At 37.6% G+C, this 72,089-nt stretch overlaps 1 long non-coding RNA gene across 1 annotated transcript; it reads right to left on the bottom strand.

The window, feature by feature from the left end:
• Window positions 1-50,284: 50,284 nt before the first annotated feature.
• LOC121063494 lies at window positions 50,285-53,499 on the bottom strand. Its single transcript, XR_005816032.1, has 2 exons — window positions 52,577-53,499; window positions 50,285-50,563 (listed from the first exon to the last, which is right to left on the bottom strand). It is a non-coding gene; the product is annotated as an uncharacterized LOC121063494 (long non-coding RNA).
• Window positions 53,500-72,089: the final 18,590 nt, after the last annotated feature.

Here is a 72,089-nt window from a genome sequence, read left to right as displayed (position 1 = left end):
CATATCTTGAAAAGACTCTAATAAATTCTAATATTTTCCTAAGTGTGGAAATAATTAGTAGTTTATGATGTCACAGATTTGCAAACTTTTTTCATAGTTGTGGTTGCAAGACACACGTATTTCCTCTCTGTTCCCTGATGCTTAGCTGTATTTTACATTTCTTTCTGTGAGAATTATTATTATTATTAATAATTATTATTATTAAATGTTTAAGAGATGCAACATTTACTTCAAATGTTCTTGCAATTAAGAAGATAACTTGTATGAAAGAAGAATACTTCAATGAGATATCAGTAATAAGAGAAAGAAATATACCTTGATTTGAAGGACTGTTACATCATAATTTTAGGTGTTATTCTAAAGATGACTTTTCTAATTTATCTGACAAGGAATGCATTTGTTATGAGTTAGTAGTGCCAATTATAGATCAGAATGTTATAGTTTTACAGACTTAATGAATATATGATTTTATTTCCAACTAACTTAGACTATTATTGGAACAAGTTAAAAAAAATATAATTTCCAACAGTTAGAAAAATGGGGGAATTCTCTTGTACTGGGTCTAGGTGGGATGTTAACTTTCCCTGCAGCAGCCCATACAGTGTTGTGCTCTGCACTTGTAGCTAGAACAGTAGTGGTATCACACCAGCGTTGTGTCTGCTGCTGAGCAGTGCTGGCACAGCATCGGGACTCTCTCTAACCCTCTGAGGGGGTGGGCAAAAAAGTGAGAAAAGAACATCACCAGGACAGCTGATTTAAACCAACCAAAGGGATATTCCATACCATATGATGTCCCACTCAGCAATAAAAAGTGGAAAAAGGAAGAAAAGGGGAGGGGTGGGCTCTCGTTGCAAAAACGTCTGTCCTCCTGAACACTGGCTACATGCGTTGAGGCCCTGCTTCAAGGACGTGGTCAAGCATCGCTCATTTGTGGGAAGTAGAGTGTAATTTCTTTCCTCTACACTTCCACACAGCCTTTACTTGTTTTGTTTTGTTTTTTCCCTTTCCCCCTCCCTTTTGCCCTTTCCTTTTTTTTTTCCCTTTAGTTAAATTGTTTAATTAATAATAATCTTTCCTTAACAATTATTTTTCCCTTTAATTAAATAATCTTTTTCTCAACCCGTGAGTTGTTCTTTCCTTTACTTCTTCCCCTCCTCTTCTAAGGAGGGGGTGTGAGAGAGCGGTTGTGGTGCAGTTCAGCTGCCTAGCACAGTAAAACCACCACATCTCTCTGGAGTAAGGCTTGAATCCTAATTTAAAACTGATCAGAGCTGAACTTCACTTTTGAATGAATTTCAGTGGTAGAACATGGAATGAAGCAATTGTGGGTGCTCCTGGTTCAAGTGAGGGTTGGATCTGGATAGGTATGACTGTATGTTTAGTTGTCATTCAGGTGTGAATGAATGTGACTGCAAGTGGCGACTTACTAAGCAAGCCTAAGGCAGAGTGGGATAAGTTTAGAAAAAAAGTGTCATGGGAAAAAAGAATTCACCAAAAGAATAAAGACTGTATTTTGTATTGGTCTATATACATGGTGTTAACTGAAAAAAAAAAGAAAAAAAAAAAAAAAAAAAAAGGATGTATTCATATCCAAAGTCAGATTCTCATTTCCTTCATGTCTGGATCTCACTGAAAGACAGCTGCAGATGAGAGGATTTCACTGCACAGTGGGTCATCATTTTACATGCCAGAAAGGATTTATTTTAAAAAAGAACTCACTGGACACTTTGCACACTCCTTTTGCACACAAATTAGTCTCACAAAAGCTTAAATACTTACTGAAGTTTGAAAAGAATCAGTTTCAGGAAAGTTAGCAGAATCATATATACAGCTACATTTTTAATCTTCTGTATACTGATTTCCTTTGTGATACAGTCTTCTGTTCCACAGATTTGTAGATCTTTTTCCTTCCTCCCTCCCTCCCTTCCCTCCTTCCTTCCTTCCTTCCTTCCTTCCTTCCTTCCTTCCTTCCTTCCTTCCTTCCTTCCTTCCTTCCTTCCTTCCTTCCTTCCTTCCTTCCCTCTCTTCTTTTATCCTTTCTCTCTCTCCCCACTATTCTCACTCTCCCTGTCCCTCCTTCTCTTTTTTTTTTCCTCCCCCCCTTATTTCTTTCTCTCTTGCATTTCTTTCTCTCTTCTCTATCTAGTAGCTATTCTAAAAATGTCCACATGGCCCAATAATAGAATTGCACTGTATTAAAAATAAAAAAATTAAATAAGTAGGAACATTAGGGAAATGTGAATGGACACATGTAACATACAGGCTACAAAACAAAGGCCATCTTGTGTACAGTGTAAAGGAAACATAATGACTACAACCTGCCTTAGGGTTTGAAAACAATTTACTGAGAAGTCTTTTACAGTGGCCAGCTTTGCAACCATTTCTAATTAACTAGCAGGTAATTCAAAGTCTAAGTACATTCAATGAATTTCCATCAGAGTTTCTGTGTTATAAAGCTGTCATGATGATTTTTTGGGTCTTCAGGAATTAACAGATCCTAATCTCTGAACTAAAACTCAGTTATATTTCATGCTGGCATGTTTCAAAGAATAATATATTTCCATAAGAAAAGTAACATAAACTACACCTGAGAGATACACACATAGCAGCATATTTGGGAAGACATTCACTCCTTGCAATTAGAATATCTACTTTGTGTCTTGATAGCAAAATACAAAAATTACCAGAAAACTTTGATTTTAAACGTGTCTTTTGATTTTGCATAAGGAAAATGTGAATTTTCTCAAAGTATATAACACTTTCCCCCCTTTTCAGTTAGACACATTGGTCTGCTGCAATGGAAAATACCTACAAGATTATTTGGTCCACTTCCATCTCAATGCAAATTTAGTTGAACATATACCACATATATTATGCATACCTTCCTTTATAGTTAAGATATGGGTAGATATGGATAGAAGATCAAAACACCATGCTGTCATACTCATTATCCAGGGTACTGGGATGGGGGGATGAGAGACCTTGGATGATATATGTACTGCAGCGTGTGTTTGAGAGTGTGCTAATGACAAGCAAGAATGACTCTGTGGGTAGCCAGCTCAAGTCTGGCAGGACTTTTTAGCTCAGTGTCCAAAACCAGGCAAACATGTACTGAACTAACCTTGGAAGCAATGCATCCTTGTTCAGGTACTGTTCTGTGTGGAGCCAGCCTGGGAGACTGCCACCATAGCACGCTTTTTCTACAAAATGGATGCACTGCTCACAGGTAATAGATAGTTGACAGTACTTGGAGCTCTTTTGCTGCAAAAAACATTCATACACCTAATGTATGTATAATGGAGGTATTTGAATGTGGAATAGAAGCTGCTTGACATTTAAAAAGTGGAGAAACTTGTAAGTAGGGCAGGCAGACTGAAAGTAAGATTATGCAGAGATAATAGGAGAAAAAGGAAACAAAATAGCTAAGGAGTACTTATGACTCAGGAGAGAAGGGCAAGGTACAGCCAGGAATGTACAAAAATATAATTGAAATCAATATGTAAATAGAGTTATTCAGAGCTGTAAAAGATAAGGAATTTTAATGTAGTTCAGAATGGGGATGTAGAAGACAGCAAAACGTTGTTTGCTAAGTCATATAACACTGACTGGTAGGAAATGCTTGCACTTCTGATATTTTGTCTTTTAAAAACAGTGAAAAATGACATGTCACTGCTGTGACAAGGCTACCTTCCCTAAGAGCTGCTTCTGTCTGTAACTCACCAATCTTCCATTAAGTGGGATACAAACTACCAAGTGCCCCTAAGATTTACATTTCTTGTTCCACCCTACATTGATGAGTAATATTTGCTACTTACTCCCATTAGATTAGGAAGAAAATATAAATCTATAGTCATTATTCAAGAAAATAATCTTTTTTTTTTTTTTTTTTTTTAACAAAGGTGAAAATATGCACAAAGCGTTTAGTGGAAAGCAGAGTATCTAGAGAACTGTGCTTTGTGAAATGGCATGCATGCAATGACAGATACCAATGTGCTTTTCAGATGCTTTTTTTTTTTTTTTTTGTCTGTCATTCCAAGAGCTGCATATGTTCTGTGTTTCAGCTGCTGGTAAACTCTAAGTAAATTCTTCCCAAAGCTTCTTCTAGAGCCTCCAGCAACATTCCTCCTGTCTCTAGAAAAGGCAGAAGTGTCCATGAAGATAAAATGTCATACATCACAAGTTGGACACAAAATCATCCTGAGAATAAATACAGGTATTATGAGATTAAAAAGACAAGGAAAAAGAACAAGTGGCCAAACAGAAAGCAACTGTCTCATTGGTACTTTCTAGTGCAGTGTTATCAGATGCATGTGAGTGGGAGCAGCTGTGCTGCTGCTATCAACATCAGATCTGGTGCTGTCTGTCTTCACAAATTTACGTGGTGATTTTGGCCTCCTTGAAGAAAAAAAAAAAATCCTCTTTGTGTATGTTATTTTTCTGAACAAGCAAAGTCTGTTCCCTCTAATTCATTCCCAATTCCCTCTCTCTCTTTAAGGCCTCCAAGCCCACCAGATTATCTCAGTTCCCACTTCTTCAATCTCATTCTGTCCCCAGTCTCTTCGTCAGCTATTCCAGGGGATGAGATGGTGCACCTATCAGGATTCTTGTCTCATGACTGGGAGCAACAAACAAGGTTTTTCACCTGTCTGCCATTTTCTTAGACTGCATCATATTGAAGGCAAATAAATTTCTCAGAATTAAAGACCCAAGGGTTGGTTCAGTTGCCTTCATAGCATTTTTAATGCAGTTTGAAGAATCTAATCATATTCTGCTTGGCCTTCAGCTACTTGCCAGGAAGATCTGGGTCTTCCAGTGGTCCTGTACCTTGAGAATCAGCCCCATTTGGATGTCTAAGGTATGTGAGAATGATCTAAATGACACTAGAAACCTAAATGTGCCTAACTGAAGTATTTCCTCAGTGTAATATCTGATGCATGATTAAGACATATCTGTGCCATCCTGCTTCTAGTTTAATTTTTTTTTTCCTTTGATCTGGTGCCTAGTGGAGATTAGAAGAACCTTGTGATTAGTTCTCTCACCTCGTATAGGACAGACTAGTGCCTTCTTCATAACCTGTGTTATACATTTTCTATGAAGTAAAATTAAGTTTTAGGGGCAGGCACTGGAAACCTAGGCTTCCTGACATATTTCAGAGCTCTAGGTACTACATTACAACATCATAGTTATGTTTCTTCTTATCTAATCCTTTTTTTTGGCCTCATGAATACCACTGTCTTTTCTGTACATTGGCCAGCACCAGCAAGGTGGGTAAAAAGTGCTGCTCCCCACTTCAGAGACCCTCTTTTCCCCTTTCTTGTCTGTTGCATAAGCAGCTCTGGTGAGTTCTCTTGGTTTTGGGCAGTCACCTGGAGAGGAGGAACCAGGGACTGACTCTTCAACCACATAACCAACTAAAATAACGTAGATTGAGATTAGATATTAGGAAGACATTAATTATTTAGATGGTGGTGAGGCACTCTAACTGGTTGCTGAGGGAAGTTGTGGATGTCCCGTCCCTGGAGATGTTCAAGGTCAGGCTGGATGGGGCTTTTAGCAACCTGGTCTAGTGGAAGGTGTCCCTGCCCGTGCCAGGAGGGTAGGAGCTAAATGATCTTTAATGTCCCTTTCAACCCAAATCATTCTATGATAGTTCTATGATTATATGTAATTATTAAATTGCAAAAGTTGAAACATTTAATTGATGGCACCTGAGCCTGAAAGTAGTTCAATTAACTTTCACTACTGATTATATTATAAGGTTGAACCCATATCTCCCTATCACTGTCTGAATGAAAATAATTGTCGTTTGTTAAAGCATAGTTATAATAACATGGTGATGAATATCACCTCATGGAATATGGTCTCCTTATAAAATAAAGGTCTCTCACTGTCAAGTTTCCAGTTACAAACCTTTAGCTAGACCCTTCTAATGGAACTTTTTTTTTTTTTCCTGGACTTTCATTTATTTATTTATTTATTTTCAGCAAAGCTTTGGGGTCTATACATAGTGGAGTGACAGAGCTGTTCAATTAATTTAACCTGCTTCACAGAATTAGAAATAGCTAGACTGGATTTCTTAAATAAACTGCTGTATATTGTCAAGATTCCAGAGAAAACTCTATTTTTTTCTTAGAGAAAAGCCAAAAGTGGCCATTGATTGAAAGCTTTTTTTTCCAACACCTCATGGTTAAGACATTCCTTAGTGGTATGGAAGGTTCATATGTAAGTCCTTTCCTGGGTAAATTTACATTGAGTTTTTGAGCAAATGCTCCAGCATCTGTCTTTGTATATATAGGTAAAAATGTTGTGTTTAAATAATTATATAATGAGAAAAGAGCTAAAGAGAAGAAGGTATCAAGGAGGAAGGTGAGAGGTAAAGAAGAGGGATTCCAATCCTGCTTTTGGAAGTATTTACTTTATGATGAACGGTTACACTAGTTTGAAATAATGACAGGGTCATGATCTAAATGTCAGTGAAGGAGGAGTCAAGGGATGCCCCTTGTCAAGGTCTTTCACTGGATAATTAAGGGACTAGGTTCACGGACACTACACAACATTCTTGTGTCATGGTATAGATCTCTCCACTTGAGAATAAGTATATATTGAGATGATAGTGTAGTAGTCAAGACACTCATCAAAAATGTTAGAGAATGACAAAATAGCAGCTTGAATTAGCATTCCCACATTTCTAAGAGAATGCTGAGTTTTGCCTTAATGGATTTTCTAGTGAAGGCTTTCTCACTCTCCATTTGGAGCTGGGAAATCTGTCCCCAAGAAAATGAAGTAGAAATTTAAATGTTTCCATTGTCGTGAAGGAATGTTCTGGATCATAGAGGCTAATATCAATTAGATGGTTAGAGACGGTTTGAGACCTTCTAATTTCCAAAGTAATTTTATCTGTGATCATATTTACTTGCTCACTGTGCTAGAATTCTCTTTCATCTCTTCTTCATCTCTGTTTTACCTTTTACTTATATATGGAGGGTAATTTTACCCACGCTCAGCGTTTGTTTTGCTAGAATAAACAATCCTGCTCATTTTAGTCTCCTTCAATATGGTAAGACCTATATTCCCTGATCTTTCTTTTCCTGATCTGTCCTTCTCTCTTTCTGTTCTAGTTTAAATTCCTCTTTATGGTACACATTTTTTTCATAATTGTTTTTACTGGGTTCTCCAATAGAAGTCTCTCTATCTTATTATATGAAGTGAAAATACCTTCATGAAATCCTAAGAACACATTAGACATTTTTGCTGTTGTTTGGCCAAGTCAACATTTTCATTTGAAAATTGCCAACCAGCTCTAAATTCTAGGCCTTTCTGTATTTATTGAATGAGACCTTGAAGTAAACAAAAGCAAACTAATGAAACACAACCCACTGGCACTAACAAACACATATTTTCTATTATTATTCTTTAAGGACTGTAATTGTTGAGAAAACAAACATCTTTTTGTACTTGTGACATTGAAGAAAAACATTTTCCTTAAAACATTTTGAAAATCAAAATGGATAGGAGGAATGTGAGTGCTATGTTCCCATCAAAGCTGTGGCAAACCTGGAAGACACAAGGGGAAAATCGGTCTTAGTCATTCTTGTTTAGTTTGCAAATTATCTGTGGTGAGAATTACCTAATCTATGTCTGATGGTCTGTTTGTGCAATAGAGGAATTCAATCTTATGTTCTGCATTAGTATCTATCTAGGATCTAAGAACCAAGCAAAAAGATATAATTACAAAATGAACAATAATAATTAAGGGCTAAGGAATGACATATGATAGTAAAGCTTAACCTATGTGCTTTTGAAAAGGCTCTTTTTTTTTTTTTTTTTTTTTTTTTTAGAAAATGGATAGAAGCATCAATTTTAAATGCATTATTAATTTCTCTGTCATATTATTTTATTCATGATTTGTAATACACTGTTCCCTCATATTTAAATGTTGTTGGGTCCTCTCTTAAGCTTACTACATTCATATAAACAGCAGTTTATGGGCTGAAGATTTTAGAATTTCAAGATAAACACTTTTGCTCACTCATAAGTTGGAGACACCTTGCTAAATACAAGAGACCATATGATGCTGTTATCTTTGATACTGTGTCACGGAAGCGGATGAGCTGGGCTTTCCCTTTCAATTCCATGTTGAAGAGTAAGATGAAGTGCCGTCATAAGTGAACATCATTTTACTTGATTTTACTCTCTTATACTAGTTGTTAATTTTGCTCTGTGTGTTTATTGGCCAGCATGATTCTCTACCTCCCTTACAGCAAACTTTCATGTTGTCTCCTTGATCCTAACCACTTTTAAAGGCCAAAACCTTACAAATCCTTCATTCATAGGCCAGCAGGAGTCTTGATTTATGATAAAATAAATCAACGTACTCTCATGGGGAGGGTAGAAACATGATAAAATGATTCTTCCAGTCTTACTGAAGCAAAGCCAAGTACTGTATTTTTTTTTTTAATTTTTAAATTTCATGTGCTACTTGTTAAAATGGACCCTCTCACTTTTCAGATGTTACCTGTATTCTTCAGTTGTCTGTGGTAATAATCCACCAAATATGAATTTATTTGATAGATTTATAACAACAATAATAATAATTATTATTAGAAATTACTTATTGAAGGAAAAAAAAAGCAAACATATAAATTCTGTTTCCTTCCCAGTGAAAAAATGAAGCCCCTCTCCCCCGAAGAAGAAGAGAAAGAGAAAGGGAGATATTACAGATTAGCATCCAGTTAGATTAACACAGATGAATCAACATGAAGAAGCCAATGTAGACCTTCTACCTCCTCCAGAAAATAAATAGACTGTATTTACCCTTTGCTCCAAGTCCATGGAGGGTCAGAGTTTGTTCTGGTAAAAAGATCAGAGTCTATGTAAGACAACTGAATATGCAATTTACTACAGAGATTCTCAGTTTAGACTATCACAGCATATTACCAATGTCGCAGTCTCCCATTTTCTGGACACAGAGGGAGATGTGACTTTGTGTTTCTCTATCATTAGGTGCTGTCCATAGCCTATCGCTAAGTATATTACAGTGGCTCCATCAAACTTGTGTGCAGTAAGTGTGCAACACTAAAAGGTAGTTATCTCGTTACTGCTGAAAATGCGATGTTCGGGGGTTGGAATTTTAAATTCTTTTTCCAGCTTGTTTATGTGTGTGTCTGCTTGTGTGTATGAGTGGGGGAGGATGAGAATTGTTATTGGAATTCTAGATCATGTAGGCTTGAACTATAGAGCAACTGGTTGTAGGTGCTTCTGACAGACTGTAAAGTGTATTTGTCTGGGAAGATATGCCAAGGATGTCAAGCCAAATAGCCAGCATTGCAGTTTGTTCACAGGAAAAAAAATGGGGGTTAAAATGTCTTGGCTTGGGATGGAGGAACCCAAACACATTAGCTTGGTGAACGTACAGCTGCAGAAACTCTACCAGGACTATGAAGCAGAGGGCAAGCTAGAAGCAGACAAATTTACTGCTTTTATTTATTGATTTTATTCTTTTTCATTCTGGACTTTTTTTTTTTTTTTTTTTTTTTTTTTTTTTTTCCCATAAGTCACTGGTCATAACAGCAGCTTTTAAAAGATTTGTCTGGATAATACTTTAATTTAGTTTTTAAGTTATACTAAATTATCGAGGATTACATCTCCCTGAGTAGGTGTACCTACTTAAAGCCTCTTTGGTAAGATTCACATAAATTTAGGTGCCTGAAAATTAGATATCTTGCTCAAACCTAACTGCTTTTTATAGTTAACAAGGAGAGACAGGCCCCTTCAGACAGCTGTTTATCCTGAGCGTTATAGGTACCTGAGTGGTAAGAGCCTCACTCTTGACAGATTCATTTCTTGGCAGTACTTGTTTCTCTGCAGTGATCAGAGCCAAGACAATTACCATCAAACAGAACCCTAACTTCTCACAACCGAAGCTGGGGAGGTGGGTAATTTCCCTACCTATAGAAATCCATCCTTTCGCTGAAGCTTGTACTGATCATCATGGATTGATTGGTATTCATACTGCTGAAGAATAAATATAAATGATGGTTCCATTTGGAAAATCAAAGCCAATATGTAGTTTTAGTTAGAGATCATAGAATGCAATATAAGGAAAACTCAATTTTTAAACTCTTTTCCCTGGAGCATTAAGGATTGAATTTTATGATCCATATCCGAAGGACATGCTTGAGGCACAAGGTCAGAACTAATTTTACATGTGGTACACAGATTTGAAATGACTCTCCTGAATCATAGAATGAATGATGTATTCAGCTCTCCTCAGAAACAAGGTTCAATGAGTAGTAGCAGATTTCCCTGCTGTTTCAGGTGTAATTACAGAATCACACAGGTGGTATTGAGTCTTCCTCTAATTTAATAAAACAAAAATTATTCACATTGTTGCAAATTCAATATTTTCTTTCTTTATAAAACCTGATTGGAAAAATAAAATGAAAGCAAAAGCAAAACAAAAGATGTTTTTGGTTTATGGAGAAAGTATTACTTTTTATTTTTTGCTGTTTTTCCTAAGTTAAATATTTTATGCAGACAAAAAAAAATAGTTTAACACTTTACCAAGAGAGACTTGTTTTTGTGGCAGGCTATGAACATGTATATGAACTTGTGGTTCTTTCTCATGATTTGCCCACATACCACTTCAAAAGGGCTCTAAATTCTTACATTTTGTTTGTGATAAATTTCCAAAGTGCTTGTCCTTTGAAGCAACAGAGACACGCCAGGGATGTCAGATTTTTAGGAAAACTAAACTAAAATAAAAACATCACATTCTGTTTGTTATTTTCTTCTTGTAACTCAGAAATGGTCTTCTAAAGCTTAGTCCATCCTAATGTATTTGCAAATAGTAGACTTGGCCATAAAACAGTTTTCATCAACCATGAAAATTTTCTGCTTTCAAAATGTAGGGAAGAAGTATAAATACCAAAAATTTCAGAGCATTTAAGCTAGTTGGACAAAAACTGTGAATATTCTGGTTAGATTCAGGTAAGTTTAAGACGATTATCTTATTTTTCTAAATCAATCATTTGATGTGAAATAGAAAAATAGATAATTTTTCATTTGAAGTGGTAATATGTTTATATTTGTCTTTTTCCCTGAGGCAAAAATGCTTTTGTACAAACAATTTTTTTTCAATAAAAGCATTTTAGAAATTTATAAATTTTTTGCTAATTATATATTGTTCATTTCATTCTCATCAATTATGTAGTACAACTGCTGTATTGAAATCTCTACTTGTATGATCTGCTTATAAGCACATAAGTGTATTTTTAGTTTTGAATTTATTCTGTCCTCAATTTACAACATATGATCATCTTACAATAGAATGGCAGTACTGATAAGCAAATCACATTTTTAGTATTGACTAGCCCTAAGATTTTGGGCAAGTCACTTAACCTGCAGCCTGGAGTCTTGCAGTAAAAACCTGAACTAGCCATGGGATACTGAAGAACTTATTAAATAGACAAAGGAGGTTAATTTTAAAATTAACTACTCTCTTAAGCTACATTTTGTCAAGTCTCTCCAAGAAACAGCTGAAAAATAAAGCTAAAAAGAAATGAACAGCTGGAATAAAACCTGAACATATGTATATACATATTTAAGTGGTCTGAAGAGCAACGTAGGGAATTGTTGCAGAGCTGCAGCTAGTTAATCTTCTTAAAAAGTAGCTTTCTGATCTGACGACTCTTTGCAAATCACAACTGAGGAAAACAAACAAACAAATTAATTCCAAGTTTCTTTTTTGCTACCTCATTCACTGATATATTTAAGGATTCCTCTATAATTCAGTGAAGTTTGAAGGCTGTTCGAACTTGCATTGAATAATTAGGGTTCCCTGGAGGTTACTTTGCCTACTAATGACTTCCTGAGTAAGATATGTGGTGGTCACCTCTTTGATGCCTCCTGTGACCAGGGATGTATATAGTAATGCAATGTATCACAAAATATCTAGTAAATTCTTCATAAAGAAAGAAGAAACTATATGTAAAACAGTTTTAGGCCAACGTTTTAAAGTTAAGTTGGCCTATAAAGATCTTCCCCTTCAGAGGGAACACTTAGCTGCCTATTGAAGGCAATTTTGATGAATACTGTGTTGCTAGAGTAGTGCAAACAGGGTCTTAGCCTAGAATATATAAATGTAGTAACAACACATAACTGAAAAGATAGCTCTTCCTTCCTCTGTGTAATGAAAAGTTGAAGGTCTGCCAAAAAACATTGAAGTGTCAGAAATTCTGCCAATGTGAAGGCATCTTTCTGCCTGTAAATCAACTGCACATTTAAATTACTTCCTTTCATAATTTATTACAATCTTTATAGCACAGTTGTTCTCTGTGCAACATTTATTGCATAATTTCATTTCTGGTCAGCAGTTGTTATTTTAAAGTCTCAAATGCTGTTGATGAAGGGTATACATCTTTTTTCTGTGAATGACATAGGTGATCTAAAGTATATATTTTTAAGTTAAATTGGGATTAATTAATTTTAAGTTAAATTTAGATGAAACTAATTAGCCAGCCAAGAAAACACCAAACCATTTGCACAGTTTATTTTTCTGTATGTGTTAAAGGTCATTTTAAACACACTTTCTGCCACATCTTTACCATTAAATAAACTAAAGATTGCCTTTAGAATAAAAATGTTGTGATATATTTTCAATAATACTTACAATACACTACGCAGCATGATCCAGGAAAAATGGGTATTCTAAAAGTGGAAGGAACTGGTGGTTTCTGGGTGGTGTCTCAGACCCTGCCGGAACTTTTAGTCCAGCTGCGTTCAAACTTGAACAGACCAGGAAATGAAAAGTTCAAATTATCATTTGAAAAATACAGAAATTAACCTACTGGCTACCATTGCAATTAAACTTTTGCCCTGTCCTGCAGAGTTAACAATAGCCACAGTGCATGGTACAGGAAAGCACAGATTCACAAAATTATGGAATTGTTGAGGCTGGAAGAGACCACCAGATATCATCGAGCCCAGCACTTCTGTTAAACACAGGCTGCTCATGACTGTATTCAGTTGTGTGCTGAATATCTCCAAGGATGGTGGCAACCTGTGTCAGTATTCAACAACCCTCAGAGCAAAAATTTTCTTCTTATAATTAAACAGAATTTATTGTGTTTCATTATGTGCCTGCTGCCTCTTGTCAGCTCACTGGATATCACTGAGATGAGCATGACTGTCTTCTTTACTCCTCCCTGCCCGCCCTCCCCCTCCCCGCCCCCCCCCCCCCCCCCCCCCCCAGTGTTTACACCCATTGATGAGATTTCTGCCTGTTGTGGTTTAGCCCGGCTGGCAGCCAAACACCACACAGTCGTTCGCTCACCCTCCCCCCTCCCTCTCCGGGATGGGGGAGAGAAACGGGAAAGTGAAGCCTGTGAGTTGAGATAAAGACAGTTTATTAAGACAGGAAAAATAATAACAATAATAATAATAATAATAATAATAATAATAATAGTATTAATAGTAATGATGTGTACGAAATAAGTGATGCACAATGCAATTGCTCACCACCTGTTGACCGATGCCCAGCCTATCCCCGAGCAGCCGGCCCCCCCTCCACCCCGGCTAGCCTCCCCTATATATTGTTCAGCATGACGTCAGATGGTATGGAATACCCCTTTGGCCAGTTTGGGTCAGCTGTCCTGGGTCTGTCCCCTCCCAGCTCCTGCTGCATCCCTAGCCTGCTCGCTAGCAGGACAGAGAGAGGCTGAAAAGTCCTTGGCTTGGTGTAAGCACTGCTCTACAACAATTAAAACATCAGCATGTTATCAGCGCTCTTCTCATCCTAATCCAAAACATAGCACCCTACCAGCTACTAGGAGGAGAATTAACTCTGTCCTAACTGAAACCAGGACACTGTTCTCTGAGCCTTTGCTTCTGCAGGCTAAACAGTCCCAGCCTGTCATATGTGGGATGCTCCAGGCCCTTAATTGTCTTTGTGGCCCTTCATTAGACTCTCTCCAGCAGCTCCATGTCTTTTTTGAACTGTGGAGCCCACAGCTGGACACAATACTACAGGTGTGGCCTTATCAGTGCTATGGGGAAGGGTCACCTCCTCTGACCTACTGGAAACACTCCTAATGCAGCCCAAGAGGCTGTTGGCCTTCTTTGTTGTGAGGAGCAATGTTGACTTATGTTCACTTTGACGTCCAGCAGGACTCCCAGAACCTTTGCTACAAAGCTGTTTTCTAACTTGTTGATACCAAGCCTGTACTGTTGTATGGGTTTATTCCTACCCAGGTGCAGGGATTTGCACTTTGCTTTGTTGAAATGTGTTATAATTAACAGCTATGAAAAATGATGCATATACTCAATCTCCATTCACAGGTCTAATTACTGTTATATTGAATGTTGGTGGATGAATTGGAGTAATTTAACAGGTTGTTACTTTTATGGAATGTTCACAGCCCTTAACAGCAACCAAGCCTAGGGATTCACTATGCCTGGCTGCTAGAGCCTGCTTGAAGATCCAGGATCTCTGCCCAGGCTGAGGTATGCATCTCCCACTTTCCGCTTTGCAGGTTCAACCAATACCGAAACTGAGCATGTATCCCAGAGACACATAGACACACAGTCACACAGGACATTGCCAAGACTGCCACAGACCAGATGCTGTCTTCAACAACAGCATCTGCACCCAGCACTCACATAAAGCACAGGAACAGACTTCCCAGTCCCCTCCTCCCCTCGGGCTGGCATGGGCAGCAGCTCCCTGGTGCAGGCACGCACACACCCCTCCAGGCCCACTGCACACATACACTCATGGGTGCCCTGAGGTAGGGCCCCTCTGCCCACCCAGCACCCCTGTCCTCATACCAGCCCCTTTCACCTGCCCTATGTGTCCCCTTCCTGCCAGCTGCTCCAGGAGCACACATATACCCTGTGCACATCTGGTTTGGGGCAGAGAGAAACTGCCCCCAGCAGCCAGCACCGGGCACACAGGCTCTATGACCCATGCCCCCCACACACACCTCACTCACCTCAGTCCCCCCAGTAGCTGGTTTGGGAACACACATTGTTTCTGCACCAGTGGCTGGGAGTAGAAGACCCCACTCTCTCCAGTAAGCTGATGCTAGGATCCCACTCACTCCAGTAGCTGGCTCCACAGGCTGGGGGCACCTACAGCTTCAGTCTGACTCCAGAAACTGGCACCCAGATGCCTCATGCTGGTCCCCCAGGAGCTGGCAACAAGTCTTTTCAGCGCACACACACACACAGGCTGGTGAGTGGGATTATACTGAGAGATAATGTTAATAAAGACTTAATAAGAAGACAGAACAGACTGCAGTGATCAGATGCAGAGCTCAGTCAGACAAGCACACTGACCAAGCCCAGTTTTACATGTGACCAGACCCTTTTATACTTCTGTCTATTCCTTCTTTGTTTCTCCCTCCTCCCCCTTCCACTAAACATCCCTTCATAAACTTTACACAGTTCCACAGGCCCCTTTGAAATATCCTAAACCATTATGTTCCTCTTGTTTCCCCCTTCTTACCAGTTAAAAGGAACAGCCTGACCCTCTCCAAAGCCTGGAGTTTCTTAAGGACCTACCAGTATCTGGAGACTTTTGGTCTTGCCATTGTCTCCCTTACCAGTTGTTTTGTCTCATGTTTACCACTTACCTCTTTACTTGTTACTCTCTTTGCAACTGAAAAGATCCTTGATGACTAACTTTACTGAAGTATATACTCTCACCTTCCAAATACTGTTACAGTCACCATAATAGTAGAGATATGTAAATCCTTCAGAAGATCAAGTATGCCTTGCTTAACTCTGAAAACATTGGGCTGTATCAAAGGTGATACCTACCTGTCATCACATTACATCCCATTGCATGCTATCTGCTGATAATATAATAATCAAATGCAAAGACTTATAACTCATTACAGGTTTGGAGTAGTTTGCAGGGAACAAGCCAATGTTCAAGAGGAAGCTACATCTGGAAAATGGTGATGTTTTTTCTTAACAAAGAACAGATGATGAGCTTGATTCCATCCACTCTTGCGCCCTGTTCCCATAGAGGAGAATGCTAGTCCATGCTGGGTGACAAATACCTTAATTTTGTGTATTGTAGATGTGGTGGTTTTATCCAGCTGGGCAGCTGAACTCCACGACACCACTTTCTCAATTCCCATCCTCAAAGGGAAAGAAGGAGAAGATACTATAGAAAGGGCTCAAGGGGTTGAGATAAGGACAGGGAGCTCACTCAACAATTATAATCACAGGCAAAATAGACTTAGTATAGTGATATTAATATAATTAATTACCTGTTACTAACAAGCTAGAGCAGTGAGAAACTAAAAGCAAACTAAAAACACCCTCCTGCCATCTTTTGTGTCCTCCTCCTGAGCAGCACAGGGGAACAGGGAATGAGGACTGTGGTCAGTCCCTAACACTCGGTCTCCACTGCTCCTTCACAGTCACTCTCTGCCCCTGCTCCATATGGGGTCCCTCCCACGGGATGCCGTCCTTCTCGAACTGATCTTGAGGGGGCTGCCCACAGGCAGCAGCTCTTCAGGAACAGCTCCCATATGGGTCTGTACCACAGGGTCCATCTGTCAGGAGCAAACTGCTCCAGCACGGGACCCCAATGGGCGGCAGCTCCCCCCAGACCCCCTGCTCCTGCGTGGGCTCCTCTCCATGGGCTACAGCTCTGGCCCGGGGCCTGCTCCTGCGGGGGCTCTCCATGGGCCACAGCTTGGGGATTTGCTCCGCAGTGGGACCCATGGGCTTCAGGGTGACAGCCTGCTCCATCACGGGCCTGGACCACTGCTGAGTTGTTTCTCATGCCTCACTCTCCCGGCTGCTGTGGCCCAGCAGTTCTATTTATTTACATGCAAACACACCCTTTCTTAAATAGGCACAAACAACATTGATTTTTGCCTCTGCTCTGACCAGCGGTGGGTCCCTTTGGAGCTGCCTGAAACTGTCTCTTACATAACATGGGGCAACTTCTGGACTCTGCTCACAGAGGACACCTCTGCAGCCCTCAGCTACCAAAACCTTGACACGTAAACCCAATACAATAGTTACAGAGATTTTGTTTGTGTTACTGCATAAGCAAGATTTTTGGCTTTTAAGTTTCTCAGATTTGTATCCTGACTTAACAAAGCTGTTTCCTGTTCCTTTATGCCTTGTTCTGTAGTTACTATTATCTCAACTATACCAAATGGACAACATTTTTGCCACTGTTCCTGTACTATCTCTCTGTGTGTTTTCTGCATGTCATGGTAATTTATTGCCTGGGACGTGTGCAAGTTCTATTATGCTTCCTACTACATAGGTTTAGAAACATAGGAGATGGAGGAGGCCCAAGACTCTTCTAAACTTAATTTAGTCAGATCTGTGTATCATCTGCTCACCCTCATTGTTCATCTACACTGTTTCTAATCCAAGCTCCCACTATCACTCTATTGCTTCCATGCTTTCTAAACCAAACCACCTTTTTTGAATATATAAAGCCTTGAGCACCCATGTAAAACGAAGGCAGCAGTGGAACTAGGGATAGGAAAGTATGAAAGAAGACATGTTAATTCCCTCACATCCAAATGTGTACTTTTTAAAGTAAACATGTGTAGAGAGAGAGAAGTATATTGCTTTCTGAAGTGTAAGATGCTAGAAAGATAGGAAATAGTTCATTATCCCAGTCAGTATGCTCATAGCCACTAAAACATGGATATTCTTTTCTTGAGAGAATTACAGTTTGTTGAAATATTTCACAGAGAGAAATTAATTTTCTGAAGTTACAATGAACATTTATTATAAACATTTGAGGTTTAGTGTTCTTCAGAAAAATTCTCCATCATGACTATGGAGCATCATCATCATAGAAAGAAGAAAAGAAAAGAAAAGAAAAGAAAAGAAAAGAAAAGAAAAGAAAAGAAAAGAAAAGAAAAGAAAAGAAAAGAAAAGAAAAGAAAAGAGAAGAGAAAAGAAAAGAAAAGAAAAGAAAAGAAAAGAAAAGAAAAGAAAAGAAAAGAAAAGAAAAGAAAAGAAAAGAAAAGAAAAGAAAAGAAAAGAAAAGAAAAGGAAAAGAAAAGGAGAAAAAAGAGGAGAGAAGAGGGGAGGGGGGGAGGGGAGGGGAGGGGAGGGCAGGGCAGGGCAGGGCAGGGCAGGGCAGGGCAGGGCAGGGAAGGGAAGGGAAGGGAAGGGAAGGGAAGGGAAGGGAAGGGAAGGGAAGGGAAGGGAAGGGAAGGGGGGGGAGGGGGGGAGGGGGGGAGGTGAGGGGGAGGTGAGGGGGGAGGAGGGGAGGGGGGAGGGGGAGGGGGAGGGGGAGGGGAGGGGGTGGGGGGGAGGTGAGGGGGAGGTGAGGGGGGAGGAGGGGAGGGGAGCAGGGGGAGGGGGGAGGGGGGGAGGGGAAGGGGAAGGGGGGGAGGGGGAGGGGAAGGGGGAGTGGGGGGGAGGGGGAGGGGGACGGGAGGGGACGGGAGGGAAGGCAAGGCAAGGCAAGGCAAGGCAAGGCAAGGCAAGGCAAGGCAAGGCAAGGCAAGGCAAGGAAAGGAAAGGAAAGGAAAGGAAAGGAAAGGAAAGGAAAGGAAAGGAAAGGAAAGGAAAGGAAAGATTTTGCCCTGTGAAAATGATTTAATATTTGGAAAACGAAATAATGCTAAATTAGATTTAAAATAAAGTGATTAAAAAAAATCCTGTGAGAAGAAAAGGGACAAATCCTTCTGGAGAACAGAAACTGTTTTTTTTTTTTTTTTCTTTCTTTCTTTTGTATGCCAAGGGGATAACCAAAGAGCTTGTAAACCTTGTATTCAGGAAGAAAAATTAAGTGTCACTCACAATTGGATTGAAATTTTCAGCAAAGCTTGCAGTTTCCTCCAGGAAAAAAATATGCTACCCATTGGGATAATTTCATTCCAGTGTAAGCGGAGATCTGGGCATTATTTACATCACGATAGGATTCTAAATCACATCTATTGTTAAGGGATTACACTGTACCCTCCTTATTACAACCATGTAGAACAGATCTTTAATTTGAGGTGGTTAAATAACAAATAATAGTTAATATTATATAAAAAAATACAGGTCTTTTCACTAGTTATTTTACCAAAGCATCATTAGTAGTTATAATTATTCATCTAAAAATTGATTTTGTAAGTAATTATAAAATCATTGAAGCATATAGGTGGAACACTGGCTCTAGCACTCAAGCTGTGCTAGTATCTCATAGTATATATGAGATGGCTTTCATTTACAAAAGACCAAGGCCTGATTTCCTTTGTATGTATATGAATAGGAGGAAAGAAAATAAATCATGATTTGCAAGAGCACACAGCAGTAGACAGGTAGAAAATCTTTACAGGGTCTCCATGACACAAGACACAAGAATCATAATGGGGCATGACCAAGAGGTCAAGGGGCAGAGTATGCCTATTTATACAGGTATACCCATCTGGCTGCCTTGACCAAGTCCATGGCAATGGCTTTTGCATGTATCCCTCTGTTCAACTTAAAGAGAAAGAGCTGAGCAGGGAACAGGTGGTCAACACAGCTTTAGCAAAACAGGTATCCACTGACGAGAAAAAGACAAGAACAAACAAACATTTTTGATATAGGAAAGAAAACTCATTTCTTTCAAGATAAATATTTTCTGTTTCAGGACAGCACTGTACAATTTTGTATAAGGTCATTATTGTTCTTCATTTGATTAAAGTACATTTAAATCATTCTTAAGAGCATAAAATCCTCAGTGGCAACAGAACCTGCCTTTTTATTTTTATTCATTTTTAAATATTTTTATTAAAAAATTATATATATATATATAATATTTATTTATTTATTTATTTATATTTTATTTTAGAGCAAATTCTGACCCACCAGTAGGCACAGAGTTTGCAAGCTCTGATATTGGGAAACAAAAATTACTTTTGCCAAAAAAAAAAAAATCTGTAATGGAAAAAAAAAATAAATGTTAATATATTTAGAGTCAAACACCAAGTATATTTAGGGCTTATTGTTTTTCAGATATGCACTTTCCCTTGGCAGCATGTTCAGCTTGTGCCAGCTATGAGTTACTTTAAAAGCAAAAAACTGTGCCTGTGGCTGAATATGCAATCCAGTTGCTGCTTTTGACTCACACAAGGATGTTCAGGATCCTTGTAGCCTCATTCTAAATTAACTAACATTAATAAAGGAATAAAAACATATTATTAGGGCAAATGTTAATGACTGTTTCCTTTTGTAACTGTGGCTAGATTTCTCTCTGGAGTATGATTCGACCAACACATGCTAATGGAAAATGGGTCTGAGCTTCAATGGCTTTAGAAATGAGTTTTTGACTTCAACCTGCTGATTTCAGAAGTGAGCTAATCCAAAGATTTGGTTTAGCCCACTAGAGATATACAAGTACCATAATTCCTTCTAACAGAAATGGTTTCCAAGCAGTTGCTTTGTTTGTTCTGGCATGTGGAACCATACGTCATATCATATCATTGCACTGTGGGTGCAATCAAAAATTGGATGCTGAAAATTAGTAGAAGTGAAATTTTCCATACAGACATCGGAATCTACTGAGAAGTATGGTATGTGGATGAACATGTATTTACTTATAGATGGGTAAATAGTTTATATTAGAAATCTTACTGCAAGAATTAGATTTATGCACCCACATAACAGAATCAAGTAATGTAACATGAATGTCTAATGCAAACCAGTCATTGCAGTTCAAAGTTTGAATGTCCATTAGGAAATGCTCTCATAATTTATGCACCCTAAATTTGTTTCAAAAAAATATCTGCTGAATTATTTCAAACAAAAAATTTATTCAAGAAAATTATAATTGAATGGATCAAATTCAGAAAGCTCAGGTTACAGTTTCTTTAATGTTTTAAGTAATGCAAAGTGATGTTTTAAAACTAATTTGCTTGGAATCATACACAATACATCAATCTATTGTAATACTTATTAGTTCAGAAATTGAATTAGTATTAGAAAACTAATCTACCACTCTGAAGCTTTCAGAAGTATTTGCTTTTAAGGATATTTGATGCATTAACATTTTAGAAAAAATGCAACATCTCTCCCACAGATTCTCACTAAGTGAAACCTCAAACTTTCAGAGCATTCAGCATGACATCAGTAATTTATGTAATGATTTAACACACTTGCATCCTACCTGGAGACAATTATAGTAGAAAAAGCTTCCCTGCTAAAATTAACAGATGTTACTGTAGATAGTTTTCTTGAGGCAGACAAAAAACAATAAGCAAGCAGTAAAGATTCTTCTGCCTCAGGCAAAGATTTACTCTGCCAATCAAAGACAGAAAAAGGACATTGCTATAAACAACAAATTTCATTTAAAGGTCTCCATTATTCTCAGTTTGCTGATATTTTCATTTATTTTGTGCATCCTATGTCTTCTACTAAAAAAAAAAAAGTTTATATTTTTCCTGGAGAACATTGGTCTCCCACATTTCTCTGTGGAGAATGTTAAAATTTGAATGTGTGCCATAATTTTCAGCCTCAATTGCCTCTAATGAAATAAATCAGATTTTTGTAAGCACTTGAAAAGTGTTGGTTAAGAGATCTGAAATCTGAATCCATTTATACTATGCATGTTTATTTACCTCTAATGTTGTTTTCAGGAACAATAAAATAAAACAAACTGTCAGTCTATTAAACAGTAGCAGTAGGGATGGACTGTACACAAAACTGCACCCAAAGGAAAAGAAGAAATGGGGCTACAATAACACATTTTATAGATTATTTGACCAAGGTGTGGAACTAATGGTTCCAGTGTTGGAATTACTTAATATTGGTTCCCTACTATAAAGTTTCAAGGTATAGCAAAAGATCATTGATGTTGCCTTGAAATTAACTGTAAACATCTGAGTAGAAATGTGCAAACAAATATATCTTTTACCCAGAGAGCTGGAAGAACGCTGGTGTGAGGTCTGAAGACTTTGCAAGAAGCATTCTTGCATACTGCAAAGAAGGTCTACAAAATTACTTTTGATTATGTAAATTACTTTTGATTTTATATGTGAATGAGGTACTTTTTGAAAGAGTCAAGCTGAAATTCTTGGTTTACTATTCACAACAAGGTGATTTAGAGTTGTAAAAGAACATACTTTCTTCATCCTTATGTCTAACAGAGGCTGTCTATACACTGGCAAAACTAGATGTCTGGGAAAATGTTTTCTGTAAAAGTTTAAACTGAGATGGCATTCAGACAGACAATGTGACTCAAACATGTCTGTCTTGTAACAACTATAATAAAAAAGAAAAAAAAGGTTTTGATATTTTTAACAAATTCATTTTCTTAGGGGTAGGAAAAGTTTTTAGAGAATGAGGTCTGAATTCTTTCTTCGTGGGATACTCGACAAGGAGTGAATTTATATGAGCAACTGACAAGGCGAAGGACTTTATGAGCCATAGATGTAGGGCACTGAGAAAAACTTACTAGAGATTTTATTAGAGATTTTTTTTTTTTTGAGAGAGAGAGATTGGTTTTGATTATTTATTTATTTTTTTTCTTTCTGATCTTCAGCGTGCCAAATGAACATTTCTTTCTGCTTACTCTTGACCACCTCTTAAAGACTCTTCTCTTCCTAGAAGCTTGATTAACGTGGAAGGCAGTAGTAGTTTTTTTAATGACTAGCAAGCTCAGGAGAGATTCATCAAACCAAATGTAACCATCTATATTAGATCTGTGGAAAGATGTAGAAAGCCTTCCATCAATGGAGGAATATATTTTAGGAAACATTTGATCTCATTCTGTTTTTCTCCAATGCTGTGAATACAACACAGAATAAGGAGCTCAGATCTACATTTTCAGAGTGAAGAGATCTAGCTAGGTAAGAGGATTTCTAACCTTCATATCCCATACCTTAGTCTATAAGCTTTAAAAGCTATAGGATAGATTCTAATACAATTAAAGCGCATTGTTTTCTACTACTGATATTTTTATATAAGCTATAATTATTTAAAATATTAAAAATCAAAAAACAAAGAATCAAAACAAATCTAAATTAACTCAGGACAGGATCCAGTTGCCTAAACGTAAGTGTCCAGTGCCATTTAAGATGTCTTGGGATAAAAAATAGCAATATTTATATTTTTTTATATTTCCTGAATATAAAAGTCTGGATTCAGGTAAATCAATTTCTATCTTGATGCTCATGTTTAGACAACTGGATCCTGTGCTACAGATGGAATTCAGCTTGTGATTGAAAACATCTATAGTTCATTAAATCTAAGCTCTCTTTATAGTCAGTGGAGATCTAGTCAGCAGAGTCATAAATGAAACACCAGTGAAGTCTAAGAAAACAATGCATCTTCATAAAATGGAAACTTAAATTCAGCAAGCTGAATAGCTCTCTAGAATTTCTTGAATATAGTCACTAGATCTACTGGATATTATTATTCTGATTGAAAAGTTTGACATTTCCTCTGTCATACTCTATGCCAAGACGTCTTGGATGATATGGATCATCTCAACTGGCATTAAACACCTGTATCAGTACATCTGAATCAATCCTAAACTTAGATTTCTTAGTCTGTGAGCTGCATCCTACCTTAAGGAGTCATTGATACTCAGGTGATAAAAGATACACAATTTTTCATTCCATCTGTATAAAATATAAATAAATAAATAAATAACTTTTAAATCTATTTAAAATTTAAATCTATTTAAATATATTCTATCTGGAATTACTGAATCAATATGCTATACAAGATTATATTTTATGCTTTGTCCATTAGGGAGTTATCCATGAATTTATATACAATATAAATAAATATAAATATGCATATACACATATACATATATTATGTATGTATTTATTTATTTAAATGAGTTGGAGTGGGAAGTTCTTCTTTATATGTCATTAAGGTCTCATCCTGACTCTATTTTATTAACCAGTAGACAAATTCTTAATGAACCCAATTAGAAAGACATTTTAAAAAGAGTTTTTTGTACTTTTTTTCCCTGTATTATTTCATATGTTTCTAGTTAGTATTGAAAAGAAATCCTGAATACTTATAGCTATGTTTTCATGTTCTCTTTAAATCCACCAAGAGAAAAAATTATTGTTGTTATCAGTGGTAGTTTGACTTTGTACCTGAATGTTAAGGGAAGATCATATCTGCTTACAGAAGAATATTAATAACAGGGAAAAAAAAAAAAAAAAAAAAAGGAATAGGAATCAGCAGCTACAGTATCACTATCTAATATGTTATATTGTTGTAAAAGAATACATTAATCAGACTTAAATATACAAATTAAGAACAACTTGATTTTTGAAGTGAAAATAATGCCCATTTTCATATGACTTAGTTTCTCACAATGTAAAGCATTTTCTACTGTACAGATATTGCATGTGCAAAAGAGGAAGATACAACATAGTAATAATAAAGCTATTCTGTTTGAAGGAAAATGTCTGTGTCCAGGATATTACTCAGTCTGAAGAAAATACTCATGTCTGTCTAAAATAATGACAATTAAAAATGATCGAGTCTTTTATTCAAGATACTAATGCGTTTTTTTTTTTTTCTAAAACATTTGTCTTCCTCTCAAGAGTCACACAAATTGTCTTAATGATAAAGCCTAGCTCCAAAAGTATTGATCTGTCATTTAGATTATGATTTTGAATTGCTGAAGACAAAAAAGATGCTGCATACATGAGGACATTTTTTTATTTTCTTGAGCTTGACTGCTTACCATTGATTATGAACATCTTGATTTCAATGTAAGGCATGGAAAAAGTGTACAGTATTGGCAAGAAGAGTCCACATTTTTAAGAATGCAAAAGCTCAGAATGGAAATGTAGAATTTGAAGCCTTATTGATAGATGTTTTCAAATGTCTTTGAAAGAACAGGGTTTCTGCACTGATGGAAAAGCAGACAACAATCTTTAGTAATTTTGTATGTGGCTTGTTCAAATTAGTAAAACACAATCCCTAGTGTTAGCACAATAATTTATAAACCACTTATGACACAGGAAGTTACACTCTAAATCTTAAGGAACTTGAATCTGAAGGTTGCTCTTTACTGATTTTGTATCATTGTAATTTTGCTGTCTCCATGGAATTAATCTTAACATACACTGATGTAATAGAAGAATCAGGCCAAATAATTTTGATTGTAGCTTATTGTTCTATATTTTTCAGTGAATTTGAACATCAGCTGTTGTTACATAAAGCTTCTAAAGCATATAACCAGATCACTATAATCATTTAATTAATTAGATATCTAAAAAGACATCTATGAAAGTAATTTTCTTTGCTAAGGGAGGCATAATGACAGTTTTAATCATTGGTGACTGTCTACAAGGACAGAAGCACTAGCAAGACCTTTTTTTTTTTTTTTTTTTTTTTTTTTTTTTTTTTTTTTTTTTTTTCCCTTAGCACTTGCTACTTAGCTTTTCCAGTGTAGCATACTACATTGGAATTTCTCGAAGTCCTGTTTTTCATTCAGCTTAAATTAGAAAAACAACAACAACAACAACAACAACAACCACCACAATGATATTGGTTGGGGAGGGTATAGAATGAGGAGAGGTGAAATATAAGAAAAAGAAACATTTCCAAAAACACCAGAAAGTTGCTAACAAGCAAAATATAAAATATGGATTAAATTAACCAGCTTCCTTGTTCTCTAATGATCCGTGAAAGAAATGAATGTATAACAAAGTTAAGAATTATAAAGATCTTTCCCCTTGTCTGCTGTTTCAAAGGGACATCCATATTGATTCTGCTTAGATCTTTTTGTTTAAAGTTTCATTTATTTCTCCTTGCAGTTGTGTAGGGAGACATAAGCTCTTTCTATATTGCTAAATGTAGCTAGGATCCCCAGCTCCAAACTGCTACAAACTGTTTATACCCATTCTGTTTAAGGGTAGATTGCTACAGAGCAGATACACCACAGCCACATGGCATAACAGCTATTAGCCCCTTTGGGCCGCCACAGTGCAATATCCCAACTGTCCTTTTTTTTTTTCCCTTTTTAGTGTTGAGTTGAGTTTAAATTGATACTGTGGGAGAGCTTTCATGGAGCTCTTGAAAGAGGTATTTTATAGGATGAAAGGATTTGCATGCTCAGACATTTAATCTGAATATCTGGAGGAGTCTGAGTGAAATATATCAAGGAGAGACTTTCAGGACAGAGCAATAGGAATAACCCAGCCTCATTCGGTCTTGTCTATATTGTCTAACCTCCTAAAGTGAACTATTCTGAGATGTACATCCGGGTTTGGTTTCCAACAAATTATGTGATGTACCTCAAACAATATCCTAGGAATGACTTAGATGTAGATTTTATACACGAAATCAGATCAGGGAGCAACCTGCAAAGCTAAGAGAGGTGTACACAGAGACACTATAACAGAATACGGAAAGAACTTTACCTTTGCAGTGACACATCTGGAGGTTAATAGACATAGAAATCAATCAATTAATTAATTATTGTCATTTATGATTTCAGATGGCCCAGACCTGTGTTGGGACAAGGAGGAAGGGGCTAGATGATTGCTCGATGTCATTTCCATTACTGTTTTCTCTGAAGATTTTGATTTCTGAAGATTTTTAATTTTGATTTCTGTGTGTTCGAGGTTAATAAACTGTCTTTAACTGCTTCTTCTATTGGTTCACGGAATCACAGAATGGCCAAGGTTGGAAGGGACCTCTGAAGATTATCTAGTCCAACCCCCCCTGCCAAGCACATTGCACAGGATGGCATCCAGGCGGGTTTTGAATATCTCCAGAGAAGGAGACTCGCCAACCTGTGCACCCAGTTCCAGTGCTCTGTCACAGTAAAGTGCCCCCTCATATTCAGCTGGAACCTCCTGTGCTTCAGTTTGTGCTTGTTGCCTCTCATCCTGTTGCTGGACACAACTGAAAAGAGACTGGCTCCACCCTCTTGACACCCTCCCCTCAGATATTTACATACATTAATGAGGTCTCCCCTCTGTCTTCTCTTTTTCCAGGCTAAACAGGCCCAGTTCTCTCATCCTGTCCTTGTAAGACAGGTGCTTCGGTCCTCTAATCATCTTCGTAGCCCTCCTCTGAACTCACTCCAGTAGCTCTAAGCCCCTCTTTTACTGGGGAGCCAAGAACTGGACACAGTACTCCAGGTGTGGCCTCACCAGGGCTGAGTAGAGGGGGAGGATCACCTTCCTTGACCTGCTGGCAACACTCTTCTGAATGCAGCCCAGAATACCATTGGCCTTCTTGGCCACAAGGGCACATTGCTGACTCATGTCAGCCTGCATTCTGTTAGCACATTTAGGATTTCACACACACACACAAAAAAATAAAAAATAAAAAATCCTCTAATTCAGTGACTTATTTTATTCAGATGAATTTAATCTAATCTGATTTTAGACCACTAAAAGTTTGGTACATAAATCTTAGCAAGGTAGACTACGTTCACATTATAGAGAGAAATGGATGTGTTCAAAGGGCAGATCATCTGACCTAGTTAGATAGTTGCATGAAGAATTTTGTCTAGAAGTGCATTTTTACTTACCTTGATTGTAAAAAATGTTTTGTTTGGGATTAGACATTTTGGATCCCTAAAGTTGGCACTGCAGGACACATATATATGTATTTGTTGCTCTGTGTTCTGTCCTAAAAACAAGTTGCAACTATGTTGCAGAACAGATATAACAGAAATAGCATAACAGTTTAAAAGAAAACATAGAAACTTTTTATTTGTATAAGGATTACATTATGTTTCTCTTTTACTTTTTCCTTTTTTGGATGGTTTCTGTGGCCTTCTGGTCCTTAGAGACATTCCTTTTTCCTCTCCTTTGATGCTTGAACTATTTTATATAGGTTCAGATACAATCAAGTTGGCTTTCTCCACCTTAATGCTTTGGAATTAATTTCCTCTTCATTTAAAATTTGTCTCTAGAGAAAAACTTTTCTTCCTCTCAGCCAGACAGATGGTTTTTATTTTTTTTCTTTATTTTTTTTTCCCACAGCATTTCCACTAAAGAAGTCAAGATCGTCTTTAGTAAAGCGAAATATGATATTTACTCCTATCATCATCATAAAAAAAAAAAAAATCATGTAAGTTTTAAAGGGAATTAAAGTCCTACATGTTGTTTAAGTTGTTTCTTTTTCTTCTGAAGCATAGGTAAACATACATGACTTTGGCCCTTGTCACTTTAGGACCAGAAATTCTTCATCACAAATGAGATTGTCCTCTGAACTGTCATGTGAATGTTTTTGGGTAGCCTTGGAAGGAAAGAGTGAATTCAGGGCTGGTTAAACCTCATCTTGCAGTTCTGGAAAGAAAGCACATGGTAGATTAAATGACTTTTCCCAAATTTAACTGAAATTTTAGTCATATGAGCCAATAATCTAAAAATTTTTAGCTGTACGTAGAAATATATATGTGTATGGTTGTTCCACTTGAATTGCAATGCAACTTAATTTACTCCTAAATTTAAATACTTGCTGTTTATACAAAATTGCATTTCAAATGGACTAGAAATACGCACATGTGCTGATAGTTACAACATCTCTACAGATGTTTTGTAATTACTATAGTTCAACATTGTATTCTTAGTATAATCATCTATCTTCACTACCAATAAGCAAGTAACATTGTCATTAGAAAATTGCTATTAATCCACTTGATCTCTGCTGACCCATCACTACTCAGCAGGCTTATCACATTGCGTTTACAACAAAGATGTGTTTTATCTTCACATGTAATCTGGTGGTTGTTACAAGCATAATTAGAGCTTCACAGGAATAACAGCTTTTTGTTAGGAACATCAGGCTTGTGACAACCAGAGATTCATAGGTCCTCCAGACTGTTTTGTTTTCTTTGTATTATATGTTCCACCAAATTATCATAGAATGGCTTGGGTTGGAAGCGACCTTAAACATCATCCAGCTCCAACCCCCTGCCCACTAGATCAGGTTGTCCAGGGCCTCATCCAACCTGGTCTTGAACGCCTCCAGGCATGGGACATCCACAACTTCTCTGGGCAACATGTTGCAGTGCACCACTACCTTTACAGTGAATAATTTCTTCCTAATATCTAATCCACCAAAACTTCAGCCCTGGATATGGGGAAAGCAGACTTCAGGCTGCTCAGGGAACTAGTCAGCAAGGTCCCCTGGGAAACTGCTTTTGAAGGCATTGGTGGCTTCCATCAGTGCTGGTCAGTCTTTAGGCACTGCCTCCTAAAAGCACAGGATCAGGCAATTCCAAAATATCGGAAGTCAGGCAAGTGGGGCAGAAGGCCGGCCTGGCTGACCAGGGATCTTCTTCTGGAGCTTAGGTGAACAAAGATATACGGCTGCTGGAAGGAGGGTCAGGTGACGTGGAAGGAATACAGGGACACTGTTCGCATTTGTAGGGAGAAAGTTCATGTGACCAAAGCCCAACTAGAGTTGAAGCTGGCCAAATCTGTGGGAGACAATAAAAAGGGTGTTTTTTAGATAAGTGAGCAGGAAAAAGAGGACCAAAGAAAACGTAGGTCCGCTACCTGATGGGGAAGGTCACCTCACAGACAAGGACATAGTCAAAACAGAGACATTAAATGCCTTCTTTGCCTTCGTCTTCAACACTGATGATGGGCTTCGGGACCCAGGGTGCCCTGAGCTGGAGGACCATGACAGTGGGAATAATAAACTCTCAACCGACCCTGAACGTGTGCAGGATTTGCTGCTCCACCTGGATCCATACAAGTCCATGGGTCCAGATGGGATTCATCCCAGGGTGCTCAGAGAGCTGGCTGACGTCATCACGGGACCTCTCTCAATTATTTTTCAATGGTCTTGGGAATCTGGAGAGGTCCCAGTAGACTGGAAGCTGGCAAATGTTGTGCCAATTTTCAAGAAGGGTAAGAAAGAAGACCCTAGCAATTACAGGCCTGTCAGTCTCACGTCAGTGCCTGGTAAAATTATGGAGAGGATGATCCTTGAAGTTATTGAAGCGCACCTGGGAGACAATGCAGTCATTGGTCCCAGCCAACATGGGTTCATGAGGGGTAGGTCCTGCCTAACAAATTTGATTTCCTTTTACGATAAGATCACCCATCTAGTCGATCAAGGGAAACCAGCTGATGTGATCTTTCTGGACTTCAGCATAGCTTTTGACACGGTTTCCCATAGGATCCTATTGGACAAAATGTCCAGCATACAACTAAACAGAAACATCTTACAATGGGTGAGCAATTGGATGACAGGCAGGGCTCAAAGGGTTGTGGTAAATGGGGCCACATCAGGCTGGCGGATGGTCACTAGAGGGGTCCCTCAAGGCTCCATTTTAGCGCCAGTCCTCTTCAATGCTTTTATAAATGATTTGGATGTAGGACTAGAAGGTGTTTTGAGCAAATTTGCCAACGACACCAAACTTGGAGTAGTTGTAGACTCGGCTGAGTGTGGAAAGGCCTTCCAGAGAGATCTGGACAGATTGGAGAGCTGGGCGATCACCAACCTCATGAAGTTTAACAAGAGCAAGTGCTGGGTCCTGCACCTGGGAAGGGACAACTCTGGCTATATGTACAGACTGGGCAACGAGACGCTGGAGAGCAGCCCAGCAGAGAGGGATCTGGGGGTTGTGGTTGACAGCAAGTTGAATATGAGCCAGCAGTGTGCTCTGGCAGCCAGGAGGGCCAGCCGTATCCTGGGATGCATCAAGCACGGCATTGCTAGTCGGTCGAGGGAAGTGATTGTCCTGCTCTACTCTGTGCTGATGTGGCCTCACCTCAAGTACTGTGTGCAGTTCTGGGCAACACAATACAAGAAGGACGCAAAACTGTTGGAGAGTGTCCAGAGGAGGGCGACGAAGATGGTGAAGGGCCTAGAGGGGAAGACGTATCAGGAGCGGCTGAGGTCGCTTGGCCTGTTCAGCCTGGAAAAGAGGAGGCTGAGGGGAGACCTCATCACAGCCTACAGCTTCCCCACGAGGGAGAGTGGAGGGGAAGGCACCAATCTATTCTCCTTAGTCACCAGTGATAGGACCCATGGGAATGGTGTTAAGCCGAAGCAGGGGAGGTTTAGGCTAGGCATCTGAAAGAGGTTCTTCACCGAGAGGGTGGTTGCACACTGGAACAGGCTCCCCAGGGAAGTAGTCACTGCACCAAGCCTGTCTGAATTTAAGAAGCGTTTGGACTGCGCACTTAGTCACATGGTCTGAATTTTGGTTAGACCTGTATGGTGCCAGGAGTTGGACTTGATGATACTTATGGGTCCCTTCCAACTCAGGATATTCTATGATTCTATGATTCTAAATCTATCCTCTTTTAGTTTAAAACCATTCCCCCGGTCTTGTCATTGTCTGACTGAGCTCAATTGCTCTCCATCTTTTTTACAAGTTCCCTTTAAGTATTAAAAAGCTGCAATAAGGTTACCCTGAAGCCTTCTCTTCTCCAGGATGAACATCCCTGGCTCTCTCAGTCTTTCTTCATAGGAGAGGTACTCCAGCCCTCAGATCATCACTGTGGCCCTCCTCTGGACTTGCTCTAACAGGTCCACATCTTTCTAGTGCTGAGGAACCCAGACCTGGATGCAGCGCTCCAAGTGGGACCTCACAAGGACAGAGAAGAGGGGGACAATCACCTCTATCGACCTCCTGGGCTGCCTCTGTTGATGCAGCCCAGGATGCAGTTGGCCTTCTGGGCTGCAAGTATCCACTGCTGGCTCCTGTTGAGCTTTTCATCCATCAGAACCCCCAAGTCCTTCTCTGCAGGGCTGCTCTCAATGAGTTCTCCCAGTCTGTACTCCTGTCCAGGGTTGCTCCAACCCAGGTGCAGTACCTTGCGCTTGGACTTGTTGAACCTCATTAGTTTCACATGGGCCCACAAGGTTGTCCAGGTTCCTTTGGACAGCATCCCTTCATTCAGTTGTATCGACTGCACCACTCAGCTTATTGTCATCTGCAAACTTGCTGAGGGTGCGCTTTATCCAGCTGCCTACGTCATTGATAAAGACATTAAACAGTACCAGTCCAAAACCAGACCCCTGAGGGACACCACTTGTCATTGGCCTCCACCTGGACATAGAGACATTGACCACCACTCTCTGGGTGTCGCCTTCAAGCCAACTCCTTATCCTCTGAATGGTCCATCCTTCAAATCCATATGTCTCCAACTTGGAGACCAGGATGTCATGAGGGAATGTGTCAAAGACATTGCAGAAATACAGGTAGAAGACATCGGTTGGTCTTCCCTTGTCAACTGATGCAGTCGCTCCATCATAGAAGTCCACCAGATTGGTCAGGCACAATTTGTCCGTGGTGACGCCATGCTGGCTGGAAATGCCTTGTCCTTCATGTGCCTTGACATTACTTCAAGGAGGTTCTGTTCCATGATCTTTCCGGGCAGAGAGGTGAGGTTCAGCTGTCTGTAGTTCCCCAGGGTTCCCTGGGTCCTCAGGTCTTCTGCCTGAAAGTTCCTGTATGAGTAGAGTTTGCTTGTTTTGTTAGTTTTTCATTTTGTTTGTTTGTTTGTTTGTTTGTTTGTTTGTTGGATAGTTTTTGTTAGTATTTGTGGTCCACCTTTCTTTGCAGTCCTTCAGGTAAGATGATGTATTCTTTCTGTTTTCCACTGGCTTCCATTTCTCAGTATATTGTGCTGAATATTTTTCAGTTCCTGAAGTTCTCAAGCTCATATCTTTACACTTCAGGTACCAAAATGCCTACTTCCTGAAAATCTGCTAATGGTACTTTTTTGTTTGTTTGTTTGTTTGTTTTAAATATATAACCATACCACAGTAAATGCATAAATGAGCTTTGCTACTAGATTTGTAATTACATGAACCAGAACTTGGTGTTGATTATTTGCTCCCTACCTTCACTGCATTAAATTATTTCAGTGTTGTTTCATTCTCATTTATAGTGATTTCCATTTTCATACCCCTTCTTTTCATTAGCCTCTTTGACCTCGCATCTATGTTATTGAAAAATTTGTCAAAGGCTTTTATTTTATTATTTTTTTTTTTTTTTGGCTGTATCTAAACTACCTGTAATCTTTGCACTTACACTTAGTGAATTACCACTTACTTAGTTAATTACCACATCACATCACTTCCTTACTTCCTTCACTTCTTTTTTTTTTTTTTTTTGGGGGGGGGGGGCGGGGGGGAGGTACAAATTACCATTTGTTTTAATTTCCTTTGCAAGGTCCAGCTCAGTTTGAGAGTTGGCAAGTCTCACTTTTTACCTACATCTCCTACACCTTGAAGACATAACTATCTGTTCAGTCAGTCTGTTCATGCTAGTCCTTATACACTCCCAGCTTACCTCTGCAAAATCCTTTTTTTTTGCACTGATGTGATCAAGGTCAGAAATGGGTAAATGGATTTATAATATGGGCAATATAGCATTTACCCACATCTCAACAGCTGCAGTGAAATGCAGAGGAGTTTATTTACTTAATTGAGTACTACAAGATTCCCAGCATGAGGTGATTAGATATTTATTTAGGTCTTGGGTCTTTTCGTCTTCATCATTTTCTTTTACTTGTAGTAGATTTTTCATCCGTGGTTTAAAGTGCTTCCAATCTTCTTCAGACAAGCACTTAAACTTTCTAAATCCATTGAAATTTCACTGATTTCTTTTATTGCTTAAGTTATTAAAATAAATATCCTTAATAATAGACTTGCTTTTATTTCCTTTTGCAACCTAAATTTAACATGGTCTACTCATCATCAATTAATTCAGGAGAATTTTTCTTTATCCAGTTATGTTCTCACCACGTCTGGGCATACATTCTAAGATATCATTGTTTTTCATGTTTTGTTGTGTAAAACATTTTGGTTTGCATTATACCTTTATTTTATTTTATTTTATTTTTGGAATAGAGTGTATATATGAGATGCATCACATGAGATGCATCAGCATGACTTTTATCCTCTCTATCTTTAGAAAGATAGAGTCCCAAGTCACAGAAAACCATTATCTATGCAGAAAATGTACTGCTCTTGAAGATCTTGTTGTCCTTCCATTCTTGAGATGAGGAAACTCTTGGAACTCCTGTTCTTCCCATTACCCACGTGTAGTTGTTTCTTCTGTGATATGTATACAATTCAAAAACAATTGAAATAAAATCCAGATCATAATCAATATGTGATCTCACATTTTAAAGGCTGTTAAACCTCAGCTTTCATGCATTCTGGCTATGTAAGAATTTGAATATTTACTTCCTTATCCCCCCAAAAGGGAAAAAAAAAAAAAAAAAGTTCATATTATTATTATTTGTGCAGAAAAGTAGTTATTGAGGTCTAATGCACGAAAATACAATAAATCATTGTAAAACCAAAACAACAGTATTTTCTATTCCTGCCTCCTTCCTTGAAATTTTAAATCATCTTCTATTCCAATTATGAACTGTACTGCTGATGCTAAAAGTAGTATTAATTTAAGCTCTGAAGCAGAAGATAACCTTGCAGAAGCCTCTCCATGTCCTCTTCAAATTCAGAGGGTTTATACTGTTACGAAATAGTGAAAAAGAAGGGGAGATAAAACCTGAGATACATAGTTTAACAAGTTACATATTAGTCTTCACTCAGTAGAACTCTTGTGAGGCAGACATCACTTGGTGTTCTATCTAATGGATTGAAAATCCCACTGAAATAGAGTTCATATCAAAGGTGCTGAAAGAAAATATTCAAAAAGACTCCTGGCTTTTTTGTCTTTCCTAGTCAGGGGACTAGAGACGTAAGTTGGGATGTTGCAAATGGATAAAATCTTTCAGTGAATAAACTGGCTGCATATTCATTCATGGAATCCTTTGGCAAATTCCAAAGTTTTTTTTTTTTTTTTTTTTTTTTTTTTGTGTGTGTGTGTGTGTGTGTGTGTTTGGCTCTGCAAATGACACCTGAGCTGGATTTGTATGAAGTGGAAATATATCACAGAATCACAGAATCACAGAATTGAAGGGGTTGGAAGGGACCTCGAAAGATCATCGGGTCCAACCCCCCGCCAAAGCAGGTTCCTTAGAGCAGGCTGCCCAGGTAGGCGTCCAGACAGGCCTTGAATATCTCCAGAGAAGGAGACTCCACAACCTCCTTGGGCAGCCTGTTCCAGTGCTCCGTCACCCTCACTGTGAAGAAGTTCTTTTGCATGTTGGGGCAGAACTTCCTGTGCTCTATCTTGTGGCCATTGCCCCTTGTCCTGTCCCCACAAACCACTGAAAAGAGGTTGGACAAATCCCTCTGTCTCCCACACCTCAGGTATTTATACACATTGATGAGATCCCCTCTCAGTCTTCTTTTCTCCAGGCTGAACAGACCCAGGTCTCTCAGCCTTTCCTCATAGGGAAGATGCTCCAGGCCCTGTATCATCTTTGCGGCCCTCCTCTGGACTCTTTCCAGGAGTTCCCTGTCTTTTTTGTACTGGGGAGCCCAGAACTGGACACAGTACTCCAGGTGAGGCCTGACCAGGGCGGAGTAGAGGGGGAGGATCACCTCCCTTGACCTGCTGGCCACGCTCCTTTTAATGCACGCCAGGATCCCATTGGCCCTCTTGGCCACGAGGGCACACTGCTGGCTCATGGTCGACCTGTTGTCCACCAGGACCCCCAGGTCCTTCTCCTCAGAGCTCCTCTCCAGCAGGTCGTCCCCCAGCCTGTACTGATACATGCGGTTGTTCCTTCCCAGGTGCAGGACTCTACACTTGGTCTTATTAAACCTCATTTGGTTTCTTCCTGCCCACCTCTCCAGCTGGTCCAGGTCTCCCTGAATGGCAGCACAGCTTTCTGGCGTGTCAGCCACTCCTCCCAGCTTTGTGTCATCAGCTTACTTGCTGAGGGCAGACACTATTCCCTCAGCAAGGTCGTCGATGAAAATGTTGAACAAGACTGGACCCAGCACTGACCCCTGGGGAACACCGCTAGTCACAAGTCTCCAGCCAGACTCTGCGCCGCCGATCACCACCCTCTGAGCTCGGCCAGTCAGCCAGTTCTCAACCCACCTTACTGTCCACTCCTCTATCCCACACTTTCTCAGCTTTGCTATCAGGATGTCTCATGGGAGACAATATCAAAAGCCTTGCCAAAGTCAGGGTAGATGACATCCACTGCTCTCTCCCCATCTACCCAGCTGGTGATGACATCATAGAAGGCAACGAGGTTGGTCGAGCACAACTTCCCCTTGGTGAATCCATGCTGACTACTCCTCATAACGTTCTTCACTTCCAATTGCTTGGAGATGGCATCCAGAACAAGCTGTTTCAACACCTTTCCAGGGACAGAGGTGAGACTGACTGGCATGTAGTTTCCCGGATCCTCCTTCTTGCCCTTCTTGAAGACCGGAGTGACATTGGCTATCCTCCAGTCTTCAGGCACCTCTCCTGTTCTCCAGGACCTTTCAAAGATGATAGAGAGCGGTTCGGCGATCACCTCTGCCAACTCCCTTAGCACACGTGGATGCATCCCATCAGGACCCATGGATTTGTGTGCGTTGAGCCCACTCAGATGCTCCCGAACCACTCTCTCATCAACCAGGGGGGAGCCCTCCATTTCCCAAACCCTTTGTCCTCCCACCAGGGTCGAGGAGTCCCAGGGGGGAATCCTTGAAGCAAAGACTGCAGCAAAGAAAGCATTCAGTATCTCCACCTTCTCGGCGTCTCCCGTTACCAGGACACCCCCCTCATTCAGCAAGGGACCCACATTATCCCTAGTCTTCCTTTTACTGTTTACATACTTAAAAAAAACATCCCTTCTTATTATCTTTTATCTCTTTTGCAAGCCTCATCTCTAGGTGGGCTTTAGCCTTCCTCGTTGCATCCCTGCAGGCCCTGACAACACTCCTGTACTCCTCCCAAGAGGACAGGCCCTTTTTCCACATTTCATAGACCTTCCTCTTCCTTTTGATCTTATCGATGAGCTCCTTGCTCATCCACACAGGTTTCCTGCCCCCCTTCCCCGATTTCCTACTCTTAGGGATGCACCGATCCTGAGCTTCGAAGAAGTGCTGTTTAAATGTAGCCCAGCTATGAACATTTAAAAGCTGATAGTCTTTGAATATTTAGCAGCACTTCATATTTGCACTATTTTTATTATTATTATTTTTTTTTTCCCCTGTGGAATTAAGTAAATTCCATGTCTTCTTGTGGATACAGAACATGAATTGACTGTCACTGCTCAACCCTTCTGTAAATAGGTAGCTTGTCATTAAGGACGTGTAGGCCAGCATAATTTAAGTACACTAGTAGCCTTTCTGTTGTCTAGTGTAACTGTGTACAGAAACTGATACAGAAAATTGCTTCCCTGATGTACTCTCAGAGCTCCGGAAAAGCTGGTGCTTTTAGTTTGTGCTTCTTCCTACCAGTAGTATCACTGGACTACTTTACTGTGTCACATATGAACATAACAGTCTGGCCTTAAATGGGTCCTGGATTTATGCCTAAAAAGTCATGCTCATATGTATCTGCATGTCTCACATGTGCACATATGAAGCATTAAGGAGAAATTATGACCACGATTAAACTAATAATAATAAAAAAAATATTTCTATTCTAAGAACTCTTTTTTAATGTTTCATATTTATGTTCATGGGATGTCAACATAGAAATTAATGAAAGAGAAAGCCTTAAAGACTGGTAGACCACAGCGATATAATACATGCAGAAGCTTCTGGAGAAGCCTGAAATCAGACATCAGAAATTATTTGGAAATGTCTACAGTTTAAATTGATGATATCTCCCTATCTTAGCAGTGTAATGTGAATGGGATATCTATAAGAGCAGTATAACATTACAAAGCAAGCAAACAACAGCAACACAAATTAAATGCATTAACCGTATTTTTGCAAACAATAAATATTTGTAAAATATTTGAAGAGAAATTTGCATCTGTCCACAAAGATTAAAGTAAAAACACTTTATTAATGTATGGTTATGTTATTCAGAAGTTTAAAAATACTCTTCACATGAGATCTGTTCAATGAACTTTTATGTTCATATTGCCAAGAAACACTCAAAATGGTCCTTTTGCAAATAACTTACAGTTAACCACATCAGATTCAGCAGGATTAAGCTAAATCTTCTTTTGATGTCTAATGTGTTATACTTCCAAAGCAATTCAGTGGCAGAGACAAGTAGTTAAAGTGCAGGAAATTTACATGCATCCCCAGTGTCAACAGATCTTCAGGGCAGTGAGCATGGGAAATAAAGAATTCTTATTTGTGCTTCTTCCAATTTCTTGCCATGTTTCCTCATCCCAACCAGAACTGCATTGCTAAAGATTCCACAGTGGCCGGTGAAAGGATGAATGGAATTTAGTTCTCTTTTGTGAGCTGTGTGAGGAAAGAGAAAGGACACAGTTAAGCTTTTATTGACCCAACTTCAAATCCAGTGTGTCTAACTAGGAAATTGTTCATTCAGATGGAAGCCAAAAAAGCGTCTATGCCTCAATGTCGCTGAGACAGCAAAATCAATTCAGAAGACAAGAGTTCTGTTTAGTAAGTATTCAAAGGAAGAAAATGTACCTACATCAATAAATAATATACAGAATAGGGCACTTATACTGCATAATATATTATCAAAGATTCAAGAAATACAAAATTCATCAGCCTCTCCAAATGTTGGTTTTTCATAGACCAGAAGGCCTAAGTGATTTTTAAAATACAAATAAAATTCTCTTAAGGAACAGAAAGATTCATGCATTTTTCACTGTCTTCCATATTGAAAAGATTTTGCCATTTTTTTTACCTTGTTTCCATTATAAAACTACTTATAAATTCAAAAAATCTAGAAATGCTAAGAACTTTCATATAATTTTTCCAATCATACCCCTGGGATTTTTGTTGTTTACAGATCTATAACTCAAAACCAAACTGCATCAATGGTAATGATCAGTTCTATAATATGTGGCTGTATAACTGGCCTTTTAAAGTGAAGGCTGAATATGAATAAGTTTCCAGTCCAAACTTTTCCCCATAAAAGATCAGTATTCTTAAGCATCGAGACTTATACTGGTCCATACATTGCTTATTTAATAACTAATGTGGGTGTTCACTAATGGCAATAATTTATGTTTATTGCTATCTGTACAGAAAGATGAAGTTGGAACCCATGTATTTAAATCCTTATATTTCTATTATTGTTTTTAGGAAGACTATGTTTTATTAATATTTGGAGGGCTGATATGTTCAATGCTACTTTCTTAAGCCTTCAGATGAGCTGAATACAGGGTACATAGTGACCTGCTTTCATTTGAGTTTGGCCCAACCACAAAGTGTCCATCTCTTTCCTTCAGTTACAAAGGAAACTTACAGTGAAGAGACACCTTTTTAAAGTATCTGAGTTAAGAGGATTGGTGTTAGAGAGGTGTAAACTGTCCCAATCTTCATGCCTGATTGTTGAGAATTGTCATGTAGATATTGTCACCTTTTTCAATCCTAATTTGTACAGAACATAAGTTAGTACAGTTAGCTTTTAATTTAGGATGTAATTGCAAAATACATGCAAAATCTACTTTTGCCTCTACCCTTACACAGATTACTGTGTGTAAGGCATAATGCATGTGTTTGGGGAGAAGCATGAAATAGCCCTCACAAAAGAGGGAAAGTGAAGAATGACGAACCTCTTCCCTGGTATAAGAAAGCCTCAGTTTTCTCCCCTACAGCAGGGTCAAAATCTATAACTCCTCACTTGTGGTCATATATATGCTCCTGCTCTATTCCACGTCTGTGGCAGAGGTAATCTTAGGGATTTTCTTATCTTCTCATGCACTTAATTATTCCCAGTGCTCCAGCTTATCATCCATCCTTTCTGTCCTATTTTGTAATCTTAAAAGATGTCCAACTTCACTGAGCTTGCCTCAAGAAGACTTTTTGAACAACATTAGACTGCACATTAAATTATATTGATGGTAAGAGTTAAGTGTAGGTTATGTCAAAACCAAACATAGATATCCACTGAGCAGACTGTTTGCTTTTGCATCTGACTCACTGAAAATATATTCAAGTGAAACGTTTGTAGAGTGTCTAACTCACATTAAGCTGTTGCAGAAAACATTCTGATTGCTTCAATTAATCATAAAAAAATCAAACAAACAAACAAAAAAAACCACCCTAATTCATTAATCCGTAAATTGTGGGCCACGTCAACTTCTTGATGGATATCGTGTGAGATGTATGCCCAAGCCTCCAGTTTTCTCTTAGTACCAAGAGTTTGCAAATGTCTTATGATCTGCATGGTAGGGGAAAGTCTGTCCCTCTTATGTCTCTTCTGTGATCATTGGTTGATGAGAGGCTCAACATGAGCTCACAATGTGTGCTTGCAGCCCAGAAAGCCAACTGTTTCCTGGGTTGCATCAAAACAAGGGTGACCAGCAGGTTGAGGGAGGTGATTCTCCCCTCTACTCTGCTCTCCTGAGACCCTACCTGGAGTACTCTGTTCAGCTCCAGGACCCCCAGCACAAGAAGGACATGAAAGTGTTAGAATGAGTCCAGAGGAGGGCGGCAAAGATAATCAGAGGGCTGGAGCACCTCTCCTACGAAGACAGACTGAGGGAGTTGGGGATGTTCAGCCTGGAGAAGGGAAGGCTCTGGGGAGACCTTATAGCAACTTTCCAATAACTAAAGGGGGCCTACAGGAAAGCTGGGGAAGGACTCTTTGTCAGGCAATGAGTGTAGTGATAGGAAAAGGAGTAATGGTTTTAAACTGAAAGAGGGTAGATTTAGATTAGATATTTGGAAGAAATTGTTTACTCTGAGTGTGGTGAGGCACTGGAACAGATTGCACAGAGAAATTGTGGATGCTTCATTCCTGGAAGTGTTCAAGGCCAGGTTGGATGGGGCTTTGAGCAACCTGGTCAAATGTGAGTTGCCCCTGCCCATGGCACGGGTTTGGAATTAGATGATCTTTAAGTTCCCTTCCAATCCAAACCATTCTATGCCAGTATGATTAATACTTTTTTTTTCTTTTTTTTTTTCTTGCCTGTGCTCTTTTACACCTCCAAATTTTGCCTATAATGACCTCACAGAGATGAAAGCTGACACTTCTTTAGCAGGAGAATACATCTCTGTCAAAAAACTGTTGAGTGTATTTGTAGTTGAATGTATTTTCTGATTTTTCTTGTCAACTCTTTGAAATTGGTTATCCAATGAGTTGCTTTATACTGCCTTTTCACTCAGCCTTCATTACTTTTTTCTCCTGAGCCACGCAACTGACTCTAGGTGTTTTGTGACTATGTGTACCAAACATGGATCATGAAACACAATCATTCTCTATTGTCAAAAAATGCCAAGATATAATCTGGTTATATAAAGCTGTTCAAGCACTATTTTTTTTCCCCCACTAATATCAATGCACTTCATCTTATGTAAGGAAGAACAATCCTTTTTTAATCAACTTCATAGAAATAAATCTTTAATGTGTACTAGCTGTACTAGATTATAATGTTATTCTCATGATATTAAATAAAGAACTAAGACTGTGGGACACTAACTTCCATTTTTTACTTTTGTGAAATATCAACAATTTCTTTCTCTCTCTCTCTCTCTTTCTTCTTTCTTTCTTTTTATTTTGGGAAGGGAAGTTTTTAAAATCTCTAGTAAGGGAAATAAACAAAATCATTGTCAATTCATAGCATAATAATACAAGCTTCGGCTTTACATAATGACTATTTTGGAATGCCTGAATTCAGTTGAATACTAACTTTACTCAGAGTTTGGTGTAATTATTTAATTAATGGAAATGAAGCATTGCAGCACTGAAGAGATTGAATAACTGTTGAAGGACACTGGATAAGACCCATGGCTTGACTGCAGCCCAGGGTAATTCACATATTCAAATAATGAAATAGTGAATTTTCATTGCTTGTCTCTCTGTTCCTTCTTTCAGCTTTGCATCATGATGGAACCAAAGAAATCTGTCTTCTGCCAGACAGCAAGAACCTACGTTGCCAGGGAAACAAGTTGACTGCAAAAAAACGTTAAAATAAAGGTGGCTCGTTTCCAAGTCACCATTTTTCAGGAGTTTTTTTTTTTTTTTTTAATTTTAATAAAAACACCCACACTGGCAAAAAAGCCCTGCGGGAAGTTTTATAATCAATAAACCTGTTATTTGTAGAGAGATTATGAATCAGAAATGAATGCTAAGCAGGTGACAAATACACACCAGTATTTCTCAATTTTAAAAATATGAAAACCCGTAGAGGAAGTACATAAAAGTTTTAGGAAAGTTTTAAAGAACCTATTGAGAAAGCATCTGCTTAACTAAGAATTGGTTGCTAGGATTTACAAAGATTGTCACAAAGTTGTTCCAAAATCTGCTTCACTGAAATGCTAACTGGGTGAAAAACATGTTCTTAATGTTAAAAGGGTTGCATGGGATTAAGCTGCATGCTTCCCATTAAATCAAAAGGAATCTGTATAGTTAAATTTAAGTTCAGTCCTTTGGAAACACTTATTTTGCATCATGAGTACAGAAATGTTTCAAGTGCAGAAGAGGAAAAAAAACCTGTTTTTCAGTTACAAATACGTGACTCAGTGAAAAGAGGAAAGGAAAGGAAAGGAAAGGAAAGGAAAGGAAAGGAAAGGAAAGGAAAGGAAAGGAAAGGAAAGGAAAGGAAAGGAGGGAAAAGGACAGGAAAGGAAAGGAAAGGAAGGGAAAGGAAAGGAAAGGAAAGGAAAGGAAAGGAAAGGAAAGGAAAGGAAAGGAAAGGAAAGGAAAGGAAAGGAAGGAAAGGAAGGAAAGGAAAGGAAGGAAGGAAAGGAAAGGAAAGGAAAGGAAAGGAAAGGAAAGGAAAGGAAAGGAAAGGAAAGGAAAGGAAAGGAAAGGAAAGGAAAGGAAAGGAAAGGAAAGGAAAGGAAAGGAAAGGAAAGGAAAGAAAAGGAGAGAACAGAAAAAGAAGAAAAGAGAAGAAAGAAGAGAAGAGAAGAGAAGAGAAGAGAAGAGAAGAGAAGAGAAGAGAAGAGAAGAGAAGAGAAGAGAAGAGAAGAGAAGATAGAAGAGAAGAGAAGAGAAGAGAAGAGAAGAGACGAAAGGAAGGAAAGGAAAGGAAAAGGAAAGGAAAGAAAGGAAGGAAAGGAAAGGAAAGGAAAAGAAGGAAAGGAAAGGAAAGGAAAAAAAAAAAAGGAAAGGAAAGGAAAGGAAAGGAAAGGAAAGGAAAGGAAAGAACGGAAATGAGAAAGGAAAGGAAAGGAAAGTGCAGGAAAGGAAAGGAAAGGAAAGGAAAGGAAAGGAAAGGAAAGGAAAGGAAAGGAAAGGAAAGGAAAGGAAAGGAAAGGAAAGGAGAACGGAAAAAGAAAAAAAGAGAAGAAAAGAAAAGAGAAGAGAAGAAAAGAGAAGAGAGGAAAAGAAAAGAGAGGAAAAGAAAAGAGAGGAAAAGAAAAGAGAAGAGAAGAGAAGAGAAGAGAAGAGAAGAGAAGAGAAGAGAAGAGAAGAGAAGAGAAGAGAAGAAAGAAAGAGAAGAAAGAAAAGAAAAGAAAAGAAAAGAAAAGAAAGAAAGAAAAGAAAAGAAAAGAAAATAAAAGAAAATAAAAGAAAATAAAAGAAAATAAAAGAAAATAAAAGAAAAGAAAAAATAAAAAAGAAAAGAAAAGAAAAAAGAAAAAAGAAAAGAAAAGAAAAGAAAAGAGAAGAGACGATAAGAGATGAGAAGAGAAGAGAAGAGAAGAAAAAAGAAAAGAAAAGAAAAGAAAAGAAAAGAAAAGAAAAGAAAAGAAAGAAAAAAAAAGAAAAGAAAAGAAAAGAAAAGAAAAAAAAAGAAAAGAAAAGAAAAGGAAATGAAAAAAGAAAAGAAAAGAAAAGAAAAGAAAAGAAAAGAAAAGAAAAGAAAAGAAAAGAAAAGAAAAGAAAAGAAAAGAAAAGAAAAGAAAAAAAGGATCCCCAGCTCAAAATGTATTTCCATTTTCTTGCATAAGAACAACAAATTCCACTAACAGCAACGATGTAATGGTAAAGGGCACTTGCAGAAAATAAAGCCCAATGTGTTGAGGTGTTAAACATTTTTATATTTTTTCCTAATAAAATGAATTAACAAAACACCGTGAAACTATCTGAGACAGAGATCTTTCTTGAATTACAACACAACACAATTTGACTGAATTTTCTGATTCTGATAATGACCCAAAAGCTGTATTGCAGGAGAATGTACCCCGTCTAATTCAGATGACTATTTGTTGTTTAGTACTGAAAAACAAAAGGAAATTTTAGCAGAATATATTCACTTAGGGGCAGTTCACTGAGTGTTCATCCAAGAGCCAGTGCTGCATGGAAAAGAGCACATGGTGATCTCAGTCTTCTTCCCTTTTGTATCATCTAACCTACATGCAGGAAAGGTCACATGCCTGCGTACCTGTAAAGTGGAACATCTGGGGCAAACTGAGGTGAGTGTTTGTATAATGGAGTGTCTGATTATGAAGTTCTATCAGGTTCTGTGATTCTTTCACTGACAGATCTCACAGGCTCCTGTTTTGTTAGGTTATATGCCCCAAAACATCAGCACAGTGGGTCCCCTAACTGACGCAACATGTGCAAGGGTTTAAGACTACAATGCTAGGTGCCAAGTAGTGGAAACAGCCAGACATGTAAACAAAGGAGTTCATCTGCAATGCATGTTGGACTCTTGCCTGTGTGTTACAGGGTCCCATCCACACCTTATGGAAAACTTTTTCTTATTTTACTAGACAAGTAGTCCATACTAATGCTAACATTTCTAGTCCCAACTTGAAGCGGAAGAGACTTATTCTTTACATGGCCTGGGGACTAAAGTCTGATTGTTTCTTGAGCAGTCTGCTCTCGTGGTTGTTGTATGGGACATGAAAGTACTCACCGATTCTTTTCGAAAATCAAGTAACTTACAGAAATATCTGTTTTGATAATCCTGCTGGGGCTTGTTTGTGAAAGTGATTCTGAGCAGTACAGCAGTTCAGGCTGGTATAGACTGGTATAGATCTGACAATCAGAAAAAAAAAAAAAAAGCAAATTTTGGTGCTCAGCGGTCTATCCAGGGATCTAATGAATACCAAGACAACTGAATGTTAAACTAAAACAAATGGAAAGGTCAAAGATCATATCTACCAGAGAATATAGCACAGTTTTAAGAACCCAAAATTAATGCAGACTCAGGCAGTTAACAGTGCACAAATGCAGCCATAATGCTTTCAATCCCAAATTGTCTCAAGCAGAGCCAGAAGAGTTGTCTCTGCAGTGTGCCTTTCCTTAATTTCAATTTTTTGCCTCTGTGGAGCCAGGGCTGGTATCTCTGCAGCAAGGGTATTGATACACTCTAAACCCATAGAACACGAAGAAATACTATGAATAATTTAGCATGTAAACTGGACTTCCCAGTTTATCTGCCTGTGCTTTAAATACAAACCCATTTTTCATGATAACAGGATTAAAACATTAAGCATGCTTTTCATGTCCTTTACATCTTTTCAATAAAAAATTACTTTAAAGCAGTACACAACAGATAAATTTTCTAACAGATAGACATCAATTTTAGTTTTATTTACTTGCATGACTATCTTTTCTTTTTTTTGGGGGGGGTGAAGACAAGAATAATTTTATCTAATCAGATATATAATTAATTTGCTGCTAATTGATTCACTAGAAACAGCAGTTAATATGAGGTGTGTAGGTAAAAGTTGTAGGACAGTATGTGAAAAACTATTGAGAACTATTGGGAGCATAATTTGTAAGATGCTTGGATCTTCGGGGATGTTATGAGTGCAGGCTGCTGTGTAGCTTTTTATAGGAATTTAGAAGACAGTAGAATGAAACTATTTGTAGACAAATGTTTCTCTGGTCCTGAAACAACTATTGTTTATTATAGTGTCTCCTTTATATGAGAAGAGACAAAAATTATCCAACTGGATTCTTAGTTGAGCTGCCATGAGATTGATGGATGAACTAAGTGGTGCTGGGTGTAGAGTTCTGTAGTGGAAGGGCTAGTGGTCCTTCAACACTTGTGTTTTATGAGTTAGCAACCATATGAAAAAAACTCTGATTGTCTTCTGAAAATACATCAAGCTATGGAAGAAACAGTTGATTCAGGAAAACTGAATAAACAGATAAATGTAATTGTGCAGGCAGAATGGACTTTCAAGTGAATACATTCTAAATAAAAAATAAAATAAAATGAAATAAAACAATAAAATAAAATAAAATAAAACAAAATAATAAAATAAAATAAAATAAAATAAAATAAAAACAATAAAATAAAATAAAACAAAACAAAATAAAATAAAATAAAAAATAAAAATTATCCAGATGAATCTTTTCTGGACAACAGTATGCAACAAAGCATGTAGGTAGAAGTTGTCTTTTTAGGCATTGTACTAAAATCATACCACTCAACATCTCATCAGCATTTATTTCTCAGCTGAAAACTCCTGGTTGAAACTGCTTCAGATTCAGAAAGCAATTACTAGCATTACAATCCTCTTAAGTAAGTTTAATTACCAGACCAGGTAGGAGTTCTGGCTTCACAGGACTGGGTGTGCACTCCAGCCAGGTCCCAACTTTATTTTGAGATGAAATTTGGGCATTGTTATCTCTCTGTGTCATGAAGAAGAATTACAAGAGGATATGACAGAAGTTGTGTCTTAGTGTGCCCTGCTAGTCCATGAAAAGAGAGCCAGACCCAGAAATGAAACAAAATAGATATAAGCACATTAAGTCTGAACACATTTAAGGAGAACAGCTTGTTAAAAGGTCTGAATCATTTGTATAATAGTTTAGGTACAAGCCCAAGCTCTGTGGTCATATAATCATCAAAATCTTAGTGGACAGTATGTGAGAGAAGGAGTTTCCCTTCCTGCAATAATTTCTTATTCAAGTACTGATCTAACTCCATGGCAGCTCTGTAGTCTGTGCTCTTCAAAGTACAAATGGTGTTTGCATTACCCCGTTCTGATTCTCTTTCAATATGAACTTCCTTAACTCAGCACAATCTCCACCCATACTTAATCACTCAGGAGAGGAAATTCTCACAGTCCTCAAGTGCACAGCAATTCTGCTACACTACTTTCTTATGAAGGAGCAGTGGCCAGAGATGGCAAAGAAGATTGTGGCCTGAAAACAGGAAGGTGGTATAATTAATATGTTTACCTTGGGCTGAGGAAGGGAGAAGAGAAGAGTGGTGAAGATGCTGCTAAATAACAGCAAGCTAGGTCTGATCCTCAAATTTGATACCTCGTGGTAGATAGACACCTTGGGATGCTTGGCCCTCAAGCACACACTGGATGTGTCTACGCTATGTTGCATCATGAATCAGAGAATCATAGAATGGCTTGGGTTGGAAGGGACCTCAAAAATCATTTAGTACCAACCCCCTGCCATAGGCAGGGATGCCATTAGGGTCCTCCGGGAACCTAAGCCCATCCTCTGGGCTTCTTGTTCACAGGACACACATCCCTTTAGTCTTGTTAATACTGCCTTTTGGAAGCATTCCTAGGAGTGAACAGGCCAAGGCAGAGATGGAGGAGAGAGCTGATCATTTGCCAGTGTGAATGGGCAGGCATCTTCTTCTCTGGTCTTCAGAATTTTAACACTGTTGACATTGCTTGCAGGGGCTGGAAGCACAGAAGAGGAAGTGTTTGGTCTGTGTACATTAATGCAGGATGAAAGGCAAGACTGGTACTGCGATGGCACTGTAGCACAAGTGTCTGTGTAGTATTGTCCAGTATAGTATAGGCCTAGTGGTACTGCTATGATACTGGCATATTACTTAGCTATGGTGCAGATACCATAAGAGTTGTGGAGCAACACGGGAAATTCAGATACAAGTCCTAGTGGGTTTAGTGTATTACCAAAATTAATGTTTCTGAATTAAGTGAAAAAGTGTCAACAGCCTCACAATTCTCTTCAGTTCTTTAGGATTTTTTTTTTTTTTTTTGAGCTTTATATGACTACTTCTCAATCTAAGGGTTTGAAATGAGACTCAGTTTAACTGCAGTATAGCTTTCTAACATTTCTTTTCAAAGAGATTTTTATTGTTCAATATGTTTTAGGAAGTGCTTTTTGAATAATTTCAAGATGTTTTTCCCTTTTAGAACCACAGGGAAAATTGCTAATTTAAAGCATTTGGCACACCTTATTATTCTCTTCTTTCAGCAGACCTGAATCTATCCTAAATAAACAAGGATGAAAGAGAAAGAAAATTACATTTATCACAGATAGAGATAAATATACTGAATGTGAGATAGTTCTTTAGCTTCCATAGTTATTCTAATAGCTGGTTGCACTATTTATGTAAAGAATTGTTTCTATATTGTATAGTGAGTCATATCTTCTAGATAAAATTCTCTGACTGTTGATATCAACATCACAAGAAGAGTGTTGATGTACAGTTTAGCTTTTCATCAGTGAAAAGGTGCTTATTTGTTTCTACCCTTTCTACCCTTTAGAACATGTTATCACAGTGCTATCTCAACGCAGGCACTGGATATAGGTAACAGTAGGATTTGGGAGCAATCAAAATTCCAAGTTATACTGTTACATAGTGAAAGAAACAAAACACAGTAACATAATGCACTCAGTGTGACATGGCACTGAAAACCAGAAAGCATCAAAATGTCTATTCCACTTGGTGTTCTAGGGTATAGTTCTTAACAACATTATCTGTGCTGTAGTATCACTCTGGCTGCTATACCGTGGAATAGTTTCCCTTGGGCTAGGCTAGAAAATATGCATATGAAGACATGGAAACTGCTAAGATGTCATGTTGGTTAACTATAAACTAAAAAGGAATTTTTTTGCCTTCCCCACAGAGTTTCATAGGAAGAAAGCCTGTAGAAGTGATGTAATACTGTGTGTGGGTAAAGCTGATAGGAGCATTCATGAACCATAGTACATCAGCATCAATGATGTTTAGTATGATCAGAGCAAAACAATATCAAGACTACGAAATTTTAAGATCTAGCTTGTAGATTTGATGAAAAATATATTTTTCTTTCATTGTTCTAGACTAATGGATACACAACAAATAAAAAAATCTTGTTCTTTCATATTTATTTGTTTAATCACACTTCTGTAACATCCTGTGAGCAATCTGCGGTACAAATTTTTTTCTATATACGTAATTCCAATAAAATCCCTTATGACCAGTACAAAAATAGGAAACACACAAATGAAAAAACTTATCTGTTGTATGTTGCTCTGATAAGCAATTCAGAAAGAGACTACTCTGTGTGGAAGGCAGATAAAAATAAATAAATTGGGTAAATTACACTTAGGAGTAGCATCTTTCTCCTTCATTTACTGTATACAAAGTTAACAGTAATCAGATTCTGGTAGACTTTATGTGATAAAATGTCTTAGCACCTCAGAGATTATTTCTTCTCATTCTAATACAGATATCTAAAATACATCAGTGTAATCATTCTCTAAAAGTGTTTATTTCTTCCACTGCCTTCCACTTTTCATAAAGAATGACTGACTCATGTGTAAGCATCTAAACTTTAATCGTCTAAAGTTAGGTGAGATGAATATATCTCCTTGCCTCCTCGGTTAGATGCTTTAATTGAACATTTAAAAATGGATGGGTCTAGAGCTCCATCCTAGATAATATATTTTTCATTTTTATAGTCATTTGGACAGGAATTCCCTTATATTTATTTCTGAGGAGAAACAGAACAGTTAGGTCTAACAGATAAATAACACAAGTAAAGAAAGAAATTCAAGATTTTATCAGGGGATGGACAAAGAAGGAGAAGAAGGAGGAGAAGAAGGAGGAGAAGAAGGAGGAGAAGAAGGAGGAGAAGAAGGAGGAGAAGAAGGAGGAGAAGAAGGAGGAGAAGAAGGAGGAGAAGAAGGAGGAGAAGAAGGAGGAGAAGAGAAAACAAAAATAATTTAGGAATAATTTCAGAGTAATAATATTTTAGAAATGATTTCCTATATTCTTTAGCAGTTGCGTCCTTAAATATGTCAATTCATATTTTATATTCTTTATTTGAACAAAATAATGTGTAGCGTATACAAAAGACAAATGTTTTTCTTGAATGTTGCTGTTTGCAGTTACATATTAATCTGATGTTTTGCTGCTTTCAGAAGAATGAAGACCAGAAAGTGAAAACATATCCACAAATATCAGTGTATTACAAAACTGACACACAGTCAGTCCTTTTATGGTCAAAAGTGTTATTCCGATATAAAAAATAAATAAATTAATTTTAGTTGCATGAACAAATGAACACCATGAAAAAAAACTATTCTTTTACAGTATACTGCTTTACTTGTTATCAGCATAGATTTCCACCTTTGGTTTTCTTTATCAAATGGGTGAACTTAATACATCTCAGCATAGGCATAACATGTACTGAAATAATATGTTTTATATTTTAGGGATTGGGCCAATACTCCCAATCACTACACAATGGAGGGATTATACATTAAAAAAAAAAAAAGACTGTATGCAATCAAGAAGAAATTTTAATTAATCATAAATAGAACTGCTTTAGTGGAAATAATTTGACCAGACATTTCAAGGTTTGATCAGCACATCACAGCAATTAAGAATACTTTTAACTTGAACAGACAGAGTCCCAGAGAGTCATTGCAGCCTGAAAAACTTTAGAAAAGCTAGTGTGTACAGATCACACAATGTCATTGTTTCTCTTAGTGCTTCCATTCCATTAAGAACCAATGCAGGACTCTTCTAACTTCCAAGAAACCTTCCAATATCATGCTGTCCTGGTCAACACAGAAGCAACAAAGATTACAAGAAATCAAACTACAACCTCTTATCCCATGTTCTGTGTATATAAAACAAGGAGTCAGCTTCCCTTTGAAGTACTGTTGTGGTTTAGCCCGGCTGGCACCTAAACACCACACAGCCATTCGCTCACCCTCCCCTCTCCCTCTCTGGGATGGGGGAGAGAAACGGGAAAGTGAAGCCTGTGAGTTGAGATAAAGACTGTTTATTAAGACAGAAATAATAATAATAATAATAATAATAGTATTATTAATAATAATGTGTACGAAATAAGTGATGCACAATGCAATTGCTCACCACCCGCTGACCGATGCCCAGCCTATCCCCGAGCAGCCGGCCCCCCCCCTCCACCCCGGCTAGCCTCCCCTATATATTGTTCAGCATGACGTCAGATGGTATGGAATACCCCTTTGGCCAGTTTGGGTCAGCTGTCCTGGGTCTGTCCCCTCCCAGCTCCTGCTGCATCCCTAGGCTGCTCGCTAGCAGGACAGAGCGAGAAGCTGAAAAGTCCTTGGCTTGGTGTAAGCACTGCTCTACAACAATTAAAACATCAGCATGTTATCAGCGCTCTTCTCATCCTAATCCAAAACATAGCACCCTACCAGCTACTAGGAGGAGAATTAACTCTGTCCTAACTGAAACCAGGACAAGTACTAATTGACTGTCTGTATCAATCAGCACCTAATCCCTTTCCTGCATGCATTTAGGTCTCCACAGTAACTGAGCTGTCTTTCTCTCAGGTCTAGGCTGTGAAGCACTTACAGTAAACATGTAGTATGAAAAGGCAGTAATTGATCTCAGTCTTAGAAAACCCACCTGAAAGCAACTAGACTTCCTAATTCATGCTTTAGTCTAACAGCAAAAAGATGAATATGAGTTAAGAGAAAAGAACTTTAGAAGAGAGTACATGAAATAATTATCAGTGAAAAGAAGAGTCATCTGATCTGATTTTATTTTATTTTTTTCCTCCCAACACAGATAATCCAGGAATGTGAGGGCATCAAAGATTTAGTGATTGTTCTGGGTCCTTACATTTAAGGTTGGAAATATAATCACAGATAATTTGCTTGATGTTGATAGGCTCAGCTCCAATCACTACCTTGTTCATTACAAGAATTGTTAGTAATAGACCTGAAAGACACATTTCACCTATTGCTGGGAGCATGCTACACACACAAGTGATCTTTCAGAGCTGATAGCTTTGTGGTCTAGTGACCAGGCAGATGAAGTGAGTTGCATATATTTGATTGCAATTTCTGCACCTCCCATAAAATAGTAATCAAGAAGGAGCCCACTTGGAATACCAGTTTGCAAAAGGATAGAAGGGAAATGAAAGGGACATAGTAAAGGGGATTTGAGGGACATTTTTCAGCAAGTACTGGCTTTGTGAGTTATGAGAGAAATAAAAAAGAAAAAAAAAAAGAAAAAGACATAGACCATAGTAAATGACCAAAAATGCAGATCTTCAGTTGCTTAGTAAAAACAACAAGGACAACAACAAAACAAAACAGCAAAACCACCATCAACTAAAAAGGTCTTGTAGGAAGCACTCTGAGTAGCAAAAGTTTAGTGGATTTAATGAACACTGACTATTCAGAAAATGTCTTTCTTTTCTTTGAGAAAGTTAAGAAAACATTTATATTTTAGGACTTTGATAGCTTTTCTATGATAAGAAGTTTTTTTTTTTTTTTTAAGTTTTAAAAGAATGAGCATTTTCTAAAAAGAAATAATAAACCGATAGCATGCAGCATCTATGCTCAGTACTTACTCCTAACATAAAATAAAAAGTATTTTGCATACTCATTTATCTTTTGTAATGTTAAATAATTAACCTTTCAGATTCAAAGATTAAAGATAGAGAGGTTTTATATTCATTCAGACATTTGCTTAAGAGGAGCTATGCCTACACTACTACCACTGGAGAGCTCATAGCATGGATCTAAAGGTAGAAAACTGTAAGTACTCAATAAAAACATCAGAATAATTCTTACCTTTTTAAGACTTCAACTTTATAGTTAAGTAGTTGACATGCTGGGTTGAAAAGATTTTCTCTCAAGTATAGGGCTCATTTATGTTGTTTGAATTAAAATAACCAGCAATTTTATGTGCCTCAATTTTCGGGTACCTGGCTTGTCATACCATGGGGTAAGGTTTAGTTATTAAGAAACATCGTTTTAAGGAAAGTTATTGTACTAGTCTGCTTGGAAAAATCTTTTCTAACTTTTGGTACGCAGTCACACACAGTTAGTTAAATTTTAACTGAAATATTAAATTAGCTTGTTATTAAGCCATTATTTTCAAGTGGCCCATCAGGGTTTCCGTAACCACTTCTTTTTTATCTTTTTATAAAGTCCAGCTCTTAGAAGTGAATTAGTTTTGCCCGTGTCTTGGGTGGTCACTTTAAATAGATTTCTGCATATGACCAGAATTGCAATAAAGACAGACCATGTAGCTGTGTAGCGAGAAGGTCAAGACAGAACTGACTGTAGAAAAACAAACAAATCAAACAAAGAAAACAAACCCACTTGTGCAACAGCTGCTTACACCTTAACAACTTGTTATCTCTGCAGTTCCTTAAGCAGCATCTACCCAATACCAATCCATGTGACAGTTTCTTTCCCTTTCAAAAACTGTCTAAACTGTCTTTTTGAAAAGACGAAACCTGAAGCCTCTCCCCCACTGTCATGCTTGTCTTGCCCTGCCCCTGACCTGGTGTTATGGCTCTATTCGGATTTGTTAGTTTAGGGGGAGAACTTGGAGCTACATCTCTTTGGGCAGAGAAGGGTCCATCTAGAGAAGGAAAGCCCAGCCTGCAGAACAGAGAATTCCCTGTGAGAAGGACAGCTAAGAAGAATAAGTTGTGTTTAGACAACAGGTATTTCTTATGTTTCTTATGTCTATTCATATGTTCCTTTCACCTGCCCAAGTAAGAACAGCCTTTGGTGAGTCCTTGTTTGTCACATTATCTGCCTGCATCCTTCAAAAGCCTAAATTGATTGCTTTTTCCTGGGAGTCATCCAAAGAAAATTTAGCTCCAATTCAGACATCTGAATTAAATCTAGATTGTCAGCCCTGTCATGAGCTGAATACATGACCACCTACCTATATCTTTTCTTGGGCAACCCAAAAACAATTTATACAAACATAATCTTTAACAAAAATATTTTTAATCAAAATATATTTAATTACAAATCTTAAAATAGAGTGAGAAATTCTGATAATGGCAATAAAAGTACATTATTGTACCTTGACTCACGACAATAACTACTAAAATTACATTATGGATACAAGTGTAGAATGGATATATAAAATGGAATAGTTCAGAGTTCTAATCAATAGATTAGAATGGTCTGAAAAATGCTGGATTTTGGCCAATGAGTTACTTGTAACATGTAGGAGGTGGGCAAATCTAAATAACCTTGAGATAAAATGGCTAAAGAGTAAATAGGAAGATTCATACCTTAGTTTATTGCCTGGAGAATTTATTTTATAATCTTTATGTTAAATGAAAAAGTATAACATTTTAAAGCCAGAAGTGCTTATTCTGAGTTACTTCCATGAGTAATGTCCTCACAGTTTTCACTAAGATTAAAATATTGCTTAATCAACTGTAAGTAGCAAAAGGGAGTTTCTGAGACAGTCACACATAACTCATTTTGTAGCTTGATATTTTACTTCTTCATAGTAAACAAGTAATCGGCAGTATTTCACAAAATTATTTTCACTTGTACATCTTTGACTATCATTAGATTTTTCTTTCCATTCATACTGTTGCTCAAAAAAATCAGTTTATCACTATCCAAAGCATACCTCAATTTGGTTTAGCCATGAAAGAAAATAGCTAAATCCATCATACTTTGGCTTGAAAAATGTAAAGTGCTTGTCTTAACTTTGCTGTGGCTGTGCCAGAGGAAGAAGACCTGTATTTATTATTCTCTGTGTGATACAGATCTTGGTCTGAACTGGAAAAGCTGACCTCATATGAATGTACTGAGTGGTATGAAAGTTTCACTAATCAGTGCTTTATAAAGTATCATTAATAATTTACATATTTTAAGAATGGACCCCTAGTGTTTCAAGGAAATATGCCAAATATTATCTCAGTAACCTCCTGTTAAATATTTTATCAGCAAGAAATAATTTAAATCATCAAATGAATTCCAGCTTTTGGTGTCATAATGGGTCACGTGTGTGAGTCTGGTGTATTTCACAACAGACTGTGGATAGGTCCTTGGATAAGGAGATAAGGTATTAGAGGGCTACGGAGACCACTTAGTCAAGAAGAAACCGTGCATGTCTGGGGTGCTGAGAAGAGATTAAAGCATTAATGATTGGTGGCAAAGGGAGAGATTAACTCTGATGTAGGTTTAAGAGAAAGATCAAGGAACTGGAGGAGGTAGAGTTGGAGCCTGAAATGAGTCTATGCAGGAAAGATGGCAAACATATTCTAGTGAATCTGTAACTCTGTTTTAGTCTCCTCTGAATTGCTGAGCAACAGTGAAGTAACAGACTGCTTTTTTTTTTTCATATTAGCCTCATTCAGGATGATCTTAGTAGGGAGTGATTCAACTATCTGGCAAGGCTGCCTGTTTAGAAATCAACCATGTGAAAATCATGCAATATGAGTGATCATCTTAGGATACTGCTGTCAGGCAGTGCTCTGGATATGCTTCTAGACCGCTGTCAGGAGAAACAGTGCAAAGGAGTTAGGAAGCATGCTTCTTATCTTGCATGCTGCTGTACTCTTATCCATCACTTTTTTTTTTTTTTTTAATAAGAAAGCTTTTTCTAAAGGAAATATCCGTCATTACATTGCATATAGAGATCAACAGGTTTTGCATTCCTTGTGGTGTTATCATGCCCTTTCATCAGCTAACCAGCTAATTTACACCACCACAGGCTTCCTGTTACAGATAGAAGGAAGGATTTGATGTAACCTGAAACCCTAACTCACTCATTACCCAGCAGAGGGTCACTGTTACAGTAGTGAATGCAATGAATATAAAAGCACTTTAATGGAAACCTTTCCTACAGCTGGAGAACATCATTCTGTTTAAGGAATTCCTGGTAAACAGGCATTTTCCAAAACATAAACATTTGGTTTTAAAAGGAATAATTATTCTATTTCACTCTACATTTATTTGTAAAGAGGAAATGTCTTTATAAATAGATGATTAAGATCTAGAGTGCGTATTACCGAAGGCAGATTGTAGCTTATTCCTGATCGCTGTAGGAAAAAAAAAATAATAATAATCCTGAACTTTGAATAGTCAAAGGAAACACCATGTTTGAAGCTTCTTTTAGTACATTTAGGGTGGGAGAGTGCATAGTTGCATGTTTAGAGCTTTAAGTGTTTCTTCTATCCTTTTATGGTGCATAGGGCATACACATAATCACAGAGCAGCAGTCAGAATCAGTTGCAAAGCTGCAGAGCTCATGCTTGCTCATAGCTGGCCTGGGGGATGGCAAAGTACGAAAATCGAGATAAGAGAAGCCTCCCTTGCATATCAGACAATGCTCTCAGTAACTGCTCTTGCTCTCCCAAATATAAAAACATGGGAGAGTTAATGTCATCATTCAGCAAGGCATTTTAACTACATGAGCTGCCTCACATATTCTTTTACATATGTTTACAGTGATCCTCACTTTAAATGTTTGATGGTAAGGTGATGTTTCAACTAAGGCAAAGCCAAAGTTTTGACTCACTTCTGACTACTGTACAATGAAGAAAGTTGATAGCAGTGAAGAGATCTGAGATGACCATCAAACTGAAGATCTTGCTGTCAGACTATGCTGACTAGGAAACTATGATTTGTTCCTTTATGTCCCTAATTTTGTTCTTCTAAATTCAGCTGAACTACGTCAAAATCAAGGTTTGTTCCTTAAATCTTTCAGCTAGTCTTTAAGCAACAGAGCAGTTTTTCATGGTCATAAATCATTATATACTTTATTAGATTAAAAACAAAACAAAACAAAACAGTATTATCGTTATGAATATATTTAAATTGTGATCGCTTACATTAGGTATATAGTAATTTTAACAATTATTCACACTTTCTGAGGGTAAAAATTGATCGAATTACTTATGTGTAAGTTAATTACACAATTTCAGAGGACTGTGAGAAGCTGTGAGTACTAATTCAGGTATTTGACCAATGTAATCCTCCTCTGACTAATCTGTTTGTAGTTCATTGTACTGTGTGCACAGGTAAATACGAACCAAATACATACACATATATAATTCTCAAACTTATGCTTACATGGAACTTTGCAGGAGGAAATATAAAATATCAAAATAATGAGGTGATTATTGCTTTCAGAAGGGGTAGGTACCCTGAATTTGGGTTAATTTCCTCCTGTTGTTATTTTGGACTTGATTCCGTCTGCTGATTATTTGCAATCATCTGTACTGCAGGTTGGCCTAATACTGAGAAGAACCTGTGTGGCTCTGTATGAATTCTATCTAATTCCTCTTGCTGAAAAAATTCTATAATTATTATTCCATTAAAAATTACTCCCTTGAAGAAGTTCAGGAATGCTACGCAATACCACATGTAGAGTTTTTCAGAAGTTATTTTGAAATTCAAATGAAACAAACAGTTTCAATAAGATTAAAATAGCTAGGAAGAGTGGAGTTTTCCAGAAATCAGAATATTTAACATATATTATTGTTTTATAGAGGTATGTAGCCTGCTGAAGAAATAATTCAGAACATGCCCTTCTTGCTTTATTGCACTGTATTTTGCAAAATAAGTGGAATTAAGGATGGACTGAGAACAGCAGTTTTGCCTTGATCCATTTTTTCTTATAATACACATTTTATGTCTTTCATTTAAGAGGCCTTTTTAAGTTAATGGTTCAGAATCTATAGGAATGTTTGCAGGAAGGGATCACTGTTTGGTTCTGTGGTTATTTTCTTTATATCTGTTGAACTGCTATACTTCTTAAATTGTAATTGACAGAGTAATACTGGAAAAATTTCTTTGTTCAGTGGTCCAGTTTTACTTTTTTCTCATTCTTAATTGCTTTCTGAAAAGACATTTTAAAACAAAACAAACTCATAATGGCCTCTAAAAGGGTAAAACCTTCTAAATGAAAATATAGGTTTCTTTGAATGAACATTTTACTGTTTGAGCTTTGTGGTTAACCTATGTTGACTGTGCATTTTCTCCAGAATATTGTGAATTATGTCCCCCAAAACTATTTAGAAATGATCTCTTTCCTTTGAAGAGGCCATCCTGTTGAACACAGTTTTAAAAATTGATAATATGTATGTACATGTGGTAATGGATATAAATTTGGAGCAAGCAAAATGAAATGATAGAACAAAGTATCTTACCTGTTTTTTTAAACTCAGAAATCAAAGAAACTCGGGGAAGAAAAAGTGTGGAAAATGCTGCAGTAAACCTAGGAGATAGTAGGAGTCATTTCACTGGCTATTTCCACACTTCCATTCTCTAGAGGACCAAACGGAATCAGTACACCGTTTCTTGAGAAGGGAAACGAAAGTTCCCCATAATTCCACCTTTCCTACTACTATAATTATTAACTCTAACATTTTGAGGGTGCATCTGTATTTTTAAGAAAAACAGAGCCAAGAAGAAGCGTAAACACCCATTTGGCTCCTCACAGTACTTGAAGTATTCATTCCCTTCTCTCTTTCAGACTAATTAAACTTTCACTTCACTCTAGTAGATGGTAGTTTTAAGCTGTGTGTGCATAAGCCAGTTGGTGTTATTTAGCCTGAGTACTGGGGATCAGATCCTATTCCCTCTTTTAATTAGGAGGAAATTCATAGGTGTAGTGGATGGAAATCATATGTACAAAGAAGGTCTTGAACAAACACTTAAAAATAGATGGTCCTCATTAAGGCTATATACAATATAGATAAGTTGATCTGTTGATACAGACCGAAGAATAGAACATAATATTCAGTCAGACAGACATCGGCATTTATAAACCAGCTGTGTAGCTCTGCACAATTTTAGTACGTTTTAGACAAAAAAAAAAAAAAAGTTTTAAAGAGGGATTAAGAAGAAATATGTACTGTTAGACAGTATTCTTACTGTGTTTGAGGGAAAAATATGAGGAAGGATGAGTACAAAAATATCTTTACCCGCATCTAAGAGCAAAGTGAAAAACCTTGGAATTATGTACAAAATAAACCTTTACTGCCTGGTACTGAATCAGGTGATGTAAGTTTAAGACAGGAAGGGCTTTGAGAAGCAAAGACAAGATCATCACTCTTGATGCCAGAGAGAGTGAAGAATGAGTCAGGGAATACATAGAGTGGTGATGTTCAAGCTATGCTTTAAGGGAGGTGGGAGTTTTCATTTTAGCAGAAGCATTCCAGATGGGCATTGTGTTACACTAAAGTAATCTTGTTAAGAGTAAAAGTCTTGTTATGCGTATACAGACCTATAAATTTAATGTTAATCTAAATAAAGTTTTATCATTGTAACAAAAAAAGACAATAGACATTATTAATAGTAGCTATATTAATATTGACCCTTTTAGCTGAATTAATACAGAAAAGTCACATTAAATTAAAATTAAAATTTGTTATATTAGAAAACTTACTTGTATCTATCCCTTTCATCTGATGCCATATTCTTCTTTCCAAAGCCTCTGAGTCCTAACGGTGACAGCATCAGTTATCCTTAAGCAGAAAGGTGAGACGTGCATCCTGTCTTCTTCACAAGCAGGAATTCAGTGTTGTTGGTGGAGACCCCTTCCACTGTAGAATTTGGTCTATTTGACACTATTTTTATATATTTTCTTATTGTGTTTTTTGTTGTTGTTCTTGTCTTCCCCATCAACCCCAACTAAACTTGCACAACAGCCACCCCAACTTCATTTAACATACAGGGTTGCTGGTTTTTTTTTTTTTTTTTTTTTTTTTTTTTGTTGTTTGTTTGTTTTTTAAGTGATTAGCTAGCTTTGGTTTTGATTACCTTTACCTTTGTATTTCCAGAACTATGCTAAAAGAGGCTAGATGATAGTAACTTAACCAGCAGGCAATAGTTATTATAGCTAAAAGAAGCTAAAACTGATTTATAACAGGAAAAATATAGGCAAGTTTTGAGACCTGGAACTATTTAGTCAATACAAAAACTAGTGTTTTACCAGTCATGGAAAAAGAAAAAAAAAGTCCTTTTTACTGGGATAGAATGGGTAGAGCATGAGTATATTTCGTAGAGTCAAAGAAATGTCTGTTGCAGTAATGCTCGTGAAAACCTTTCAGAAGAGCAGCATTTCCAAGGACAGCCACATGCTGGGTGTTGAACTTGCAGAAAGGCCTGTGATGAAGATGCTGATGAGCTTATGGACTTGGAAAACAGACACAACAATGATGGTGCCTGTTGTTACTGAGAAAGAAGATAATAAAGATATTTGGTAGGAAATAAGAGTTCTTTTTTAGATGCTAGAAAAAAAGTGCATTAGAAAGTAGTATTAACATTTCAATGTGGACTAAACTGAAGAGATTAATGAGTTCTTCCGAGAGTCTGCTATTCAATTTACATGTGTTTGTGAGATTACCCAAAGATAGAGATGAGCTATCTTTTTTAGAGAAGGCACACAAAAAATTAATCGAAAGGACATGCTGAAGACATAAGTGTAACAGTAAAAGAAGAATGAAGAATGGATTCATGAATTAAAGAATACCCAAAATATCCAAAAAATAAAAAATAAAAATAAAAATAAAAATAAAACCAAAACAACAACAACAACAAAAGACTGTTTTCAAGCTAGCAGATCAAAGAGATGACTATGAAGTACTGATTTTCCTCTTTGGCTAAACATAATAGTGTGCAAAACAACTGGTATTCAGTTGATATTGAGGATTCAACTGATAACACAGCTTTAAGCATGTATGTAGTCCTGATGTCCTCACTAGGTCTTAGTAGAAACTAGTAGAACAGCTTTAAAGTTTTTAGTAAAATATTTGTCCTCAGAAAAAGTTGATTCATCAGAAATTTGGTGGCATTTCAAGGAAATTTTTTTTTTGACAGGCTTCTGTTCTGCAGACTGAAGATGAAACTGAGACAGACAGTGTCATGCCATACTGGTGTCCTAGACCAGGCCCTGTAGCACACAAATATACCTCAGCTAATCCCTGTGATGGCTGATTTGGTGTGGAGATATTAAATCTAGGCCTTTCAGAGAATTGAAGAGTTACCTCAGAACTAGAGCACCAGCTCTCCCTGTTTGGGTCTCTGTGCTTCTGTTTGTGAAATAGATAGACTTGGAGCCTGTCCCATCAAAGAATTAATACAATTTGCTCTTTTTTTTTTTTTTTTAACTGGCATGTCATATGCATATTTTAACACCTTCCCCATCAGGTTAGTCATTTATTTTATAAGCTAGAGGAGATTTAGTGCTAGCAGTCTTTTAACACTTTGCTTGTCAGCTTCTCGATGTTTATCTAGCATTGTTTAGGATATGGCCTCAGTTTCTAATCAGTTTTTAAAATCAGTTAAGTATTTGTCCATCAATATCACATTATCTAAAACAATGCTTACACCAGTCAGTACTGTATCACAAACCTTCTTGAAATTCAAATGCTGATTACATCTGTTATTTTAGCAGTATTTATTTTTACATCATCAAAAAAGTCAAATTTGTTTTTGTAATAATCTATACTATTGCCTATCTTTAGTTATTCAAATTCAATTCTGCCTGGTTCTTAAAATTGTTAACTTTAAAATATTTTTAAAGAAGAATTTTAATATTTTACTTTGTTCCTCGTTGTCTTGAGTTTGAGAAGTGGTGCCTTGGACATAGTAGCTCACAGAAAATTTCACTGCAGCTGGCTTGTTTCTGCTAGTTTTCCCATCATTGAACATTTTTTTCCCATTGCACAGTCTCAACTCTTCAGCCCCCATATCCCTAAGTAATCCAATAGCAGGTCCTTCAGAACAGGTAGAAATGTTTTTGGCAAAAATTATCCTTGAACTCAAGAAGGTCTTGTATTAAAAACAGGAGCTCCTTTCTTAATGAACTGGGTTATTCACTGGGTTATTTGGATTTTTCTCTACTCTGTATGTTTGTATTTTGTTTTAATAAAATTATTACAAGTTTTCCTCCATCCCACAAAAAGAAAAAAATAATAATAAAAGGAAAAAAAGGAAAAATTAAAAAAAGAGTGACAAATCATTTTACAGAAGCACATTTAGGCACTGCTTCTGTTTTTGCAGCAGAAACAAGCTTTTTGAAATATAATAAATCACTTCCTTCACCTGCATGTCTCTTTGCATGGCTATGTGTACTCAAGTTCCTCATGCTCTTTCACTTAAGAAACAGGTGTTGCTTGCTCCAACATGAAAGGAAATGTGCTAACAGGCTCTCTGAGACCTGCTAGGTATGGTTCCTGCAAGTTTATTCTCCTCAAGACTGACTTATTGCTTTCCAATTCTTCATATTTGACCTTGTCATAAAATGTCCGCTTAAAGGATTAGATCACCCAACTTCATCTCTTTTCTAGACTCTAAGTGTTTGTCTCTTAAGCCATGATCCATTTTAAAATTTGAGATCATTTGAGATCATTTGAGATGCTTCATCCCTGGAAGTGTTTAAGGCCAGGTTGGACGAACCTTAGAGCAACCTGCACAGAGAAGGTGTGCTTGCCCATGGCGGGGGTGGGGGATGGAACTAGATGAACTTTAAGGTCCCTTCTAATCCAAACTAATCTATGATCATACAAAAGACTTCTCAATGACAATTTTGGCATTGACAAGAATCTGGGGTAGCAAATAGCTGTGACATTCTGTAGGTCGTTTGGATTCTCATCATATTATCAGACTGAAAGTCTTTCTTATGGATACACAATATGAGATCATGCCTGGAGTTACTTAAATGAAATGAAATGAATGGAACCACACCACTTCAGAGCAACGTTCTCTTAAGGCAATTTCTGAGATGGCCAGTGAACAAGTGTTAAAACTGAACATTACTCCCGACATTCAAGGTTCTCAGGGGTGAGGAGCAGGTCTGGATTTTCATACCCTGTTGTATGCAAGTAGGAAAACTGGGAATGTGGCTTGATACTTTGTGAACACTGAATAAACTGAGTTAACAATGATTTGAATTTTACCTGGTTGTAAGAAGAGAAGCTTTCCCCATATGTCCGACTCAACAATTTCAGACTTTGGTAAACCTTTCTTGTGTAACTCTGACAATGTCATGCTAGTCCTTCACTTAAATGTCTTTTCTACGCTGAGCCAGTCTTCTGCTAACTGTGAAGAACTGACAATGTTCCTGAATAATGTTATATCCTGTGTTGTTTTTGCTGTGTTGCCAGTAACAGAAACACAACTAAAACTACCCCAAAATTACTCACATGGACCACACAAACCCACAAACCAGTATTTGAACAGAATCTGGAGGTGAAAGTGTAGTGTGCTAACCTCCAGCTGTGATGTGATCAAAACACTTCTCATTTAAAGGTAGACTATGATCATAAGAACAGTCAGAAACTTTATGAGTAAGAGAGGAATTTAACAATAAGACATTAAAAATATATGCATAGATTTGCATTTATGTTTTATGGTATGTTGCTAGTCTAGGACCACTTAAATCTTAAGAGTAAAGCAACTGAAAGAAAAAAAAAAAAGAGAAACATTTGTGAGCAGAAGGTGTCTCCCCAGTACTAGAACGGTAGTAAGAGGTCAGCATAAAAACAATAACTTAAAATATTAATGATATCACATTGTAGTGACATTATGAAACAAAAAAACTGTTATGGTAAACTTTTCATATTAGTCATGTGTAGAACTTGCTATAGTTTCCCTGTAGGCTGAATAAGTAGTGGAAAGTGGAAGCAGTCAGTGACTAAGAAGGCGGTTTTGAGATGGTAGAGTAAAATGTTTAGAATCATACCAAAACTGAGATGTTTTCTGATTCAACCTTTTGATCTTGAACTAATTCTGTTTCACAAATGCAATAAATACATAGCTGTATTTTTTCAGTGCATATTTTCTTATGCTGTTAGGGGTGAGAAAATGAATATTTATATGAATATTTATATGGTTTATTTTATCCATCTCAAAGTTAGGGGTGAAAATCAGTTTCCAGTTCAGACACACTGAGATATCTAAATTTAGAAATGCACAATGTAGATGTTTACATTTCAGCTAAGGATTTAAATTTACATAGCATCAATGCAATCTTTATAAAACCATACCAACTGTTAGGTGTGTAACTTTTAGACAGGAAGACAATGATTAATTTGTTCACTCATTGCTGTCAAATGCCCCTTGTGCAAAGATATCCTGTCTGGCCTCCAGCTGCCACTGTAGGAAAAAGTAGTTTCCCATCAGTATTGTGTCATATTTCATAGACCTGTGTAGATTTCTTAGATGCCTAGGGCATCTCCACTGGCACTAAATTTTAAAGTGGGGACAAATGAATCATACTGCTTGAATTAAGAAATATTCTCTTGTTGCCCCCAGAATCCTACTGTCTTGTGTAAAAAAAATATTGAGCTTTGACAGTAAAATGGAAATTGATTTGCAGAAATTTTTTAAATTTCCTTCTATAACTTACTAGGTGCCTTTTTGAATACTTTCAGCAGAACCCCAAAAGAGAACAAAAAACTATTGCAGTCCTCAGATGAATAAGCTCCCATCTTAAAATGGATCCACTTTTCTAGAAATTATGTATCAATGATACTGTTTAATAGAACTGACCCAATCAAAGTTGTATGACTTTTTAGTTTTTACATATTTTTATCTTGCTAGTTCCAGCAAGGGCATCAAAGAGAAGTTTACAACATTTAAAAGTTGTGCTGTTGTTTCTAAGAGTTTACAGTGCTGAGTTACTCACCTAAATACCCCATAAAAGGAAAAGAATCAGTCACATTGGATTGGGATTTGAGATAGTCAGCCTGCTGAGGAAAGAGAGGTCTAAGTCAAACAGCATAATCATAGAATCATAGAACTGTAGAATCATTCAGGTTGAAAAAGACCTCTAAGATCATCTAGTCCAACCTTTAACCTAGTACTGACAAGTCCAGAAAGCATTAAAGAAAAATGTGTTTGAACCTGTTTTTTCACCTACGTTGAACCTGATTTTCACCCAGACCCAGAAGGCCAATGGCTTGTATCAGGAATAGTGTAGCCAGCAGGACCAGGGAGGTGATCGTCCCCTTGTTTTCTGCTCTGGTGAGGCCGCACCTCAAGTACTGTGTTCAGTTTTGGGACCCTCATTACAAGAATGACATTGAGGCCCTGGTGTGTGTCCAGAGAAGGGCTACAAAGCTGGTAAAGTGCCTGGAACACAAGTTTTACGAGGATCTGGGCTTGTTTAGTCTGGAGAAGAGGAGGCTCGGGGAGACCTTATTCCTCTCTACAACTACCTGCAAGGAAGTAGTGGGGAGCTGGGGGTCAGCCTCTTCTCGCAGATAACTAGTGACAGGACCAGAGGGAGTGTCCTCAAGTTGCACCAGGGGAGGTTTAGGTTGGAAATTAGGAGACATTTCTTCTCAGAATGAGCAGTCAGGCATTGGAACGGGTTGCCCAGGGAGGTGGTGGAGTCGCCATCCCTGCGGGTGTTTAAAGAAAGGTTGGACCTGGTGCTTAAAATCATAGAATCATTAAGGTTGGAAGAGACCTTCAAGATATCTGGTCCAACCATCACCCTCCTACCAATGTCACCTTCTAAACCATGTCCCTCAGTTTATCAGCACTAAAATCAGTACACAGTTATTCACAGACATTTGTAAAATCTTATATTCTGAGGACTAGTGGAGTGATTTTATAAAAGTTATGATATTAATTTGATAACTGACCAAAGTGCAGTTCTGCATTTTATAACCTTATTTTTATAATTTAACTCTTTTTTTCTTCCTTTTTCAGAGTTAGAGCAGTTAGGTTGCCAACAATCATTTCAAATTAATACAAAATCAGGCAAAGTGCTAAGATTAGCAATGCAAAATATTTGATAGTTTACTGTAAGTATTTAAAAGTGCAAAGTACAGTTATATCTCCACTTAGTGGATCAAGAACTCACTCAATTTTCATTTGGTCACTTATGGAATTTTCTAATTTCTCTCAGTTGAAGGGTGTGCCTGACTTGCAGAGATTTTATGAATTTTGCTAAATGTACTGCTGTCTCCAAAATCAGGGATTACCCTTGTTATTTGCCCATGTTAATCAGTGCAGTTCAGTTAGCCTTGACGAAGCACCCCAAATTTTTTCTAGATAAGAATCTGTCTCATTTTAACAGGACTATATCTTAAAATTGCTTTACAGCTTTCACCCAAACTAATTAAAGCTAGCCATGAAGAAAATTTGGGTAGATAAACAACAAACAAATAAACAACAACAACAAAACAGCTTTGCTTGTGGACATTATTATGAAGCAAAAATCAAAAGACATGATTTAAAGTAACCTCTGAGTTTGTGGCCTCATATGGTTGGTTGGCTCACAAAGATCAAAGATAGGAAATAAGAAATCATTTCCATTAGAGGAGAACACTCTACTTGCCTGTAGCATGGGGTCAAATGAGGCCTTGATTTTTATCAAGACTACAATAAAACAAGTGAAGTAATTTTTTTTCATGATAAGGAACATCATTGTGGAGGATGAATTGAGTCTGGAATTTATTTCATCATCCTTTGCCAATAACACATCCGTTAACTATGGGAAGCACATTCCTATGCTAAAGAGATTAAAAACATTCTAACTGAAAGCAGCTGCCAACCAGTTGCAAATCACATCTTTCATAACTGAACTAATTCAATTTGAAATCCTGGTGACTTATTTCTGAAATATTTGTCGTTAACATAAATGACCATTTTATTCAACGAAACAGAAATATACTATGTTATTGCAAAACTTATGAATGTACTGGAACATTTACTACATCTCCAGCTTGTAATAGGACATCTTGTCACCGGGTTGGATTCTCATGACCACATCAAACCTTCCTTCTGTGAACTCAACGTTCCACACCATGGTGAATTGAATACAGGGTCTATTTTCAAAGGATTTCATGTGTTGGGGCTATGGTTTTAGGATGACACAATAAAGAAAATGTCTACAAATAGATAAGCTATGGAATAAAAAGTGTTTTCCAAGTGGCTATCCCAGACTTTGGCATGAGTTCCTACAAGAAAAAAGGACTAGTGTAGTGCTCAATTTGGCCTGCCTTTTCTAATGTAAACACATGTTCTTCAGCGTATACCACTAACAGACATAGCAAGAAAGAAATTTTGATGCTGTGGTAATGCAGGCAGTATGAGAATCCATATAAAATAACTTCAATGACTTCTGCAGAGGTGAGTGACTTTCAGACCACATATGAAATCTGATCAGGATAAGAAAAATCAAGCTTATGATGGAAAGATTTGTCACAAGATTTCCAAATTATTCAAGACATGCCTAACTCTGTAGTCATGAAAGCTGCATGCCCGCTTACCTTGTATCTCCATTGACATCAGCTAGAATGTTTTTAGCAGAAGCCAACTACTTTTTGTTTGTAAAGCATAGTAAATTAAACATATTACTTTTGTTTTGGTTGACTTTGCAGATTAACTACAGATTTATATTTCAAAAACATGTATACAATTTTGTACTTTTTACTAGTTTTGAAAATAGCAAATACAGTAATTTTGGAATTCTCAGATGTCTATATACGTCTTTGATATGAGTTTTTTGTTATTGTCATTTTTTTTTTTAAAGGAAATGATTAGATATTTCAAGCTTTCAAGCTGCAAGTCATTTGGAATGAAAGTGGAATGAAACAGTGTGGTCAAATTTGAAGAGTATTCTGTTCTACACTTCCAGTAATGGTCAGAATCAGAGCTGGTCTTTTCAGAAATCTTAAATCTTTATGGTAAAATATGATAATAAAAATTAAGAATGATTTCTTGATATTGTCATTTCTGTTATATTCTTGAAAGCATATTTTAAATAGAATTTGCCTCTCAGTGTTCATTATACTATTTTTAATGGATTAGATAGGTGAAGAAAACAATTATAAATATAGCTTTAAATATTTTCATCTATTAACCCAAAATTATATGCTGTGACTAAAGCGAAAGTATAGTAAGTCATGCAAATACGATTTTTTTTCTTTCATCAAATATGCAGTTTCTTCAAAGAGATATAAAACAATCAGACCTGAAAACCAGCAAAACTCCACCTAAAAACAAACAAACAACAAAAAGGGTTTATTGAATTTTTGGACGTGTATTTCATTGACGTAAAGTCACTTCAGGGCTAAACAAAAGTTAAAAAAAAAGAAAAGAAAAAAAATTAAGGGTATTATACAAATACCTATAGAATCATATAGAATCATAGAATATCCTGAGTTGGAAAGGACCCATAAGGATCATCGAGTCCAACTCCTGGCACCACACAGGTCTAACCAAAAATTCAGACCATGTGACTAAGTGCGCAGTCCAAACGCTTCTTAAATTCAGACAGGCTTGGTGCAGTGACTACTTCCCTGGGGAGCCTGTTCCAGTGTGCAACCACCCTCTCAGTGAAGAACCTCTTTCTGATGCCTAGCCTAAACCTCCCCTACCTCACCATGACACCATTCCCACGGGTCCTATCACTGGTGACTAAGGAGAATAGGTCGGCAACTTCTCCTCCACTCCCCCTTGTGAGGAAGTTGTAGACTGCGATGAGGTCTCCCCTCAGCCTCCTCTTTTCCAGGCTGAACAGGCCAAGTGACCTCAGCCGCTTCTCATATGTCTTCCCCTCTAGGCCCTTCACCATCTTTGTCACCCTTCTCTGGACACTCTCCAACAGTTTTATGTCCTTTTTGTACTGTGTTGCCCAGAACTGCACACAGTACTCGAGGTGAGGCCGCACCAGTGCAGAGTAGAGCAGGACAATCACTTCCCTCGACTGACTAGTAATGCCATGCTTGATGCACCCCAGGATACGGTTGGCCCTCCTGGCTGCCAGGGCACACTGCTGGCTCATATTCAGCTTGCTATCAACCATAACCCCCAGATCCCTCTCTGCGGGACTGCTTGAACAATGATAGGCATGGGACAGCAACCACCTTGCTAGGAAGCCTGTTGCAGTGTTTGACCACTCTCACAGAAATGAAATTTTTCCGAAGTCCAGTCTGAACATCCCTTGGCACAGCTTTGTGCCGCTCCTGCATGTCTTGTCATCAGCTACCAGGGACACACACAAAAAGAAGAAATCTGAATGTTCACCATACGATATCATGAGAATAGGTAGTTAGAGTACAGACAGCAAAAAAATCATTGCGAGAAGGTGGTCAGATTTACATTGGATACAGTTGTGATGAGGTGGAAGCAGAAAGGAGAGGTCGAATGTAGTAATCTGGTGAAGGAAAAACAGAAGATGAGCTTTTTCAGTGGGAAGAGCAGATCTGGACAGGAAGCTAGCAGGAAAAACTGAAAGAGAGAGCTTACAGTTGAGAGAGCTACCTTTCGAGAGTCAGAGTTGGGAAGCACTGCTTCTCCTTCCCAAAGTCCTAGAATAGTTGATTTCAGTAGGGACTTCTAGAGATCACCTAGTCCAACTTCCCTGCCTGAGCAGATTCAGCTAGACCAAGTTGCCCAGGACCATATTCAGCAGGGTTTTGAGTATCTCCAACAATGGGGACCCCATAACCTCTCTGGGAACCTTTCTCTTTCAAAACTTATATTCATTTCTGTTGCTTACTCTGCCTGCAGAAGACACTACAGATTCCTGACTACTGTTAAGGAGCTATTCAGGACTTCTTTGTATTTCCAACTGGCCAACTTTTAAACTGATCCATCTGGCTTTGTGCCAAAATTAACAAGCTCTTAGATATATACCGACTTAATATGGATTGGCCTGGAAAGTCTCTGCTCTGTCAACAAATAACACCATACCTTCCAGAGTCCTGGAGTGGTTTTTGGTTTTTGAGTGGTTTTTGGCACCAGGCTGTTTTCACTGCTTTAGCATTGAATTCACACTGATTTTTGTCTGAATTAAAGAAGTCTCCCATATCTTGGGGTACTGGACCTTATAGTTCACAGATACCTTCCTAACTTTTCAAAAACCTGCTTGGATTGGGCGTAGTCAGAAATGAACTGGAGTCAGTAAATCTGGCTGGATTCATGCTGTTATTTCTGACCCATGTTGCCCACAGAATCATATAGCACCTGCATTGCTGGGAATTTATATTACTCAAGTCCATCAGTCTTTTGGATAATGGAAAACTAATTTTGCACACCAAAGTTCTTGTTCATTGAGATGCATTATATTTTAGGCTAGGTACACTTTTGCTTTATCTTTTGGTCCCTGTACAAAAGCTAACATCAGCATTTTGCTAGAATGGTGACCTATACATTTCTACCTCTCTAGGGTGAAATAGCTATGGTTATTCCCTACTGCCAGCTCATGCCTACATATTACTTTTTTTTTCTTTCTTTCTAACTAGTCTTCTGCTGAAAGATTTGTATTTATTTATTTATTTATTTATATTCCAATATGCTTCCTGTGACTAAAGTCTTTTCTACTTCCTGTGACCTGCTTGGATGTTTCATACTCTTTCTTGAATTTTCATTTCTATTCTCTTTAAACCTACCACTGTATTTTCATTTCTATTCTCTTTAAACCTACCACTGTATATCTGACCCACACTCCCTCCCTTTTCCCCCAGGTTTGATTAGGAGAACATAAAATGGGACATGGCCCAAAAAAAAAGTGCATCTGGTATATTTTTTAATTTTGGCTCAGCCATCTGACCAGAAGCTGAAGAATGGAAGGATTAAAGCCATCTGGCAGCAGCAGTGTGAGGAGATACTGCTGTTTTATTTTTTTTAATGGCTTCCTCCCAGCTCTGCAAACCACTGATTTTGCCATTGCCTTCATTTACATTACTCTTGCAGCTGTGGCTAGATCTTTGACTTCTTCTTACCTCCTTGCACCATGGTAATGGACATATGAAATTATCAACTGCAATATTATACTGTCATTATTTTCTATGTTTATAACCGTACTTTTTATCTTATTACATTGATTTGTATACAGAGAATTACAGAACTTTCTTACGTATACCTCTAACATTTTACTGGACATGGTTTTCGTCTTAATGTTGGACATCTATTAAAATATAAACAGGCCTGAATAAGCTGAACATGGTACTGATTATTTAAAGAGGGTGATCTGTAAATTGCATAATTAAAATGTCTCTTCTATGTTTCAGGGACAGGCAAATTTCATTACTGAAGTTTACTTCTGCATTAACTTGACAGCATTCATCTGCTGAATATGACTTAAATGGGAAAGTATAACAAGTAATGCGATATTCAGCTACTATGTTGAAGACACAAGGCTCAGTTTTTGCTTTTAATTGTATCAGTAAAATATTAGGGTCAACAGAGTTCCACTGACTTAATGTTAGTCTAAACTGATATCAGCACTTGGAGTCTACTGCAATCACTCAGGGTCATACAATGAAATACTCCACCTAACCTAAAAGTGGTTCTACTGAAATTAACTGTGGTATTTGAAGAGCATAGGTAGGGTTCATTTCACCAAATTATCTGTCCAGTGTAGAGATACGCTTCAGTTTCCTAAATGTAGGCATATTTTATCATTTGAGACACAACTCTGATGTCATCTACACATCAACATTTAGCCAACAGACATGAACTATGACAGACACGTGTCCTTCCAAAAGAGCATATGGATGCCAGAGAGGATACCCAAGAGAGTGTCAATGACACTAGATACATACGCCTGAAGTTGCTCAGATTAAAATTCCTCTCTCTATGAAGATATTCTCATTCTTGGTGAATGAGAATGATTCATCCAAACCAAAAAAGATTCTGTCTACAGTGTGTCTACGCTGACCATAGGGGAACCAACAAGAGGTACCTTGGACAAGGTGTCTAACTCTGAAACATTGAAGTTAAGCAAGATCATTCTTACCTTAATTAAGATAATATCACTTAATAATAAACACAAGTGAATGCTGCAAAGATAAAATGACACAGTTTACACTTTTTTTTTTTTAATTTAGAAATGTGTTCATTCAGAAAGTACATCCGAAATTAACAATATCCTTATACTGAAGTAGGAACAAGTCGTGCTGCAGCATTAAGTCTAGGAACAAAAGAGTTAGAATACATTTAAAATAAGATAAAAAAAAAAAAAAAAAAAAAAAAACACAAATCCTCTCTTTGATGTACTGGGAAAAAGCAATGTCACTTACTTCATGTTGAATCCAGTGATGACTTTACCATAAATTTCTAGAATGATCCAATCTCAATTATTTACACAAAATATAAAGATAGGTGGCCATTTGAAGATGCATAATGCATACCTAGGAAAGTTTAGTGGAAAAAGAAAGAAGCCTTTATAACTTAAAACAACTTCAGGTCTTGTAGATCATCTGACAAAACACCTGAATTAAAAAAAAAAAAAAAAGGAAAAAAAAGAGAGAAAGAGAGACAGAAAGTCCTGGCCTTAATGTCCAGGCCTGTCATTTATTTCTTTCACACAAAAAGTATGGGACACAGGTGGCTGAATGTCAAAGAT

This window comes from Cygnus olor, chromosome 1 (assembly GCF_009769625.2).
Source record: "Cygnus olor isolate bCygOlo1 chromosome 1, bCygOlo1.pri.v2, whole genome shotgun sequence".
In the NCBI taxonomy this organism is placed as follows: Eukaryota; Metazoa; Chordata; class Aves; order Anseriformes; family Anatidae; genus Cygnus; species Cygnus olor.
Note: the sequence above shows the minus strand (reverse complement) of the source record. Positions and strands in the feature narration are given on the sequence as shown.